A 72,089-nucleotide genomic window follows, 5' to 3' on the forward strand; every position below is an offset into this window, starting at 1 on the left:
ACAGTAAGCCTCTCCAGTCCCAAGTTGACAAACGATGTACAGAGAATAGTATGTCACATCAGTTTCAGTTCTCTTAACCTTTTTGCAACATTTACTTTATCTTTAGAAAAACTTCTCATGGTGCTAGTCCGTTAACTAAGCAAAGGGATAGAACTTACAGAGCTGTCTCCCTCTTCTTCATTGTCTAAACACTTCTTGTTTGATACTCACATAAGATTGCATATTCTTTTTCAAGGCCAATTAACAACAAATATGTTACGTGATAAATACAAATCAACATTTTTGCTGCTACAACTCATTCATAAATTAAATTCAGGCCAAAGCTTAATTTTATTTATACTACCTGATACAAATTTGACCTCAGGTCCCCAAAGAGGAACCTATTTTACAATCTACAGTTGCATCCCACACCATTTATTGGTCCCCATGGTTGAGGGGATGATAAATGACATTAGAAAATTTGTTTCTAGAGAAGTGGAATATTTATATAAAATGTTGCTTGTCTTGTAAAGTACTTTTTTGTGTTTCAAGTTGGATTTTGAAAGCCCGAAACTAGAGATCATGTGAGCATTAATTTGCTAGCTAAGTTTGGGAAACTTAATTTTAATGACTTATTTCTGAAGTCACTACAAAGATAATAACCAACAAAAGCCTACGATAAATGAGAAATCAGTGGACTGTCTTTGGCACAAAGGGATTTATTCCAATTATTTTCTGTCACATCTTTTATGTTTCATTCAGTGCCATCATGCCAACAGGAAACTGTCACTATCCTATCTTCCTACTAAATAATTGTTCTCTGCAGCCTTACAGTCATGTACTGTCTTCTGATCTGCTTCATAGGCCTTGCATTTATGTAGTCAGTGACAATGTCTCTTGCTATCTTTTTTTTAACCATGTGAAAAAGGACTGCAGTTACCAGCAGATCCTCCTTATGGTGCAATAAAATATCTTCTTTGATATTATGTCAGGTTGAATGACATCTGTTGCTGAATGCATTGTCATGAATTCCATCTGGAAGATTGAGGAAAATGCTGTAAATGAACAAAGTTAAAATACTTTATCCATGATGAAATCCAGTCGGTAGAGATATGATTTCCTGTGGCGTAATGCCAAGGCTATAGTTTTTAATTAAAAAAAAAAGATCCATTTTAACAGTAAAGAAACTGTCTAACAGTCTTGATTTCATTGTATCCACAACATTCAAGCAAGAAAGGCTCACTTTGTGGTTTGGGGGAGAAAAGAAAAGTAACTCTGTGATAACTATATTTGCCTATTGATGAATCGAGGGGGGAAAATCTGCCACTATCATTTCTACCACTCATGCAACACCACAGGGAGCTTCAAGTGCTTCTACAAATATTTGCTCTCTGTTGTTAATTTCCTAAGTTAATTTAATTACAACAAAGTGAACATAGAGTGCAGAGCTTTTGTGGTAGTCTGTATTATGCACCTAGTTTCCTAATGTCTCATAGTGAGAATTGCAGAAATAGCCATTAGCGCACTGTTATGCCAAATGAGAAACTTGTTAATGGTTTGATTAATTACATAATCATTGCTTGCTTGTGTAATACATGTGCATTTTACATGAGCAAGGCTTCATTAGCACTGTGTGTTCCATTTTGTTGCTATACTCAAGACCTGTAAGTTTAGGTATTGTGTATATATTGGCAAGAAAATCACATACAATCATGAGAAAGAAATATATTTTTTTTTTACTTGATCATAAGATTGTAGAAGGTTCTGACTTTCTCTGTCAGTCATGGCTGGAAAGAAGAAAAATTGAACAAAGACTGTAGCTTGTTAAGTTAACTCTTACCACTAGACAGTGTATTTTGTTTTGTTTTAATTGTAGCTCTTTTTATCTTAATTCCGTATAATTTAACTCATTTTTTTCCGTATGTATATTTTATTAATAAAGTTTTTTTGTTTTATTTTTACTATAAACCAACTTGGTTCTGTGTTTGAAGGGAAAGGTGTATTTACCCAGTTAAGTTAATGAGTTGTAATGTGCTTTTGTCTCTTTAAAGGAGCAATGAAGACTATTACTTCTCTGAGTGGTCCAGCTGATGGCTGGGCACACCAGGGCACCTGGTTTTGGGGACATTTGGTACTAGGAGTGTGTTGGGGTCACCTTGCTGGTTGTAACCCAGGTTGGAAGAAGCCAGAGTGAGCCTGTGGTCCTGTGGACAGGCTGCTGGGGTCAGAGATGCTGAACCAGGGCTGTCTAGCACACACACATTCAGGGTGATCTATATGCTTGTAGGCTGGCGATGAGCATCCCAGGCTGGGAGCTATAGCAGTAAAGCATTGTGAAGCACCCACTTACAGAGTGAGAGGTGACACTGCCCCTTACTGGTTTAGATTGCACCCAGAAGTGTGATAGCATCTTAATGGATCTGAGGGCTACATATAATGATCATTCAGAAAAATCCACTTAGGCAAAATGCCTTAAGCACTTCTAATTCTTATGCAGTATCAGCTTGAAGTTCACCTACCAGGATAAGTGTGTGTGTATGGGTGGGGGGGGGGGGGAGAGGAACAGTTAACAGGCCAGATTCTCTCTTTCTGCTCCAGTCCTTTATACTGCCCTGGTGGTGTGAAAGGGCCATAGAGCCAGTGGAAAAGACCCTCCCCCAGGATATTCCCTGTGTAAAAGGGTTCCCCAGGTAATGTAGACTTGCCAATATGTCTCTTTGAAGCCCCAGCATAGGGAGCATCCCTGGGAAAAGGGGATGGTGAGAGTGTTCTGTCCTCCTGGTATTCACAGCTGCAAAATGGCCCTTACAGCTAAACATAATTTAGAGCATCTCTAAGGCTACTGTGTCTTACCCCAGGGACCCACTAGCAGGGCAGAGAATACAGGCAACACAGGAGGAATTAAATGCAAATTCACTCCCACCCAGCCCTATTCCTGCTCCATGTATAGCTCAGCTGGAAGGGAACATGGCCTGTATGTATATGAATAATGAATATACATTTCCTGTTTAAATAGAAGGAGGGAAGGGGAAATTTGTAACGTTCCCCAATCCAAACCATGATTAAGGAAGTCTTTATACACCAGAGGGATAACGTTATTATCCAGCTCTATCTGATACATCTGGAACTTGCTGACCTTCACTGCCAGCTGCAAAGCATTTCAATTTTCCTGGCTTTTATCAGAAGGATTGGGCTCAGTGGGGAAGAGCTTAGTTTTGTGGCCTGGCAAGTGTTTTAACACCGGATCAGCTTGCATTAGTCTTTATAAATCTAAAATTTAGGATAGTCACCTTGCATATTGTAAGTTGAAATAAATTAAATTTTATGCAAACAATGCATTGTTTAAAAATGTGTTCCTACTTCATAATTATATAGTAGAAAGGAAATAAATATAAAAAAAAGCCAGTCAAAAACATTTGGAATATGTGCAAAATATTTTCTTTCCACAATGGAATGAGAATTTGTACTGAGATAAGAACTTGATTTGGAGGCATCTTTCAGGCTATATTTTACTAGTTCTGTGCAACCAAAGTATTTTAACATCCGGCATTGCTATACTGAATATTGTCTTGTCTTGTTTTACCTTCTTCCCTCCTGTACTATATTTTCTATTTTATAAACTCTTTAAAAAAAAAAAAAGCCCACCAGCACCTATCTCATTTTGAAAACCAAGATCTTATCACTGACAGCTAATCAATACGCAACAAATGAAAAGTAATAACGCACAACTTGAGAAATACTGTTTTTATTCCTAGCCTGAAGCTAGGGTTCACTAATATGTTAAGATCAATCAATCTTCCCCTTCAGACTGAATCTAAATCCAAATAATCAAACCTTTAAATGTACTGTATGCGGAACACCCTGCTGCTTGCACTTGGAGTACAAAGCAGAACAGGCTGTCAGTGTCTTTTCTCCAGGCCCTAATAACAAAGAACAAATGCCAGAAAGGATAAAAGCTGACCCAAAGACTAGAAATATGAAAGTACAGGGTGCAGACTTCTTTGATAAGTGTATAAGTAGCCTTAATGAATTCATGTTGATTTGACTCTGTATAAAGTCCCTTCATGCTTAGGAAGCTAGATGAATACAACTAAACTAAATCCTGATCAGGGTCACATTCAGAAAACTGATGTCCACCATCTTTTAAGGAGGAGTCTTTGATGCAACATCACTCATCTGCCACAATACGGGAAATCCGATTCCTGACTTTGAAGAGGATTGTTTGTTTTGCCAAAGGCCACAAAGGAGAGGCAATAAACACTCATATCAATTTTTGGAAATTATTCATTTAATATAAATATACTTTGCGTATATAATATATGGCAGGTGCTTCAGAGCAGCCTTTCTTAGCCATAACATTACTGAATTGACATACTTGCATAGCTATTTGTGGCCTTGCCCTTTAATAGCTGTTTCTATACTTTTGATGCACAGTCTGGTTCTTGCTAATAATCTCAATTACTCAAATTAATTAGGATATAAACATACTGAGGAAGACTGTAAAACCTCATTTATGCCTGTAATATAAAACAGGATATATGGCAAGGTATAAAAAGGTTTATAGAATATCAAGAACTCCTCCCTACCTTGGTTTAATGATATAGTAAATGCTTACTTTTCTTGATATGATTATAGTTTTAAACAATAAAGAGTGAGCAAGCTCCATTATCTTTTGTCAAGCATCCCTCCAGAGAAGATAAAAGTGCAGTTAATAAGCAGGATTACTTTCCAATGGCAACTGCTATATAATGGAAAATTCAGTTTCTAACCTTCTACTAGGGGTGTTAAACAGTTAATCAGTTCAATTTCCATCTTTGTTGCTTACAGCAATTATTCTGCCATTGGGATAAGAGTGAATTCAAGGTTTCCATTGAGGACAGTGGGAAGGTAGAATGGAAGCAAACATTAAAAATGCCTCATTTTACAGACAAGTGATTGCTTCAAGCAATTAAGCATCTGCAACACTGATGCTGCTAACAAGCAGCACAAATAGCCTACAGTAAACCTATAGTATGCCTATTGGGCCTTTTTTTTTCTTAAAAAGAAGCTGAGATACCAGCTTTATCTATTGATCCTAAGGCAATAAATCACTTACATGTCTTATGAGCTTGATTCTATTATAACTTTTTTGGATTAAATATTAACCTGAATCTACTGTGTAATACTAATCGCACTTGCAGTCAATCATCACTAAACCGCTATTCTCTTATTTTTGCTGGCAGTGCTCAACTGTCTTAATTGCCTTTAATCAGAAACTGGCAATTGCAGTGTTAAGTGGATTCAAAAACTTAAATCAATCCCATCTCCCTCCATTCACAATTACAGAAACAATAGATTGCAAATTAAATGTTATTACTGTTTTAATTTATACAGTGAGGTTGTAGCCATGTCAGTCCTAGGATATTAGATAGACACCCACCTTGTTTGTTTTATTTTATACATTTGAGGCTGTGCTCTAGTATATATTAATTACTTCTGTGCATACCTTTTTTTTCCTTCCATGAAAATCCTGTCCATAGTAAGAAAGGTGCACTGACTTCATATATTCAATACATACAGCTGCTTCCTGTACATACAAATATCCTATTTAGTCTATTAAATTGGTTAACCAATATCTAATCAAGGTATCTTAAGATATTTTTGACCATACACTGTAACTTTGATATCTAAGCACTTCACTAGTTTATTAAAGTTAGTACACATAATTCTCTCTCTTCATCCTGAAGTCTGAAGGCCAGTTTTTTGGGGCGCAAGAGGAAGTGTTATGGTGGTATGGAAACATTTGATCAAAATGAGTCCTTTGAAACATTTAGGCCAGTCCTATATGGAGAGGTTTGAAGATAAAGGCCAAGCTGCTGTATTTGGCATTAACAGGTATGCTGTATTCTGAACCATTTGGAGCTTGTCAATCTACTGTTTCATTCATAGGTATAGTTTATCACAGCCATTAACTCTGGATGTCCCACAGATGCACAGAGCACAGTGGTCAAATCTGATTCCAAGAGGATGTGGTCTAGTCTTCTGTCCATCCACAGTATAGTTTGAAAAGGGCATTTTTCTCAGCCAGAGCTACTTGGTTATCCAGGTGCAGTTAGCAACCCAAGAGACCACTGAGACATTGCTTTAATGATATGAGGGCAAATTTCACTGGAGGATAATATTATGGAGTTAGCAAGTATATGGGAATTTTGTAACCAAACACAGAAAGATATAAACGTTAGTTTATATCTTGGGATTCAATGACTAGAGGCAGACAAAATATCTGGAACAGGTTACCATTAAATATTACCATTTTCTCTGTGGAACAAGGGGCTTGAATGATGAGTATACAAGGAAAGATTCTTAAAACAAAATGATAAAGATTATGGATATCCTGAGATACATTAAGATGGACATAATGGGAATGTCAACAGAAATGAAGAATGGAATTTCCTTGTTGAATTTTTTCTTATCACTTCTGCCCTACATTTATCTCCTCTCCTTTTTTAGTCATAAGGTGCTGCTGCAACAGATGCTAATACAGCTTTAGATATGCAAGACATGACATTCATTTATAACCTAACTTGAATTATTACTTCCCCCCAACAAGATGCATTTTTAGAGGGAGATGGTATTTATATTATCCACATACATACGAGTGATTAAAAACAAACAAAAAATCTTTGGCATTCTACATAAACAATGCCAAATTTAATTATATACTCATTCTATATTAATGGGCCATGGAATATTACATACTCTGTCAAGCACACCAAACAGAGACTGACAATATAAAACAAAGCTGAATATAAATATTATTATTTCAGATAACTAAAACAGGGAGAAGAAGAGGTTACAGGAACTCGTATTGCTAAACTTCGTTCATTACCAGATTTGAACAAACCCAAGTTGCTCCAGTCTCAATTAGTATAGCAACTGAATTTTAAGTAAAGTAAGTCAGCCAAGACTTTTAACACAGTGCCTTCAAAGTTTACTTATAGAAAGGATGAGCGATGGAGGATTTGGCCCTGTGGTATTAGAGGCTAATGTTATGCTAAAATGTTGAAAGGGTAAACAGGATGAGCTAGGTAACCATAAACTGGTTAACCTAAATTTGACCGTGGAGTGAGTTTATACGTGCATGAAATAACATGAGCCATCAAGTTACAATTACTAGCAGTAGTATTATAGGACTAAATACAACTCATGACTGCACAATTCCCCAAACAAAGGATCGCCTCTGCAGTATCTGTTGGAAGTGTATGTCAGCAGAGGCCGAGCAGGAGAGCTCTGCCCTTTGCATGCCATAGAGAATTGTTCCGTGGGAGCTCTCTTTATGGGCTCCAAAAATTCAGACAGGTCAGGACCCAGGACAAGAATATGGCCAACAATGCAAATCCACAATTATTAAGCTCCATCTAGAGGTGCATAGGGACTTCAGTTGCTACTAGAGCCCAATTTGGAGTAGATGCTGCGCAATGGTTGTGTTGAGGTTCTGGTACTAGTAAGGGCTTTGAATGAAGACTCCATCCCTCACATTCTGGCATTACAGACTGGACACCTATTTGGTACATAGTGAATATGAAATCCTCTTGTGAAGATTGGAATTGGACATATCAAAATATTACAGACAAATGGTGATAAATGATAATGGTAAAAATATTTGTTCAATTTCATTTTAATCAGTTCTATATCGAAGGGCTTTGATGTCATAAATCATGCTATAAATCCCATTAGACTATAGAATTCAGCATGATCAAATAGCTTTTTCTGATCTGATTTAAATAAATATATTTATCTTCCCTTTCTGAAATGACTAACAGGTTGTAGAAGCAAAATTCTTTTAGCATTTTGAATAACAGGTGAATGACCTACTGGCAGAAATACAAGGAACAACAAAATGACCTATGAGTAACAACTTGCAATTATTTAGAACTTACTCCTTGTATAATTGGCAATGTAATTCACTCAGAGACATTTCAAAAGAAGTGACTTGTTTTTTGAGATTCTCCACCATAACTTCATTCTAATCTCAATAAGATGGAAATTCCATTCCAACTGAGTGAAATATCAAATTTGTATGTATTTATATACTTCTTACTCCTATAGACGCTACTATATAATCAGTTTTGGAGATCAGCTAACGTGCTGTAATGAACTACTAGCTTCCTAGCCACACAATAAAGGAAAAAGTTCATGACTCCATGGTAGGTTGATCTGTAACATAACGATCAGCTGGCATGTGACACACATTTTCTTTAGTTACCTTTTCCTGCTACTAGCACTAACTTTCTTCTGATTCTGGAAGGTTGCTCTTCACAACTATAAAAGTGTTTTTCGATTGTAAGCTTTTGGGGGAGAACCGTGTTTTGTTCTTTGTTTGTACAGTGCTTCTCATAATGGAGCACTGGTCCATGACTAAGGCTCCTAGATACTATGGTAATAAATAGGTTGATACTCATTATCAACTTCATGAGGCACTCTGGCAAGCAGATTAAATTGCTGCCTTAAATATCCCTGTTTGCACACTTTAATTTGTCAGCCTGGCTCACCAAATGTGTCTGTCATCAGTTGTAAAGTACATTTCCACTCTGAAAAGTGTCTAAGGAAATGGCATTGTGGAGTGTCACGTATGTGGTGTCTTGGCAGTTTCCAAGTAAATTATCTCTCTCTCTCTCTCTATATATATATATATATGTGTGTGTGTGTGTGTGTGTGTGTGTGTATGTGTAGGTGGATGTGTTACTGCCTGCACTGTCTTCAGCATTAGCTGTAAGCATCTCCCCTAGACTTTCTTTGACGTAAGGTAGCTTGGACACAGACAGGGTCTACACTACAATGTTGTCCCACTGACATAAAATTCACCTGCTACATCAGCTTAATAACTCCACCTCCACAAGAGGCATAATGCTTAAGTTGACGTAGCTAGATCGGGTAGTGGCAGTGTAGATAACTGCATTGTTTATGCTGACTTAACAGGCCTAGAGTTGTCCCATAATGCCCATTGTGACGACTCTGGTCACCGTTTTCAAATCCACTGCCCAAAGCAGTTGCTCTGGTGCAGTGCTGCAGACATGCCGCTTTTACAAGGAGCTGCATGCTATCCTCTGCAAATGTACCTCTTGTTATGATCTCAGAATATCCCCCCACCTTTCCGCCCCTATGCTTTGAACTTTGCAACCCCTTCCCAAGATACCCTGCACTAGAGTTGCACAGTAGGATATCTACCCATGGTGCACTGCTCCATGTCAATATGCATGCTGCCACTGTGGATCTGATCCACCAACACACGGAGCATAATGCGGACATGCACAACTGACTTAGTTACTGTATGTCAACTTAACTTAAATTGACCTAATTTTGTAGTGTAGACATGCCCTCGTTCGTCATCACTTTTAGTTTGTTTTTCAGGTCAAATGATGCACTCTCTTACTTAATTCTACTTTCTTGAAATCATGCCCTCAGCGACACTTGTTCAACCCCCATAGCTTTCAGTGAGTTTTATTGGAATTTAGTAAACAGATCTATTGATGAGGCAGAAGAAGGTATATAAACTAGTTTATTCAAAACTGTCTCTTCAAAGATAACAGGAGAAAAAAGCAGTACAAGCTTATTCTTATAAGTAGGCAGATACTTGCATTCAGCAGCCTAAGAATGTGCCATTTTTATAATCACTTTTCAAAATAGAAACTCACTTCACTGATTTTAAATAGTCATAGTTCATAGGATGTATATTTCAATGCATCTTTTTTCCTTTAAAATAATCTCTTCTAAAGCTAGACTGCATGTCAGTGCTACCATGACTTACATGGCAAATCCTAAAATGTGCTCTATTGCTTCTCAAAGAAAAGCTGTTAATCTTTTGTCATTCACATCTATTCAACATGCAGTAAACCACATGGACTCAGAAATCTTGGTCACCTTTAAAATGCTCTACATAAAAATAAAATTAAAAAGTGTGCAAGCAACTTGGGCATACAGCTGTCCAGAAATAAGGATGTCCTGTGGTTATTTATTCTCTTTTAAAGCTGTAGCTCAAGAAGGAATATACAGCGGTAGGCTTTTTATTCCAAGCCATGTACGTCTTTGTGGACTAATTCCCAGATCAGTTAGGCACTCAGGCATAAAGAATAAAATGTAACTACTGCTGTACATAACATCTAACCAATTATACAAAATGTGAACAAAAGCAGCACAAGAACACAAAAGTGTTCAAGCATCCATTATAAACCGTTCCAATTTCCTTTCTAAATGTCAAGTACAAAATATATATTTTACATGCAAATAACACTGGAGTGTAGTTGCTAATATACTCCTGAAATTACATTTTCTTATCATGACCTTTCTTGCTAACAATAACTTACATTTTAATTAAATCTGTGGCCATTTTCATTTCATGCCAAATATTCCAATGCCATATATTTCTGAATTTCCTTGTCAGGAATGAAAGTTAAAGGTCACAGACTTAAATAATTATTGAATTTAACTTTACTAATAATTTATGAAAAAAATTACATGTAAGTGCTCTTAGTGCTGAGGAAAGCATAACTGGCTTGTGCGAGCACTCTGTTTTTACCTTCAAAAAGATCTTTCACTAAACTGTGCATGTCAGAACTGCAACAAGCTGTTGGGCAAAGTTTTGAACTCTGTTGAATGAGACCTATCAGCTTATAATTGCATTCATTAAGGATCCAAACCTGCTTTATTGAAGTTAATGGCAAAACTCCTGTTTACTTTAATAATGTGGAATCCGACTCTACGTTTACTCTTCATCATAAGTCTGGAAAAAATGATCATGACAACCATGCATTTGAAAACAGAGTGTCAAATTATCTGCTGAGGTAAATGGGAAAATCTTTGTTCAAGTCAATGCAGGTGCACCCCTTTACACAGCCAGAGAAAAGTGAAAATTTTGTGTGTATTTAAACTGTTGGGAAATTCAGGTTTCTTCATATATGGAAGCTACTGGAGTTCTTGAATGGCCTCTTCAAGATGAGCCCACAGTGCTATTCTAAATGTCTTCTTTGAAGTGGTGAGATATGGCAGAGATGTAAAAAGAAAAATTGAACTGTATTATCAGCTATTGCAGTGCGTTTAGAAAAAGCAAGCTGCTTTGAAATCTACGATGAACTTTGAATTCCAAACACAGTATCAAAGCTCTAAGTCCTCTTTGTAGCTCCTTCTCTTGCTATTATTGTTTATTCAGTGCTGAGAATGTGTTCAGCCTTGTACAAAAGACAAATAGAGAAAGTTCCTGCTGAAAATTGCTTACAATTTAAGACAAGCATAGAGTAGACAGGAGAAATTTAGTAGAGGCTTATTAGGTATATTTTTAAATTATTATTATTATTATTTATTTCATTGACACTTTCTATGGAAATGATGTGTACCAATATAACTCTATTGACCTTGGTGACTATAACTCTCTTCACCCCTAATTCTTACTGTAAGTTTAAGTGATACAAGAAAGAGAAATAACATGTCTGTGGATAGAATTGTATGAAATGTCCTTAGTATCATCTGAAACTGTCAAATGGCTGCGGCTTTCAGGACCGGCTGGCAGGGGGAAGGAGCTCACAAAATTGCCCTATCACCTTCCAGGACTATTATGTGTGCTGGAACTCACAGTATTTCCCAAGCAAGAAGCTTCCTGCACCAACGGCACCTTCTTCCGCTGAGGTCCAGGGTTTCTAGAGCTTATGGACACTTTCTTCAGCATAAAGGGGCCAGAGAAAGAGTGAGAACCTCACTTCTATATGCAGACACTCCCAAACTTTGGGGAAATTCAGATGTAGATCTGACCTTTTTGTGACATAGCCAATCGCTAATTTAATTCTGGCCTCAGTGATATTCAGGCCTGCAATGTTCTGCATATACATTGTTATTGCCTCAGTAATATGGAGAAGGAAATACATTAGCTCTGGCACCATATATCCACAGAAAACTTAGAAACAAAGGCCTCATGTACATGGAGAAGCTATTGTAAAATAAGCTAGGTATAAATTTAAAGAGGAGTAGTTTCTGTGCTAACTGGCCACGTGACACACTTTTCCACACTAACAATGCTTCTGGAGGTGTCACTTAAGTGGATTAAGCAGTTTTTCAAACAGTATTACATTAACAAACCCTAGTGAACATTTAGTTCATGTGCAGGCCAGTTAGTGCATGATGCCCTAATGCACTAGAATTTACACCTGTCTAATGTGGGCTAATGCATAGAGTAGACAAACCCTTAGTGTAGATTTCGAGTGCCCACACAGGGAACTGGGTCAGAATAGCTATTCAGAGCTATTGTCGACAATCCCTTAGTCCTAAACTTTTAAAGGTGCATAAATGTTGCTCCTCTCAGAGTTTCAAGACTAAATCACATTTACAAAAGTAAATAGGCACTTCTGGCCAGCTTTTAAAACTATTTAGGCACCTAACTCCCATTAGATCATAAACATAAAATACACCAATAACTTTTGCTTTTTTTTAAGTTCATATATTTTATTTAACACTATGTTAGCTAGTTAATAGAGAAACTTTCAACCCTGAACAAAACTCTATCAGCCTGTTATTTCAAAGAACATTTGTTTAATGTTTCTCTAATAACTGTACCATAGTTATTCATTTTGTTTGTTTGTTTTCCAAAGTAAAAGATGTTTGACGATAGATTAGGCTTTGGAAATGTAGCTGTTTGTGATACTGAGTTTCAGACTTTTTAAACTGGCCCATCAAACAGCATTATATACAGAAAATTAGGATCCTGATATATCATACGTTCAGACTATTCCTTATAGCCACCTTCCTTTTTTGTTGGACGGAGTTACATTTTAATCAAATGCAATTTACATTTGTATAGCATAACTGAAACACAAGTTTGTCAGAAAATATTTCATATCTGGTTATGGACTTTAAAATAGCTGTATGAAACTCAGCTCTTTAATTTAACATGTATTCATAAATTTTTCCCTAGTATCTTCCTGGTCGAGGAATGAATGTTTCATCTTTACATAGTAGTTTTCTGTGGTTAGCATTGTCATTTGCTAAAAAAGGACCAATCTTGCAATGAGCCCCATGCAGCTAGAACACTGAGAACATGAAGAGCATTACTAAAGTCAATAGAGCTCTGTGTATGTGCAGGACTCCAAACACAGGGCACTCATTAAAGGATCAGGAACTTATACTGTATCCTACAATGTGAGAGAGTCTTAAATTGGAACATGGAATAAGAACGTAAGAATGGTCCTGCTGGGTCAGAGCAAAGGTCCATCTAGCCCAGTATCCTGTCTTCCGACAGTGGCCAGTGCCAGGTGCCCCAGAGGGAATGAACACAACAAGTAATCATCAAGTGTTCCATCCCCTGTCACTCATTCCCAGCATCTGGCAAACAGAGGTTAGGGACACCATTCCTGCCCATCTTGGCTAATAGCCGTTCATGGACCTATCCTCCATGAACTTACCTAGTTCTTTTTTGGCCTTCTCAACATCCTCTGGCAAGGAGTTCCACAGGTTGACTGTGCATTGTGTGAAGAAATAATTCCTTTTATTTGTTTTAAACCTGCTGCCTATTAATTTCATTTGGTGACCCCTAGATCTTGTTTTTTGAGAAGTAGTAAACACACTTCCTTATCTACTTTCTCTACACCAGTCATGATTTTATAGATGTCAATCATATCTCCCCTTAGCCATCTCTTTTCCAAGCTGAAAAGTCCCAGTCTTATTAATCTCTCCTCATATGAAAGCCATTCCATACCCCTAATAATTTTTGTTGCCCTTTTCTGAATTTTTCCAACATATCTTTTTGGAGATGGAGACCACATCTGCACACAGTATTCAACATGTGGGCCTGTCATAGATTTATATAGAGGCAACATATTTTCCGTCCTATTATCTATCCCTTTCTTTAATTATTCCCAGCATTCTGTTCGCTTTTTTTGACTACCACTGCACATTGAGTGGATGTTTTCAGAGAACTATCCACAGTGACTCCAAGATCTCTTTCTTGAGTGGTAACAGCTAATTTAGACCCGATCATTTTATATGTATAGTTGGGATTATGCTTTCCAATGTGCATTACTTTGCATTTATCAACATTAAATTTCATCTGCCATTTTGTTGCCCAATCACCCAGTTTTGTGAAATCCTTTTGTAGTTCTTCACAGTCTGCCTAGGTCTTCACTATCTTGAGTAATTTTGTATCATCTGCAAATTTTGCCACCTCACTGTTTACCCCTTTTTCAAGATCATTTATGAATATGTTGAATCGGACTGGTCCCAGTATAGACCCCTGGGGGCACCATTATTTACCACTCTCCATTCTGAAAACTGACCATTTATACCTACCCTTTGTTTTCTATCTTTTAACCAGTTACCAATCCATGAGAGCACCTTCCCTCTTATCCTGTGGCAGCTTACTTTGCATAAGAGCCTTTGGAAAGGAACCTTGTCAAAAGCTTTCTGAAAATCTAAGTACACTATATCCACTGGATCCCCTTGGTCCACATGCTCGTTGACCCCCCTCAAAGAATTCTAGTAGATTGGTGAGGTATGATTTCCCTTTACTAAAACCATTTTGACGCTTCTTCAACAGATTATGTTCATCTATATGTCTGACAATATTGTTCTTTATTATAGTTTCAACCAGTTTGCCCGGTAATGAAGTCAGGTTTACAGGCCTGTAATTGCCGGGATCACCTCTGGAGCCCTTTTTAAAAATTGGCTTCACATTAGCTGTCCTCCAGTCATCTGGTACAGAAGCTAATTTAAATGATAGGTTACAGACTACAGTTAGTAGTTCTGCAATTTTACATTTGAGTTCCTTCAGAAGTCTTAGGTGAATACCATCTGGTCCTAGTAACTTATTGCTGTTTAATTTATCAATTTGTTCCAAAACCTCCTCTATTGATACCTCAATCTGGGACAGTTCCTCAGATCTGTCACCTAAAATGAATGGCTCAGGTTTGGGAATCTCCCTCACACCCTGAGCCGTGAAGACCAATGCAAAGAATTCATTTAGTTTCTCCACAATGGCCTTATCGTCCTTGAGTGCTCCTTTACCATCTCAATCATCCAGTGGCCCCACTGGTTGTTTATCTGGCTTCCCGCTTCTGATGTACTTAAAAAAAATTACTTTTTGAGTCTTCGGCTAACTGTTCCTCACATTCTTTTTTGGCCTGCTAATTGTATTTTTACCCTTCATTTGCCAGTGTTTATGCTCCTTTCAATTTTCCTCACTGGGAAAATTTACTTTTTAAAGATTTACTTTTTGTCTCTCACTGCTTCTTTTACTTTGTTGTTTAGCCATGGTGGCTCTTTTTTGGTTAAATGCTATAGTATTGGGCCACTGTGGTGTTTTTCCTGCCACAGGGATATTAAATTTAATAATATTATGGTCAGAATTACCAAGCGGACCAGATCCTGTGCTCCACTTAGGACTAAAGCAAGAATTGCCTCTCCTCTGGTGGGTTCCAGGACCAGCTGCTCCAAGAAGCAGTGATTTAAGGTGTCAAGAAACTTTATCTCTGCATCCCATCCTGAGGTGACATATACCCAGTCAATATGGGGATAATTGAAATCCCCCATTATTATTATTGAGTTTTTTATTTTAGTAGCCTCTCTAATCTCCTGAGTATTTCACAGTCACTATCGCCATCCTGGTCAGGTGGTCGGTAATATATCCCTACCACTATATTCTTATTTTTAGAGCCTGGAATTTCTATCCATAGAGATTCTATGGTACAGTTTGATTCATTAAGATTTGTATTTCATTTGATTCTACGCTTTGTTTCACATATAATGCCACTCCCCCACCAGCACAACCTGTTCTGTCCTTCTGATATAGTTTGCAGGGCCGGCTCCAGGCACCAGCGCAGCAAGCAGGTGCTTGGGGTGGCCAACGGAAAGGGGCAGCACATCCAGCTCTTCGGCGGCAATTCGGCAGCGGGTCCCTCAGTCCCTCTCGGAAGAAAGGACCTGCCACCGAATTGCTACTGAAGAATGAACTGGCGGCGGTAGAGCTGCCACCGAAGTGCCGCCAATTGCGGGGGGGGGGGGGGTTTTTTTTTTCTTCCCCGCCGCTTGGGGCGGCAAAAACGCTGGAGCCAGCCCTGATAGTTTGTACCCTGGTATTACTGATCCATTGATTTTCCTCATTCCACCAAGTTTCTGTGATGCCTATTATATCAATATCCTCATTTAATATGAGGCACTCTAGTTCACCCATTTTATTATTTAGCATTGGTATATAAGAACTTTAAAAACATGTCTCCTTTTAGCTGTCTGCCATTACATGATGTAATTGAATGGGAATCTTTTTTTTTTTATTTGAGTGTTTCTGATCAGACCCTGCGTGTATTTTATCATTTTCCATTCTCTCATCCTCACTAGGATATAGAGATTCTCTTTTAATAGATCCTCCCCTAAGGGATGTCCAAACCATGTGCTGTTCCACACCTGTTGGCTTTCCCCCTTAGTTTAAATACAATAAATACAAACAATTAAACCTTTAGATGAGTTGACATTCAGGGCCACACTTCATGTCTTGGTCTCACTCTGTCTGCAATATTGCTTACCTGTCTGTGCAGAATCAAGACTTTTGTACACTACAACAAAAATATCACAAATAAGTTCTTTTTTTTTTCTTAATTTATCTTTCTCCTTTTAAGGTCTTTGTTTGATTTCCAGCATGTCTTAGTACAGCGCTTGCATTTTGATACTGAATTCTCTGGGTGAAAGAAAGCAGGAAAATTGCTTTAAGTATATTTTTCTGAGTTACCACTAGGGAGTCAAAGTCTCTGGGGGAAGGGTGTAGGAAGCAGAGTATATACCAATACGCTCTGGGTAACTGGAGGCAATTTTTGATCAAATGAAGAACTCACTTTACTTCAGTGCATCTCTAAATAAAATAGGAAATAATCCCAAAGCACTGCATATATACAAAGCAAAAATGAGACTGGTAGCATTGTTATGCAGTTATAACACCCTCTCATGTGAGTAAAAGCTTGACAGTTTAAATATGTTTTTTTGCCACACTTCAAATGAAGGCTCTAACTTGTTATAATGGCATAAATTCTATATCATTTTTCTGATCTAGGGCTTGATCCAATGCACATAGAAATCAATAGGGGACTTTCCATTGGATTTAGTGGGACTTGGATCAAGCTCTTATAGTGCACATGAGTTGCCAAATACACTGTTACACCTATGGATCAGAAACACCATTCTTGCTGCTCACCAGGTGTTATGATATCCTGTTAATAGTGCTTTTGTTGTTATAGCCAATAGATGAGCCCCAGTGACCTTTTTATTTATCTACCTTTCTAAAGATACACACATATATGTATATAATTTTAGTGGATGGCCAGTATAAATATTTTATTATATATAGTACTTTTCAGTATTTACCTTCTTAATGCCCCATATTAGGCTTCATTAATGTAATATGCTAATGAAATTATACCTGTTCTGTACTTGGGAGTAGAACTGGGCAGGAAATGGCTCTCCCCTCCCACAAAAAATTTTGAGACTAAATATTTTCTCATTCTGCAGCAGGATGAAACCAAGATATTTAAAAGTTTTTTGATGGAGAAAGAGAAACCCAAGAGTAGCCAATTGCCTGGATGGTTAGGGCACTTGCCTATGATGTTGGACACCCAATTTCAAAGCCTTGTTCTGCTCAGTTTGGAGCAGGGACTTCATCCCAGGTGATTGGTCTAACCATTTGGGTAATCTGGGTCTCTCTCTCATTTTGACCAGAAATTACATCTTAAATGAAGAATCCTTTTCCAATCAAACTTTAGTTGAACCTATATGTTTTAATGAATAGGCATGTTCTAACAAAAATCCATTTTGTTGTTAAATTCCTAACCAGCTCCACTTATCAGATTGCTAGATCCTGCCGTGCAGGAGATTCAGGATTAAACAAGACTTTAGGCAAAAGCAGAGGATGGATGTGTGACATTTTGCCACCTAGCACAGTTGCAACCAATGGGAGGATTGGAAAAAATGTATCTCCCAACTATTTCCCCCCCAGTGATAGCCCCCTTGATCCCCATCTAATTTATTATTATTATTATTATTATTATTTATTTATCATTTAATTCTGGTAGTGCTTAGCCACTTTACAGAAAATAGAAGACCCTGTGGACCAAACCATTTTCTGTCCGCCCCCTCCAGATTTCTCGATAAAGTAGAACTTTTGATATCTTTTTGATAATGTTTTTGATTACATTTTTTCACCAAACCTCTTCTCCCTCCCCCACATGGGTCTATTTCAAACCCTATGAAACAACACCTTTGAATTTTTTCACATTTTACCCATTGTTTTTCCAGCTCCAGTCCTTTTTATTTTGAACAAAATTCTCCACCTGGCCCCCTGTGGCTGCATTTATACTCTCTAGTAGCGGAAAGACAGTGCAACAATGAAAGAGATTTGTTCTGCCCTGTTTCAAATAGAATGATACTTAATGTGCAGTTCTGCTCTGAAAACTGACTGTAAAAAGGGTATGATGGAGATCCATGATGACTGTCTCATTTGATTCCCTGTAACAGCAACCTAAGATCCAAAAGTTAAGTAGTGTTTTTCTCACTTGTGCATCAATGGCAGCAGCACAAAAGATCAGTATGGTGGGTATAGGCAATGCGCAATTGAGGTGCACAGCTCTACAATCCACCAGGGAAATATTCTACAGCTAGATAACACTTCTGTAGACGATTTCCTAACCAAACACCTGTGACCTACTGTGTATTTTTTTTAAATCATTTTGACAAGCCTTCTCACTGATAGCTTTCAGAATGTAAACTTATCTCCACAAGATTTAGTGACAGATCCTTGCTCTGTGATATTCCCCTTTGTACTCCTCCAAAAGCACAGGGGACTTTAAACTGGGGACACTGGGCAATTGATAGCCAGTGTAGAGCTATTACAGAGGTTTTAACACCTTCCTCAGAATCATCTGGTACCAGCCACTGTTATGAGACCAGATAACGGAGTGGATGGACCAGTGGTCTTATCCATGCAACTCCTGTGTTCCTGTATGATGCAACTTTTTTTTTTTCTGTCTTTTTTTCTTAAGATTAACTGAGGAAATATCCCCCTGGAAACTCTGAGGCTGCTAGACGAAGAAAGGTTTAGTACGGAGGAAAAAAAGTGTGGCAGAGGATTCTCCATTGTTACAGAAGCAGCTCTGTGGACCAACATAGTTTGAGAACAATTCTTAGAGAGCATAACCCTGTAACTAGTAATGCCAATACAGATGTGTTACATAACAGTTTGCTGAAATTCTTCCACTGAGCTAAAATTTCACACAATGCCCGGCAAACTATAAAGAACACCTGCATTTTATAAGACATTAATTTACATAAGCTTAAATTTCTTGGCACTAAATGCCAGATTCTCTGTTAAACCAACACTGTAATATCATTGACTTTCATGGAGATACAACTGGTCTAATGGGGTGCAGAATCCAGCCATAAGGTGGGTCATAATGGCCACAGACTACTTATCACAGCGGTTTTCTTTCACTTGTTGCAGGAAATAGGCTAAACACCTCTGACTCCATATGCTCAGGTTTCAATGGTGGTTTAAAAATGGCCCTGTAGCATTTCTCCGTGAACTCATTTAGTCTGTGTTCCTCTGCTGTTCTCTTCACTGTTTTTCTAGACATTATATATTACACAACTGATATTGACCAGAGTATGCTACTTTTTCAAAGGGAAAGGAGTCTTTATAGTCCATTCCCCATAGTGTTATGAATTAAGTTGGCAAAACTAGCCAAGTTTCTTCTCATTGTACTGGGAAAAGACATGAAAGTATTCAGAAAATGGCTGATTCTTTGATTACTGCAGAAGGAATTATGCTGTTGTATTTTATCTGACCCTCAACAGCAGCAGAATTTCTGGAAAAGAATAATGTGGGAGAAAGGCCTTCTGTGACAGGATGCATTGTAGATCTAGTGGTTTTCAAGGAGAACACATTTTCCTTGAACAAAGAAACTAAAAACGCTCATGCATCACATTCCATCCTCCCCACTAGGTTTTTTTCTTTTCATAAATTAAGTGATTAAAATGCCAATAAAGACCAATGGCCCGTCTAATATTGTATCCTTTCTCCATTAGGAGTTAAAGCCAAATGTTATTTAAGAAGGTGAAGAAAGTTCATAACATATGCAGAAAATTGTGCAGTATCTGAGAGAAATTGTCCTGACCCCGGATGATAATTATTTTAAATGTAAGCTCTTTAGGGCAAAATGTCTTTAAGTGTCTTGAAGCATAGGGTACACTTATGGATCAGCATAAATGTATAATAATAATAATCTATGCCTTTAAGCAGGAGGTTTGATAGCTCTTGTAATTTAATCTTAACTTGTGCAATGTCTCTGCAAGTGGTATTCTTATTCATATAAATGATTTTTTTTAAATAAATCTTTAACTACTTGCCTCAAAAGTATCCTGCAGCAGCAATTCCTATATCCTTCAGAGCAGAAGAATCTCCTTGTCACACAAATAAACACTCTAATTTTAAATAAAACATATCTTGGATAAAGGGAAGTGAGGAGCATTGTAATATTGACTGTGGTGTCTATGACAAAACTCCCAGTTACAGGTACATACCATGTACCCAACAAAAGTGTTGGAGAATCGATAGAATATTGTTTGTTGGGTGGAGTAAAAGGTGCCATTTTGTGGCATAAGGAAAGTTAGCATGCACATGTTTGTACATATAAACAGACATTACTGCATATAAACTGGAAAACATCATGACTAATCACCCATGAAGTACACATACAAACAAAGTTTGGCCCTTAATATAGAAATGATGGGGGACAAAAAGAAGCTCCTTTCCCTTCCTCCAGGGAATGACTTTAATTAGGCCTGAACAGACAACAAAATTCCATTTAGCCAAAAAAATATTAAAGATTTGTTCCCATTGGGATGAAACAGACTTTTTCAAATTTTCCAAGAAAAAATGGGCAGGGGCTGGGGGGAGAGAGAGGGAGAGACAAGCAAACACTGGAGTAGCTTCGTGGCTAGGACACTTACCTAGGAAGGTACAGGTTCCTGTTCAACCTGATGTAGACCTTCCTGGACCTTCACAATGAATTTTTCTGCTAAAGGGTTCAGTGTTGACCAAGTATCTTGCAATGAAAAAAAAAATTCTCAAACTAGCTCTAATTTTAATTGCATCACTGCCAGACGCTGACTGTCTTTCATACCCATATTCATAAACAGCATCATACCCATATTATTAGTACTTTAGGTCCCAAGTTAGCAAATTGTTAGATTAACTGCTATTTCCATGGTTCAGACTTTACTTCTTCTCTGGACATCTTGTTAGTAAAAAGCTACAAGGTTCATGCTCCAATTTTGCAAGGTATTTCAGCACATCCTTAATTTCAAGAAGAGTACTCTCACTGAAATCACTGGGACACTCTTGTGCTTAAATTTAAGCACATGCTGACACACCTTGCTAAAGAAGAATTTTAGCCTGATCTCATTTACTAACAAGATGTCCAGAGAAGAAGTAAAGTCTGAACCATGGAAATAGCAGCAAATCTATCAGTTTGGGAGAGGAGCAGGCAGTGACTGTGTAAGTAGTTTGTACTTTATGCTTTCAAAAGGCACACATTTGGTACAGCGTACGAGGTGAACAGTATGGAACTAAAATGCCATTTTCCCCACAAGCCAGAAATATCTTAAAGGTAATCCCTCTTTAAAAAGCATAGGTACACCTCCTCCAAACTGAACATCACCTATCCTTCTAATATAATAACAGCCACTGTTTTCAATTTTCTGACTTAAAGAGGTATTTCTACAAAAGTTTTATTCCTGTTTTCAGTCATTTTAAAACAGCTGTAAAAGAGTCTAACTGGATGTTTCTTACTCTTGCCTCTATGGGCACTCCTCTAAGTTTATTAATATTTTATGCTAATGTATTTTAAAGGATGAGTTGCTTCCTTGGTATCAGGGTTGCTGATGACTATATTTAGAAAACCAATTTCCTCACTAAGTAGTTTTACGACCAAACAGGAAGAATGACAAATCCATAAAACTGAGTCATCACAATGGACCCAGTCATGAATGATATTGTTGTTATTTAATATTTATGGTAGCAAGCAGAGGTGCCAATCAGTAGACTTCATCCAACTTTAACTTACACCTTCTTACGTGTCCTTCTGGCACCTCCTTCAAGGTATTGTATATCATTTCTGAAACTGGCCCTTTTGAGTCCAAAGGTTGTTGACTGCTCAGAAATGATGACAGAGGTACAGAGACAGAAGCACAGTAATGCAATTTATTCATATACATATATTTTGTTTCATTGCACAAACTTGGTGGCTGAAGCAGAGTGATCAATATGCAGAACAGTAATGAATAACAAATACCTACTGATAGATTTAATTTTTTTTATTAAAGCTCATGTTAAATTATATAATACACAGGTTAAGAAAAGAGTCTCTCTACATCTGGATATAGTGCTTAGATTATCCACATGTACAAAGTTTGTTTTAAAAAGTAATAAGATACATATAATACATAATCAGCAATAACCCAAATTTAGGTGAATAAATTTAACAATACAGTTTAGATATTAGAATCTAAATACTCGGGTACATCACTCATAAAAAGTTATACAGAGAGTTAGTTGTAGAAAGCAAATACAGGAATGAGTGTATATTGTCCCTCAGTAATTGAGCATTTAGGGTAGGTTGTCCATTTAGAAAATACAATCCATTGGGAAAGTAACTGAAATACTTTCCTGACTGTGCTTCTCATCAGCACTCCAGCTCATCCCTCCTGGGCTAAACTAATCTTATGACCCATGGAACCGCCAATTCACTAACAAACAATACTTGGGAGAAACTTGTTAGCAGGGACTTTCACACAACAAAAAGGGGTTAATTTGAATAACAATGAGATTGCATTAAGCAAGTAAACCTTATGTCAGCCAAATAGCACAGAGTGACTGTGAGATGAGATTTGGAAAGGTTGCAGCTTTCAAAGCATAGCTCAGGAAGGTGATGCCGAACTTTTGGGAGCTCTTCCGAGGCCATCCACACAGTGGTGGTAGCACTTGTATAATCACTGCATCAGATAAGCAGCTGTTTGACAATCTTATTCACATAATATTGGCTTTGACTAACTCTGAAAGTGTGTGTGTGTGTGTATATCCAAAATGGCAGTTTACAAGCAATTACAACAGTTCCAACTATAGATTGCAAAATAGAAGAGCTCTGGAAATGTTTGGACCGAATTCTGTTCTATGACTCTCCCTCTGCCTTTGCTTCCTTCCCTTTCAAGAGTTACACCTAACTGTCTATACTGACTCCATTCTGTAGGAGGGATCAGTGGCAAAGAAAGAGGAGACAAGACAGGAAGAAGGAATGTACAATGCTTAGGGTGCTAAGCTGGGACTTGAGAGACCTTGATTTAATTCTATGGTCTGCTGCAGACTTTCTGTATGAGTATGGGCACTTAGGCAAGTCTCTGTGCCTCAACTCTCTTTATAGCACTTCCCGACCTCTTACATTACATCCCCTACCCCAATGCATTAGATGGTGAGACATTCAGATACTATAGTAATGGAGACCATATAAGTACCTTATATAGATAGACTCTGTTTTGGGGATGGGAATGAGTCTTTCAGAACCTAGAAACTATTTTTGTTAGTTGGCCCTGTCCATAACATTAACAATGTTGAGAGTGCTGATGGAGACAGGTTGCCTATGCCATCTCTGCTACCTAAATTAAACCTACTCTTGGTGTGAGCATGAGTGGGAAATCTTTAGAAAAAGTGCCTAGTGTAAGAGGGCCTTTGAGTAATTATTATAATATTGCTTATAATTGGTGAAGAATTGCTTATAATTGGTGAACTTCCCAGAAATGATTTTCAGAGAAAATCTTTATGGCCAGTTGCATTACTGCCTCCCAGGATCAATATTATATTAGTCCCAATGCACAGATATCCAAAGGGCAGAGTAGCAAACTATTAGCATTTCATTAACAATATCCCACATTTCATGACTATCACTCAGATGATTGATGATGTATCCAGTACATATACTGAAATGTTTTTGAAAAGCGAATAGTCTTTTGGGTTTTTTTAGTTGGCTTTTTTTTTAATTGTCTTTTTCTTGCTTGTGAAAGCACCCAGATTGACAGCTACAGTTGTTGAAATCATTTAGTTCTCCTCAGAACAGGAACCACTCAGGCAGCAGCAGCAGTGTAAGCTTCTCCAAAGTGTGAATCTGGAGAGACAACGGCGAGCTGGGTCTCCATGCCTACTCATTTATTTTTCTCCTTGCTACCATGGACAGCAAAGGTTGCAAATTAGTGGCAATTGTAGAGGTGGATTTTTTGTTTTATGTCCATATCTGGGCACTGGTCCCTTGGGATCACAATCTTTTAACATAGGGTGTTAAGGCTGAATCCCCATACTGTCACTTCAAGTGCAGAAAGTGTGGGCCCGCAAGGATTCTAAAGATTAATACTTGCCACTCCAGGCTTGTATTAAACTCACAAGGTTACAGCTTTTTTCTGACCTTGGCTTGGTAAACCCTGCCACCACTCAAATGCAAAAAAAAAAACAACCCTTGAACTCAAGAAGGAGCACTTGGGAATTCCTCCCTGTGGGGTACCCTCAAGCCCTTTCACCCCTCACCCCTGGGGAAGAGCTGAGAAAGAAAACAAAGGAAATTACCTGTTGTCCCCAGCTAATCAAACAGCGTATGCACAAACCTCTTAGGGCACCAAAAATCCAATCCTGTTCTTAAAAAGGTAAATTTTATTAAAAAACAAAAAGAAAGAAAATACATTTGGAACTTAGGCTTTTGCTAGATTTTAAAAGAGCAATTCCAAAAATTAAGCACCCAAAATACCTTCTTGGGGGTTCAGCTTAAAGCTTACAAGTAAGTAAAAGCATCTGGGGTTAGCACCGAAGAGATCCAGAAGCCAAAATAAAGAAATAACCTGATCATGCTTACCTAAATATTCCCTATCCCAATGAGTCCTGCTAGATATGGACAATTTTTCATACCTGGTTCAAATCTTACACAGCATTTCTGCTTGTAGCATTGCTGCTCCGTGTCCCTGCAGCCCAGAGAGAGCAATCACACACAAAGGGAAAGTTTCTTTTTCCATTTTAAAAAGTTCTAGCCTTCCCATTGGTTCTTTTGGTCAGATGCCCATTTTTTTTTCTTTACCTGGGGGATTTTTTAACCCTTTACAGGTAAAGCAAGTAAAGAACAACTACCAAGAAGGATTTACAGCTAACTGGCTGGCTGGGTGTCCATCAAAGGGAGCTATTTCTCCCCCCCCCTTTATTTATCACATAGGCCATTGAACAGCCATCAAAGGGTAATAACTTTTGATCATTCCCAATCTGAGCTGCATTTGAACTTGAGTAAAAGCCAATGTAGCAATTTCCTGAGCAGTTTAGTCACTCCTGTTTCTGTATTCTGATATAGTCATAGTAATCAAATTCTAAGATAGCTACAGAAATTGGGATAATCCATCATTAGTGGCACTGCTGCTAACAAGATTAACATATCATGACTCAGTAAATACTGCAGATGTTTCAACAAAACACAAACTCCAAACCAAAGCAAATAAACAAACCCCATTGGCGAAGATTTTCAAAAATAAGATTCTAAGGTAGGTTCCTAGATTCATATTTAGGTACCTAAATAAATGGCCCAATTTTCAAAAGTGCTGACCATCCAGCATTTTTTATTGGCTACAAAGGGAGCTGCTCTGTGCTCAGTGCATTTAGAAATCAGGTTATATATTTAGGAACCTAAATAAGTGTAACAGATATGGCCATGTCCTTTGGAGGCCTTATTGAACTAAGTTAAACTCTCTTTGGGGTCCATTGTATAGAATGAATGGTTTATGTATTATTGTTGGCCGGAATTATATTTAACCTCTTTGGAGGGGCGATGTGAGACCAGTTTGTTCAAAGTACTATATCAAAAATGTGCCAGAAAAGAATGGATTTTTGGAACTAAAAGTGTAAATGGATTTCCTGGTTAATACCTAGGGAGAGATTAACGCAAATTCCCCTTTTCCAGTTATGCAAAAACTCAGTCTTTTGAAGTTATAGCCTGATGTGAGGATGACTGTCTGCCAGTTACCTGAGGCTTGAAAGCAAAGGCCTGAGCTGTATAAAGAAATCTCTGAATTGCCCAGCTTGTGTTCTGGATCTAAGATGATGAGAACTTGTAACTGAGAGGAAAACCCAGTTGTGGGTTTTGAAGGACTGAAACCTACCAGAGCCCAAAGTTGTAGTTGGGTGTGACCTTTGGCAAGCTGTTTAGCATGCATTTTATTGTTTTAACATGTTTTCTATATAATGCTTTTACCTTAAAAATAAATATGCTTGCTAAGAAGTAACTGTGCAGTGACTTATAACAGCGGCACTAAACTGATCATAGCCTTAAGAGAGACAGCAAAGTGTTGACACTTTTAGGCAGTCTGGCACTGGGGATATCACAGAATAGGCAGGGAACTGTTCATTCTTAAAAACCTCCAGTCAGGAAGGAGTAAGACACAGGTCTTGTCTCAAAAGAGGCGACAGATGGGAACCAGAAACCTTTAAGTGGATGCCCTTGGTGGGCCATAAAGGGTGGGGGGAAAGGCACAGTTACCTTGAAACTGAGACAATATGGATTTAGGATATTAAATTTAGGCTCCTAATTTTTAATAGCTGACCCCTTGCAACTAGACAAGAAGTCTTTCTGGCTGGATTGCATGGGGAAAGAATTCCCTTAAAGCTAAATCAGACATTAAGTTAATATACTTTTGAAACATTATTTAAAATTTAGTACTTTATCAAGGGCATCCATCAGAACACTATCTTTCAGATCATCTAGCTAGTTCAGATTCCCTATGGGTTTGCCTGGTTCCAGCTTGAGCAGCAGTATTCAGATTCCAATTTGCCCATTCATAGCTACTTTGTGTTATCAGCATACCTTTAGGGCATCTGTTAGTGCATAGTTAAGATGGATTAGGCCATAGAGATTGAAGGCATATTTTTCCCCTTAGACAGAGACACCCAGGAGGTTAACATGAAATGTTATGCAGCTGTCTCAGCACAGTTTTCTCAATTTTACCACTGCAGATAATAAAGCTTTATAATGCATTGACTGTTTCCATTTCATGCATGCATTAGAGAAACAGCTTGGGGTTGACAGAAAGGAAAATGAGAGGGTTTTTTTTGTTTTTTTTTTAAAGAATTGCTTTAATTGCTTGGGCACATAGAGCATTTGGGGTCTAATTTAGATAGCTAATCATAACATTAATACTATTATCCTATTTGATCAATCAGTTTATATATTCAGAATGTTTGCATTTGTGTTGCTTATTGCTATAAGAGTTTGTTTTATTTTTTCCTTTTCTGCAACCCTCACTGAAGTTATAGGAGTTATACATGGCTATGAGACAAGCAGAACTGTGTCCTAGATATTCAAAGTGACCTTACCCTGTGGGATAAGTGAATGTGGTTTAAGCAAATAAGGACAAAGTGTGATATTTCAAATCATTTGGTGAAAATTCCTTATACGAATAGCAGTTTTTTATTGTTTATTTCAAATTAATACAATTCTAAGGTTAGTAATAGAAACTTTCTGTAAATAAAAAGGGCCCTAATCCTGGACTGCACTGGTAAATTTCCCAGTGCTTCTATTTTGAGATAAATTTGCCTGAGTAAGCTCTGTAGGAATGGGCTCAGATTTTGTATGAAGTTATGGAAAACAACATGACATCAAAATTGATGGCTTGATATTTGTGATGGCAAAACAAACAGGTATTTTATCTTCTAATTCTACATGAGTTAAGGCCTGACCCTGCAGTTGCTATATGTGCAGAGCTCTCACTGAGGTTTATGATAGTTGTGAATATGGAACAGGGTTTGCAGAGCTTAGATGCTCATTGTTGAAGTGAGCAACAGGCTATAGGAGAACAACAAAAACACACTTGAGAAAGTAGAAGAAAGTTTGAGGATTTAAAAATGACCGAAGCATTAAGAAAATATCTGTTACAAATGTGAGGATCCCAGTTTAGTACACTTTCCTTCCTGCCTCACTGAGGTAAAGGTAACACTTGACATATACTCTATGCTACCACCTGGACAGAGAAGAACCCGTTAAGGTGACCAGATGTCGCGATTTTAGGTATTCAGGTCTTTGTTTTATATAGTCTCCTATTATTCCTCACCCCCTGTTCCACTTTTTCACATTTGCTATCTGGTTACCGTAGAACCTACAGTGACCAGAGCATGTTACTCAAATTAAATAAAAATACTTCATCATTTTAATTGATACCATGATTTACATATTGTCTTTTTTACACATTTTGGACCCAATCCTGCAAAGATTTACACACGTTTAACTTTTCTCAGTGAGCAATCCCATTAACTTTAATGGGACTGGTCAGGATGCATAAAGTTAATCTCTTGTGAAAGTCTTTGCACTGCAGGATGAGGGCCTTTGTGATGAGAGTTCTAAAGGCATTCATATCAGGGGTAATTATCATCTGTATGCATTCTAGTATAGTTATATTTTAGCTTCTTTACCCCCTAACCTCCAAAGTCTGGCTCCTGATCTTCACTTCAGGATTTGGAGCATCATTGAAGCAAATAATTTCAAGAAAACCTTTCATGTCAGCCATCTCAGTTCCTCTAGCTCAGTGGTTCCCAAACTGGGGTTCGTGAATCCCTGGGGGTTCACGAAATGTTACAGGGGGTTCTTGGGAAAAAATTCCCTAATGGCGGACAGAGCTGTCCCTAGGGATCCCAGGCAGCACAGGGCCAGCAGCCTGGAGCCCCGGGGACTTCCAAGAGCTATGCAGATCAAAGCAAGCATATCTATCACACTGAGGAGATTTAAACTTCAAGACTCCTTATAAGAAATGGAAAGGGAGGTGGATATTTTTTTTCTGTTTTTAAAATTAAATAGGCTGCTAGTATTGTTTTTTAAATTGTTATGAAGAACAAGTTTAAGCTTTGTTGTAACGTGGGTTGTTTGCCTGGACTGCTCAAGACCTGAATGTTGTGTAGGAGGAACTCTTTGAGTTGGCTTATTAAATACCTTCATGCTGTTTCACATCTGATACTCCTTGATGAAACCTAGAAGCTTTGTCTTATAAAAGGCTTAATCAAAGTGATACAAGCTACAAAAGTGAGATCTTGGAAGAGTGTTGCCGTTTTCATAATGTAATAAAATACTGTAATGATAAATAATAAATAGTGTGTAATAAGCATGTCATAAAAACAAATTTTATACTTCCAAGATCACTGCTTTTATACTTTATCCTCGGGTAAGGGAGAAAATCCCTGGAAATATTCATTTTTAGGAGGGGGTTCATGAGACTTGACATTTTAGTGAAAGGGGTTCGCGGGTTGTTAAAGTTTGGGAACCACTACTCTAGCTTATTCTGGTGGTGTCGTGAGGTGAAAATGGAGAAGCATGAAAGACCAGTTGATAATGCCAGGGTTATAACTACTGGCATATTTTTACCCTGGGGGGAGGTAATCTGTGGATAGTTCATTCTATCTTTTTCTCTTATCCATCATGTTGTGCATTTAAGCACACACAATTCAGTGCTGGCAACCAGGACACATTAGTGTCTCTTTGTTATACTTTCAGTAACAAAGGAACTATTCCTATGTGAGTCTGAAACCACATTTAGGAAAATGGAAGGGTTAAAGCATCTGGAAAAAAAATAACCAAGATATCTGTAAAACTAATTTGGCATGTAAGAGATCTGTGTTTGGCTGCCAAGATCTCCAGCATCCAGGAAATGTTCAACATGTTATCTTAGCAATTTACACTTTTTCTAATGTGATTTCACTTTATCTATGTCGAGCAAGTTCCTGCTGTTCACTTTATAGTTTTGTTTTACATAGCAATTATTTGCCTTCATATCTTTTATTCATTTTAAGTATACAGAATTTATCAAAAACTGATTAGCATATAAATTCTGGAAAACACTGCATGTGATATTAAAAGTCAGAAAAATATAGGTTATTATAAAGAAAATAGGCATCTGCTTTGGTAGTAGATTTGGCAGTATTTGTATTTTACAAAGTTACTGTTATTTCAAAATTAAAAAGAATGCATCTGTGAAACAGCAATATTCACCCATATCTTAATGTAATATTCTCCCATTTCATTCTAGCCCAGCACATGGCATATGCCTTCTTCAGTCACCACAATAAAGTTGCTTTGCAGTCCAAAGCCCATCCTTCCTGCTGACAGATGGTCCTACTAAGCCCCGACCCTTTGCAAATTGGAAAGATTTGACCTACAGTGTGAATGTAAAGAATGCAGATGTGCCCATAACAAATAGTAGATTTATACACTAGCAGCATAAATTATGGAATACAGAACACGACACCATACTAAATTTGATTTACTGTTCAGGTACACATTTCAGTCTTTACTGAAAGAAACTCTAAACTATTATTTATACAAAGCCTTTAATTTACAGCAATTGATATAAATTTGGGTCCTAATTAAAAATGATTGAGACTGGATCTGATTCCTTAGTTAAATGATGCAATGTTTTTAATACAAAGCTTGATATGTAGTATGAGCTAAAAAATATTGTTTTACCCAAATCTCATTGCAAGAATTTTTGTGAATGTCATTCTATCTCAAACTTTTGCCTTCCATAGAAGCACACTCTGCCTTATATATTATATTTTGAGAATGTCAACCAACCAGTTTCCATAATTATCCAAGATAACTATAGTGTTACAGAATTTCAGATAAAAGACTTTGCTTACACCAATGTAAATCAGGAATAACTCAGTTGAAGTCAGTGGAATAACAGCAATGTGAATCTAGTGTGAGATCAGAATGAGACCTCATCACTTTAAATTAGCAGTATATGTCAATGGTCACCTCTAGTTTTTCTTCATGCAAACATTAGTACATTCTGGTCCCCAATCTGAATCTCTCAGACCTTCCTCTTTTCTCTTACTGAAGGAAGTCATCCGACCAATTATGGCAAAATCAGCATGAAACAGTCATTGCTTCAGCTTCATGCTTCAACAACCATTCCAGAGGACATGTGTCCATGCTGATGATGGGTTCTGCTCGGTAACGATCCAAAGCAGTGCAGACCGACACATGTTCATTTTCATCATCTGAGTCAGATGCCACCAGCGGAAGGTTGATTTTCTCTTTTGATGATTCGGGTTCTGTAGTATCAACATCAGAGTGTTGCTCTTTTAAGACTTCTGAAAGCATGCCCCACATACTGTCCCGATCAGATTTTGGAAGGCATTTCAGAGTCTTAAATCTTGGGCTGAGTGCCGTAGTTATCTTTAGAAATCTCACATTTTGGTACTTTTTTTCATTTTGTCAAATCTGCAGTGAAAGTGTTCTTAAAATGAACAACATACCGGGTCATCATGGGAGACTGCTATAACATGAAATATATGGCAGAATGCTGGTAAAACAAAAAGCAGGAGACATACAATTCTCCTCCAAGGAGTTCAGTCACAAATTTAATTAACGCATATTTTTAACGAGCGTCATCAGCATGGAAGCATGTCCTCTGGAATGGTGGTTGAAGCATGAAGGGACATATGAATCTTTATGCATCCGAAGAAGTGGGTTGTAGCCCACGAAAGCTTATGCTCTAATAAATTTGTTAGTCTCTAAGGTGCCACAAGTACTCCTGTTCTTTTTATGAATCTTTAGCGCATCTGGCACATAAATATCTTGCAAGAGTGCCATGCGAATGCCTGTTCTCACTTTCAGGTGACATTGTAAATAGGAAGCGGACAGCATTATCTCCTGCAAATGTAAACAAACTTGTTCGTCTGATCAATTGACAGAACAAGAAGTAGGACTGAGTGGATTTGTAAGCTTTAAAATTTTACATTGTTTTGTGTTTGAGTGCAGTTATATAATTGTAGTGGGGCGGCTGCCCCGCTCCTGCAGAACAAGGGTAAAAGCAGCCCTGGAAAGGACTGCAGCTGTGAAAGGCTAGGCTGATTGGGGAAGCAGCCACAGCTGTGGCCCGTTCAATGAGGGCTCAGCTGGCCCTTATAAGAGGGCTGGGGATAAGGAGCTGAAAAAGAGAGTCTCTCTCTAGCTCTAGAGAGAGAAGGACCAGGCTGCCTGGGAGCTGAGAAAGGTATCTGATGGGGAGCAGTGCTGGGGAAGGGCAGAGGGAGTTGGGGAGCTCCAGCCTAGTAAAACCCCAGGCTGCAGGCCTTGAAAAGGGCCTATAAAAAGGTACTGGGGCTGCAGAGGGGCAGCCCAGAGATAGGCAGAGGAAGCTGGTCCAACCCCCCTTGCCGATGATGAGTGGTTTACAGACTGCAGTCTGCCCCAGGGAGCGGGGGATAGATGGAGACTGGCAGTAGCCCTGAGGCAAGGTGAGGATAGAGGGTTGGGGGTTCCCCTGGGTGGGGAGACCCAGATTGTGGGTTACTGCTGGGGCAGAACCCTGATGTAGAGGGGCACCAGGGTCTGGGAGGGACACGGGGGCCAGCGGCAGGTGAGACAGCGGCCTGTAGAGGGCGCTCTGGGCTGGAAGAGCTAATTCCCAGGATGACCAGCAGGAGGCACCACACCAGTGAGTTGTTGCCCCATGACAGTAATAAAAAAAAATCTATATTTGTAAGTTGCACTTTCATGATGAAGAGATTGCACTACAGTACGTGTATGAGGTGAATTGAAAAATACTGTTTCTTTTGTTTATCATTTTTACAGTGCAAATATTTGTAATAAAAATAATATAAAGTGTGTACTGTGCACTTTGTATTCTGTGTTGTAATTGAAATAAATATATTTGAAAATATAGAAAACCATCCAAAATATTTAATAAATTTCAATTGGTATTTTATTGTTTAACAGTGCGATTAAAATTGTGATTAATCGTGATTATTTTTTTAATCACAATTAATTTTTTGAGTTAATTGCATGAGTTAACTGCGATTAATCCACAGTGCTAGTTAAAATGTAAAATATGATAAGTTGCTGTGACACAGGGCCAGAAAGGATTAAGCAACTTGCAGGCTAAATGACTCAAATTCATCCTTTAAAGACCTATTAGAGAACTATATAAATGGTAATTAGGGCTGTTCCTTATAAATAGCTAACAAAGCCATGTTAAATAGACTAGAGCTTTGAAATGCAAATCTGTATTGTTAGATAATTAGAAGTAATATTAATTGTATGTGTTTACTTATATCTTGTTAGATGTTAACCATGTAAACAGACGGTCCCTGTCTGTTACTATATCTATTGATTTAGAGATCAAAATGGAATATTAACAATTTAGATGAAACTTGAGTGTAATATCATTGTCTATATTTCTCTTTTTAAATTTGTAGTAAACTGCCTATGAACTGCTTGATGGATAATTACCTTATGCTGATTAATTCAACTAGTTACCTGTGTATAAATAGGAAATAGGTAATTTTACTAAAAAGCCACTATTCTTCACCCAAGGAATATCTGCTGTCAAGAGACTATCATAGCCTGCCAGAAAACTATAAAAAGGACTCTTGGGCCCTAATCCTTTTTTCTCAGATCTGCTTAAGCTTCATCAGGGGAAGTTTGAGTTGCAAGACTGAGGTCTCCAGTCCCATCTGGATCACCCTGACATTGGACAGTAACCTATGGACTAATTCTTGAAAAGACTTTTTGCAACTCTAAAGTTCATCAACTCTACTATGAAACTGACCTAAGAACTCTATTCATATCTGTATGTATAATGATCTTTTAACCAATACTCTCTCTTTTCTTTTTTAAATAAATCTTAGTTTAGTTAAGAATTGGCTGAAAGCATGTATTTGGGTAAGATCTGAAATATTCATTAACCTGGTGGGTAATGTGTCAGATCCTTTGGGATTGGTAGAACATTTTTATATGATGAACAAGATTTTCAGCAATCCTCATCATATTTGACTTGGCTGTCTGGGTGGGAGCTCTAGGTTGCTTTAAGGGAACTGTATTTCTGGCTTCTGTAAGGTATTGTAGAAGCTATTTTGTTGCTGGCTTGGTGAATCTAAGTATTAGAATAACCAATAGATTGGGGTATTGTCTGTCCCATTCTTTGCAGTTTGCCCTAAGAGAGCAATCTTAGCATGGCCCCCCTGGGACCCTCGTCATAGTTGCATTCTCACAAGAGAGTGTAGACTCAGCAAGATAACCTAAAGTTATTTATATTAAATAATAGAAGGAGAAATGCAGTCTTTGAGGTGAAATCTCACCACTTCTTACCCTGTTAGGTCTGGGATAGGGGAGAGTCCTTTCCACATGACTGGTCTGGGCGTTGGTCACACTTAGGATTCTGCAGCTGCTTGTGTTGTGTTCAGTCAACTCTCTTGAGCACATGGTAACCTAATTTAGATACCCTTTGATTCTATTGGAAATGTGCTAATTGGCTCCTTAGATTTCAGCTTTCTTAGTTTCTCTGCTTCTTCCATTGGTATAAAACAAATGTCTTTAATCCATTTTTTAAATCTGAGGCTTTTTAAGTTTGATTCATTTCAAGGACTGTATTTCATTATTTGCCCCTAGTATCAATTGGAATTCCCTCTTTTGAGCAATTTCTCTTAATATCCCAAAGTTATACCCTGGTTTTCAATATTTCTCCTTCCTTGTGCCAGACAATTCCTATTACTTCTAGAGTGCAACAATTATTTACAATGGAAACCTACAAAATCTTTATAGTCTTCTAAATTTGGAGGACATACTCCATACATTCTTTGATTATACTAAGTATTTCACATTAGTTAGGACTTACAATAGAACAACAGACATTTTCTACATATAGAAGGATATAGATCTGACTCACAAGTCAAACAAATTGCTAAGGACCTCAGGCCTTGGACCCTCATCGAAAGGGCTCTTTGGACCTTGTAACCTGCTGACCAGTGAGCTGCTAACTGTTGTTCAGAATAGGAGCAGAACTTTGACAGAGGACTCCAATCCTGGCATATGACTGGCAGAATTGTGAGGGTCCTGATTTGTTCATAGCTTCTCTATAAACCCAGCACAGGAACAGGAAGTTGTCTGTGCAACTAAGTTCTCCATTCTTTGGACTGATTCCCCTGTGATACCTGCTCCTACTAATCTCCTGGTAACCCACTCCTGCCTGCCACCTGACTCCTGGTTTGCCCTTTAGCCTGTCTTGGACTCTGGTAACTTGATCTTGCCTGCCTCCTGACACCTGATTGTTGGTTTACCCTCTGGCCTGTCTTGGACACAGACCTCCTGGGATCAGACTCTGACCTGACTCCTGCTCTGACCCCTATGTCAGACTGCCCAGGTCCCAATTATGTGAAAATTCTCATTTGGGGTAAAAACAGATTATTCGTGGTATATTTAATTTTCAAGTAAACTGTATAGTTTATAATTAGGGCTGAAAACAGGTGTCTTGGATTTCTTGGGGTAACAAATTGCCCAATTTGACCTTCAATCTTACAGGCACTTTCCTAGTTTAACTTGCAGCTTGCCCACCCATCTCTTCTTGATCCACTCAATCTCCAAAGGGCCACTTTGCATAGGAAAGCAAGGTGATTCTTGTTTGGTAGCTTGAAGTTTTTTAGCTCAGTTGGAAGGAAGAGCCTTATACATATGCAAATATTGAAATATTCTTGCCTAGGTGATTAACAATACCCACACTTAGCCATTTGGTATCTATAATTGGGTAGGGGAATGCTGAACATTGTCTAAAGAACCACAGATCAGCCAAAATGTCTCACACGAAGTGAAACATTTGTTATTGTCTTCATATATGGATTCTATTTTGAGATAAACAGAGGTGGGAAAGGTTTTCTAATTTTTGTGGGCCAGAAGGAATCATTAGTTATTAATCATTCAAGGCATATCAGTCCCATATATATCTTACAAAGATCATCAATCCCCTACCAAAGCCCCAGAGTGATCTATGAACCAGGGGAAAATAGATGTTCACCTGCCCAATCCAGTAGATGTGTTAGGAGGTTTCCTACAGGATTGGATCCCATTCAGAATCTCACTGCCAGAGGTAGTGGTGGTCGTTCTACTGCTGCCACCACCCACCTTATCACTTTTAGCCCAGTGGCTAGAACTTTCACCTGGGATGTGGGAAACTCAGGTTCAATTTCTGCTCTTCCCCATGCCTCCAACAGAGTAGTTCTATAAGTAGGTTATCCATTTGGGAGATGGAAGACACAAGCACCCAAGATCTAGTCCCCCTTATTTAATTATTTATCCACAATGGAACAGCTTCAACAGGCTAAGACTGAGGGTAGCCAACCTCAGAACATCCCATAGCTTAGTGGTTAGAGAACTCTCTTGAGAGGTAGAAGACCCTTCTTGAAATAATTTTTCCCCTTCAGGAAAAAGAGGAACTCAGTCTGGGCCTTCTACATCCCATGTCATACTCAATCCACTGGGATAAAAAATATAAAGCAGATGTTACCGCCGTCTCATCTTTGGGCCATTTTATGTGGATTAAGGTATATATCTACCTCATTTCTGAAAGAAATGCTTTAGGTGCTTAAGATTCATATCTCCAGGAGACAGGATTTGTGGATTACTAAGGAGTGACAGGCCTAAATCCAGGCTGTAGGGAGGCACCTATCTCTGAGAGGGTCAGGGCTTAGGACACACCTCTCTGGATGGCATCTCCCATTGGCTATTTTAGGTAGCTCCCCACCTAGTATGTTATCTGTGTGGATTGCATTCTAAATCACCTATCTCTCCCCATGCATTGTATAGGATTATGTGCCTAATTCAGAATCTAAAAGCTAGGTACTATGATACTCAATGTTGTACACTTAAGTCACTTTGTGGATCTAGACCCTCCTGCTTCTACATTCAAGAGATGATTTAACAAATAAACAAAGGACCAAAGAAATAAAGTGGATAAAATATCAGATCTCAATCTTTATTTTGTAGTTGGATATTTTTTCCACTTTATTTCACTGGGCAATTGTCACTGTTGCACATTAATATGATGTCAACATCAGCATAGGACTCAAATTGCCTCTCGTTTTTCTGGGAAAATCATCACAGATGAGGCACAAATATTAGCTATTCTTTAAGTGTTGTGAAACTATTGAGAGGTTTGAAATATACTGCACTGGAAGGGATCTAAAGCCTCATGCTTCAGGACATAAACCAGCTACTAATTAATGAGGGTTAGAAAGCAGCTTTCCCTCTGGCCTGGCTATTCCACAACTGATCACAGCAGGGTTTCTTTCACCTTGCTCTGAAGAATCTTGTGCTGTCCACTGTTGGACACAGGATACTGGACTGGATGGATCAGTGGTCTGGTTCAATATTGCAATCCCTGTGTTCCTAATAACACAACATTATTTTAAAAATACTCTTTAAAATTAATTAAACGACTCTCCTACTTTTCTCCCCACTTAAACTCCAGCCTGACTTTAGAAGCCAATATCCTCATAGGCTGTTAGAGATTATACAGTCTGAAAACCAAGACTGAAGTCTTATTTTAAGAAGTTATAAGCAATGGTTTTTCTAATTGTAACTGAGACAGTGACCTCACTAAAAGAAGGTTGAAATTGAAGTGGGGAAGAAGAGCCAAACTGGCATTCAAATAATGCAATTGTAAAGTTCAATATATCATGAAACAATAGAGTTAGAAAGAGTGGAAGTTCCCAGCTTTCAAATAATGTTTAGCATTAAGCTCAAACCCTCCATGTGGTCACAGGGGTCCATGCCTTACATATCCTGCAATTCTAATCCTGCAGACCACACATAACTACAGGAAGCTGCAAGCTGGACACAAGTACAGGAAGCAGTAGGGTTTCACAGCTGTCTAATAGAAGGATATTTAATACAGTATCATTTATTTGCATTATGAAGTTATTAGAGCAGCACTATTGACACATTTGTATATTGCCATGGCAATTTTTTTTTTCATTATTCAGATTGTAACTTTTTTCCTCAACAAGTTTGTCAAGTATGGATGCTGTGATGAAAATGTCAATGAAATTGTGCTTTACAATGCCAAGTAGGCAGCCTTTTAATGTGAGTGAAGTTCACTGTTACTAATTGCAACCTTAATAAAACATGATTATGTACTGGTGGATTGAAATTTGCTTGTAATTACTGGGGATGAAAAATGCCCTGACACAATTGATACAATTGTACATCTCTTGCCCAAGCAAAAGCGAAGTAAATTAAAACAAAAATTCTGCATGATTATGGTTATTTTAAATCTCCTAATTCAATATGGTGATTAGATTGGCCTTTGGCATGTTTTAGAAATGTTCTTTTCAATTAGATCAGCCCACTAATGAATGTTTAGGCAATAAGGATTCTAGGGCCTTGGTATGGCTAATATATATTAGTGACAGGTCTCTTTATACTACAGCACATCACAAGTGTACATAATGAACTGACTACAGGAAAAATATCAGGCCCAAAAATGGAAGCCATTTAATCAGAATCTATCTGTGCATGTTCTCAAGTCAGAATGATCAATTCAAACAGCAGTAACTAAAGCAGCATGGATGATGGCAAGACCATCTTAATTAAATCCCAGAATAAAGAGAGGATTCAGATGAGAGAAGGCAGAATCCATCATTTTGGAACTTGATGGGGCCTAGAATTCAGAACTTTGAAGAGAAGTTCCTTTCAGGAAGTGGTATACTGCAGTTGTGAGATTGGATAATGTCAGGCTTTAGGACCCTGTGTGGAGGTACATAGCTATTCTACTGATTCCCACTGGTAGCCATTCCTTGCAGCTACCATTAACTCTAACTCTGCCAGACAACAGGCTGCATGTCTCTCTGAGGAAAAGTTGTGTGAAAGGAAGGGACAGGAAATCTTGCAGCAAAAGCCAGCTCAAGAAGAGGTAAGAGATGGTTTGGGTTGTGTTTTCTGCAAGTACAGTTTTACCTCTGGAATACGATATTTTGTGTTCCCGAGGAAGTGGGATAAAGGTAAACCCAGTAAAGAGGTGAATTGCATAAGAACCTATCATCTGTGTATATTACAGATTTCCTGCTTACACATGGCAAAATGCATTGAATACTCAGTAAGTTCAGGCCTAATTAAATGGTATGGGTTATCTGGCAAATTTTGTTCCTAAAATCTGAATCCACTATAATTTATACAAAGTAAATCTGACTAGATTAAGGTTCTGATACAAGGTTCTCTGAAGTCAACAGACTCCTAAACAGCCATGATCTCATCTTCCAGTTTTCTGTACTGTGTCCCCATTAAATACTGAGTCCAATTTCAAGTATTTGTCTTGATACTCAAAGCCTTCAATGGGACCGGCCCTAGAGAGATGTTACATGGTCTCTTCATCTGCAACTATGACCTCCTGTAACAGCTAAATTCAACTGGGACAAAGGAGTAGTCAACTAAGCGATGGAAAGCTTGCAGAAACTGGCTCCACAGAGTAATTCACTCCTAGATGAGATAGATGATATCTCTCAGACCTAAATGTAAAACTTATGTCTTTAACTTGGCTTTCCCTCACGTTTCTCTCACAACACCACTAGTAACAAAACACTCCACTTAAACTAACATTTCTTACATGTGTAGAAGGAAGGAAGAGTTTATTCTTATATTTAAATTCATGAGAAGTGTTCATAAAGCATAATAGCGAGCATACAGCTAGCTAGAGCAATAGTGTAGTTAATTATGTTGATAATGAAGTTATCATAATTAACAATTAATGTCAACAATACCTTGAAGCTCGATTGGCTCCATTTGGTTTGTAGCTTGCAAATTATCTTAGCAAGTGTAAAGGCAAGAGATTTGGGTCTCATTTTCAAAGGAGTCAGACACCTAAGTCTCTTCATGCTTTTTTAAAAAGGAAAGCTTAAATGATACCAGCCTGCAGAAACATACTCTGGCCCCCACCAAGTGTGCATAGGTCCCAGTTTTAGGCTCCACTGAGATCCACAAACTCCTTTTCAGCACTGTAGGTGATGAGTAAGTTTAGGTGTCTGTTTCTGCCTCTGGGAATGCACATTGCTGCCTCACTCTAGGCATCTGGATGCCTATCTCACACCTAAGACATAGAGCAATCCACAAACTGAGGGAAGATAGGAGTTCACTCACCATCCCATGTGCAGGACATAATCCTGCAGGTGTGGGCAGTGGCTGCCTCCTGGATCAGGTCCCATTAAAAATCCAGCCAGAGGGGGTGCCTGTCTCATGCACCTGGGAGTTAGAGAACTCCAGGCCCACTGATGGGGGGGAGGGGAGGAAAGGGGGCAATTGCCCAAGGGCCTGGGCGATTTAAAAGGCCCCGGGGGCCGCTGGCAACGCAGCGGGGCTAAGGCAGGCTTCCTACCCACCCTCACTCTGCACCACTCCTGGAAGTGGCTGGCATGTCCCTGCGGGAACTGCGGCCAATGGGAGCTGCGGGGGTGGTGCCTGCGGGCAGTGGCGCATGGAGACCCACTGGGCCCCCCGCCTAAGAGCTGTTGCCAGAAGGGTGTGTTGGTCGCTTTCAAGAGCCGCCCGAGGTAAGCGCTGACCCTCTCCTGCACCCCAGCCTCCTGCCCCAGCCTAGAGCCCGCACTTCGCACCCAAACTCCCTCCCAGATCCCACATCCCGCACCCCCCACCTGCACCCAAACTCCCTCCCAAAGCCTGCGCCCCTCACATCCTCGTGCACCCAACTCCCTCCCAGAGGCTGCACCCCGCACCCCCTCCCTCACTCCAACCCCTGCCCCAGCCTGGTGAAAGTGAGTGAGGGTGAAGGAGAGTGAGCAATGATGGAGTGAGCAGGGGGTGGGGCCTCGTAGAAGGGGCTGGACAAAGGTGTAATCTCAGGGAAGGGGCAGGGCAAGGTTATTTGGGTTTGTGTGATTAGACAGTTGGCAACCCTATCAGGCGGGCATGTGGAAGTCCTCGCTGTGCCAGCAGCTTGCTGGGCACCAGCTAGTGCAGCCAGCAGCTCTGTGGGCACCAGTCAGCACAGGTGCAGCACCACTCAAATGTCAGGCAGACTGCGTCCACGGCTTGTGCATGCGTGCGGGCCCATTGACTGTTCTGCTCTGGCACCTGAAATTGCTGTCAAGGGGCCTGGAGCACTCAACTAGGATGTGGGAAACCTAGGTTCAATTCCCTCCTCAGCCTGATGGAAAGAAAACACTTGCACAGAGGTCTCCTACCTCTCAGAGTGCACCAGGCTAAAAAATTATAAGATGGAGTGAGGTAGGCACTAACTCATTCCTACAAAAAAAGAGAAAATTACTTAGGTGCTTAAGCTGCCTTATTCCAGGAGACAGATTCCCATTTATGAATTGCTAAGCAGAGAGACAGACACCTCCCTTCAGCTCACACTTTGTGGGCCTATCTTCTAGAGAGGGGGGTGTAGGACACATTCCTCTCACCAGCATCTCCAGCATAGGTGACTGTCTCTGCCCATTGATTGTATAGGGATCCTAGATGCCTAAATTCAGGCTTTGTGGATCACGTGTTCCTATGATTATTTTTTTTAAGGTGCCTAAAAGTTAGGTACAGTGACACTGAGCATTGCAATGCCTCAATGCCTTTGTGGATCCTGGCCTGTCTCACCAGAGCACCACCAACCAGCCCCTATTGACACAATTGCTTTCCTAAGAAGAGGGAAACATGGAATGTGGCTCACATTCTGTTTAATTCAATTGGTTTCATTCAATAATCTCCTCTTGAAAAAGAAAATAAGAGGGAGTCATAGTAATGGCAGCATTGCCAACTGATGTAACTGTTAATATTGCTAGAAAATAGCTTTTCTTAAGGAAAACATTTGAATATCATTAAACGTCATGAGAAACTGACCAAGAAATACAGATAACCTAGGTCTTTTCACTAAACATTACAGTAGGTGAAAAATTAAATTACTTATGTCCAATATTCAGGGTATCATAAAAAACATCTGAAAGTCAATGACAGCAGCAATAAATGCAAATTGATGTCAAGCACTAATCAGGTTGTTTTTTCAGTCCTCAGCTGACAACTGTTAGATCCACAAGAATGTGATTAAAAATTGCTATCCAAATCTACCCAAGACATTTTGACAGGTACAGTTGGAGTAGAATCCCAAAAGTGCTTCTAATACATTGCCACATAGGCTCCACTGATTTAGAAACTTATTGATTATAGCTTATGAGACCCTGTCTGAAAACAGAAAATATTTTGATTTATATTTCAACCCCCCCAAAGTTAAGAGGTCTTCAGAACTGGGATTCTGAGTAAGATTCATTTCTAAGTATCAGAGGGGTAACCGTGTGTGTCTGGATCTATAAAAAGTGACAAAGAGCCCTGTGGCAACTTATAGACTAACAGACGTATTAGAACATAAGCTTTCGTGGGTGAATACTGAGTGGAGCATACTACCATAGTAATTAATTGGCTGGTTACACACCGAGCCTATGTTGGCATACCTGTGTCTGAGGAAGTGGGTATTCACCCACGAAAGCTTATGCTCCAATATGTCTGTTAGTCTATAAGATGCCACAGGACTCTTTATCCATTTCTAAGTTTTCCATCACCATTCATGAAAAATTTTACATATTTCTTCCTCAGCCAAGCTGTTTTGAAACACACAGATCAAGAATTAATATCCCCTAACTTTTCAGGGTTGTTTTAAAATTAAATTAAATGAAAGACCAGAATTGCAAGATGAGCAATGTAAATTAAAATAGCTCTCCAATCAAAAAAAAGGAAAATTCCTACAGCCAATGTATACTTTGAAAAGTCTAAATCAGCTGAAGAGAGTGAACTGCTTTTCCTATGCTAAACAAATGGCTTCGTCCAAACATGTTTTTCTCCCCCGCTCTGCGTAACACTTCTGGCCCTGTAGGGCCAATAGGACACTATTATTTTAATGTAGCCTTAGTAAAATGTAGGGCTTGATCTACACTTAAAACTTATACTGACATAGTGATGTCAGTCAGGAGTGTGAACAAAACCAAGCCCTGACTGACATAGCTGTGCCAACAAAATGCCCAGTGTAGGGACAACTATACTAACAGAAGAGTGCTTCTGTTGAGGTAGCTAATGTCATTCAGGGAACTGGTGTTCCTATACCAGCAGAAAAAACTTCTGTTGGAATACACTACATCTACACTTTAGGGCTATGGTGGCATAGGTATGCCAACGTAGGCTCGGTGTGTAGCCAGCCAATTAACTACTATGGTAGTACGCTCCACTCAGTGCTTTACTTTGATAGTATTCAGAAACCATTGAAAGGAATCTGGCAGACTGCTCTGCAAGGAACATCCATGATGCAGCAACTGCTGCTGGCAATTCAGTAAGTCACAATCTTCTGTGTGATTTAGTATAGGACCCATGACACAAGTTGTTGGGGGCACAGCACTTGTGGAGGTGCTATCCTTCGGCTAAGTCATTAAACCAAAATCTTAGAGCATCTATCATCAATAAAGATCCCGTTTCACATTCTTCTCTCCCTTTTTTCTCCCCCCCTTCCTGCCACACCCCAAGTATATGCGTTAGCCACATTCCAATTTGTGTCACTATATTCTGCATACCTGCATTTATTTATATCTCCCTCTAAAATTTTAAGTGGATATGACTTCTTTATTTCTTTCCCTATTTAGTGATGATGGTGAACTGCACAAGCAGCAGTGATAATAATAATTAATATTATAATTTCTGTTAAGAACTTTGGGAAGATTCAAGATGGAACGTATGAATGTAAGGTGATATTACCACCATGTACTAGGATGAAGAGGTTTGAGGTGGTTGTGGTATTTCAGCAGATAACTGAGATGTAATTTTATATTGCTTTGATAATTTACATTTATGTTAGGCCTCCTCCCAAAAGCAGGGTTATTTGGAAAGGTGTTTTTTGTTTTGTTTTGTTTTGTTTTTTTAAATCCATAGTTGTTTGTCTCTGTGTTACAATTCTTTTTCTGATGCCTCTTGGGGCAGTGTAACTATTTGTCATCTGTTGCTGAGGTCTTGGCTCCAATGGCTCAGTCCATCCCTAAACAATCAGGGATGCAGACAACTAAATCTGCCACTTGAAGATAGCATTAATCAGTTATTTATTGGTAATCACTAAAAAGCCTTAGTTAATTGAATTTTTTGTCGTCTAAAATAATTCTAAATCTGATGGATTTAAGGTATAAGCATGAAGTCCTTGCATGCACCAGACGCCCGACAGAAATATTCTTGGATCAGAGCTCTGAGCATGCACAAACCACAAGAGTGGGCCCACTATTTGATATGGGGTATAAATATCATGGGTGATATCTGGCTTCATTAAAATTAATGGGAGTCTTGTCATTGACTTAAATAGGATCAGGATTAAACCCCAGAAGTACATATGTAGGATATCAGTGCCTAAATTAATAAGAGTGTTTTAAGACACTAGCACTCTTTTGTTTATATTAAAATATTGAGAAGCAATAAACTATACAATGGAATAATGTCCATTAGGTGCGGTGGTGGGGGTGAATCCCAGACATTGGATAATTCTGGATGAATAATTGCAGAATGAACCTTTGTCTTGGCTGATGGTTTTTTTAGTTAAGCCTTGCATGCTAATCAGAGCTGTGATTTTTAACTACAAATTAGCTTTCAAGGCATAAGCATATCTGCATATGTAACAACAAATATGGCCCTCATTTAAAATACATGGTAAATGATCTGGTCTCTTAATGCAAAAATATTTCATCCTGGCACTCAATTATTTTAGGGCCATTATAATTACCTACTATATAGTTTGGTGCATGCAGTATTATTTTGAGACAAATTCTTACAGGGAAGGAGTAGTATAGCTCTTTAGTTGGATTTAGATAGGTGACCTTAGAAAGTTAAGATGAGGATATGCTTTAACCAAAAGTTATAGATTTACCAAAGGAATTACATAATGCAAAAAAAAAAAAAAAAAAAGGAAAATAATATATTTTTTTAAAAGCCACATGCTTCAAGTACTGTGTCCTGAAAACACAGAATGCCAAATTGTACTGAAGGTTTATGAAATGCATGTTGAATAGGATAGTGAAAGAATAATACAACATGATTTTTAAAATGAATACAAATCCTAGGGGTAAAATTTCAAGGGATTAAGTGGGGTTTTAACTTGAAACTTCCCCCCTCCCTGATTTTAATGAAAATATAAAAATTTATATCTCCTAACAACACTGGATATTTATATTTTAATCCTTACTATTTAAGATTAAGAATAGAATAAAATAAATTGCTTTGTCGCACAGAATGCTGAGAAATCAAAACTGTTGGGTAGAATGACAAATGATAATTTAATGTTAAAAAGAACAGCAGTTATTAATGTGTCTGTTTTTGGGAACTATTTTTCATTTAAAATGTATCCTGTTCACTGAGGATTTGTACACATGCTGTATTAAATTATCATGTGAATTTACATGATAAAATTTCTAAAAAATAAACCTTTTGAATATTTCTTTTTCCAATTTCCAAAACTCACTATAAGCAGTGAGCCAAATGTAGGCTGATATATGCTTGCCACTTGTGGCATTATTTTTATCTTTATCTCTGTGATATAGCTTGAATATTGTGGCTTATTACCAGAGCTGGGTGACATTTTTTGAGCAAATAGTAAATTAGCCAAAAAATGCATTTTGGAGGGCACCAAAACTATTAATGAATTTGAGTACAAGCTTCAGCTGAAAAAAAAACAAAACATTTTCAAAATGTTAGTGTTTCATTTTGATATATTTGAAAAAAATCAACATTTTATTTGGAATTGACATTTTTGAAATGTCCCCTTCAAATTGCCCCAAATGGGTTTTTTGTTTTGTTTTGCTTTTTTCTCGACGAAACGATTTGGTTCATAGGCCAAATTGAAAAATCAGCCATTTGCTCAGCATTACTTACTGCCTTTCTTACTAGAAACATAAAGATTGCAGATAAATAAAAAATTACAAAATGGTCAGAAGTCAGCACAGATGATTAGGTATTAGAGAGAGAATGAGGCTTATAGTTATAAGTTTGGATCCTTAACTGTGATGTGCTTCTACTCTCTGAACTTTGCCCCAACATTTTAAGGGGAGATTGAAGGGTAATGTCACATTAGCTGAGGAGTCCCTTTTTGAGGAAGCTTTAAGTCCCATTTGTGCCTATGTATAGTAGTTGTTGTTGGTTGTTAGTGATATTATGTATCCCCTAGAGACACCAATAGAGTTTAGGGCCCTAGTATGTTAATAGGGACAATTTATGCCCCAGTGACATACAGTCTAAATAGACCAAACCAACAAAGGGTGGGAGAGAGGAAAGATTATCTCCAGCTTACAGATGGGGAACTGAAGCAGGACTCCGGACCTGCTGACAATATATGGGCTGATCCTACAACCCTTACTCTTGCAGTCAGTGGGAAGTTGTCACTGAAAGACAAGGGCTGAAAAAACTGAAGGGTCTGATTGCACTCCCACTGACTACTGAGGGTGTAGGAGTGAATCTATAATATCAAAAGGGCCCTATTGTGCCTTTGAAATGCATTGGAAATTGCATACGTATATTTTAGGATGGAACTGGGCCTGTAATCTACTGCCAAATACTCTTTTTGTCTGATCAGACTTATACACACACACTTTTTAAAAAGGAGCATCTGTCCCTTAGTCTAGGTGTTCCTGAGGAACTTTTAAATATATAGTTATGAAACAGATCATATCCTGCCTTGTTCCCCCCCCCCCCCCACTACCACTGAGATTGCAGTAACCAAATGTTCAACCCAGCTGGGCTTCCATATCCCCAGTGCCTGGCTGTGTTGCTCCAGCCTCTTGGCCACTGTAAGGTGGTCACCAAAGGAGAAAGATTAATTGCTGGTGCTGGGTGATCTCCAGGGCAAGGAACAAAGGCCTCTTTAAATCCAAATATACCACTTATAAACTCACACAGGGGGAGAACTTTCTGACAAATTACCCCCACCCTTCACTAGGCACACTCATCCTAATGTGAAAGATTTAATAACCTCTTACCATTCTCCACAGTTTGTGCACCCTCCCAGATGTGGTTCTCCCAGGTTAAGCCCTCTAGGAAGACCCCAGCCCATACCTCATCAGACTTCCTCTGAATATATAACATTCTATAGTGAATATATGTATCATTTTTCTGGTTCATAAACAGTGCTGTCTTCATTTTCTAACAGGAATCAGCATATTTTAATATTAAACACACATTTCTGAGTTAAATAATTTCCCTGTATATTTAAGCTCATTAGGATTTATCAGCCTCTTGAATCCATTAATTTAATGTTACTGCAGGCAATACCACTCACACTATTAAATTTATTGCTCAGAGATAACAGTTGGATAAAGAAACCGTTCCTATATAAATGATTTACAAAAAGAAATAATGGGATCTATGTAGCCTGATTTAATTATTCAGCTAGGTGGAGGCAGTAGTCAGGAGGAAGAATTTGATGCAGTTGAACGCTTCCTTCTCAATATTCATCTCCAATAAAATATTCTTTCTATTTATTCATTAAGATCTCCAAAAGTTACCATTTGATATTTTTGTTACTCTGTTCTTGTTGGCAAAACACCTCCTTTCTGTTTAGAAATAAATCTTTATCCTATAGAGCTTTTCAAAGAGAAATATGGCAGAATGCCAAGTTATGAAAAAATATGAAATATATGTGTCCCAAGATTTTACTCCTTCAGCATGTATGTGACTTTAGTAGGATCTGCTGGCTGGTCAGAACCTTTGAAAATCAGGCCACTTGATTTTGGTGGGAGTATTCATTATAAGTCTTAGCAGAACTGGGGCCAAAGGCTTCTATTCAGCAAAACACTTAGGCACATCCTTCAGGGGACACTTAGGCTCTGATTCAGCAAAGCATATGGCTGGATTTTCAAAGGTTCTGATCCCCCAGAGTTTCCCACTGAAGTTTCACTCACACATATACAAGCAAACTAGGTTTTTTTCATATTTTCAGTAAAAAATACTCCACCTCTGATGTCTGCCACATACCTTTATGCACTGGTGAAAAGGCATTATTTTACTATTTGGAAACATAAGGGAAGCAGACAAGACTGTTGTAACTATTGCAATGTAACACTTCTATCCATCCCAGGGAAAGTCGTTTGCTTCTGTCTTGTTGGCCTGAGCTGCTGCTATCTTAAGGAGTGAAAAGACCAGAGCAAGCTGGCTTTACTCCCAGCCATTCCACAAATGGAGCAAATTTTCAAAGTGGTTGAGAAGCCATGAGAATTGAAGCACCCTATTCACATTGCATTTGTTGATATCAAGGTTGCATTTGACCCTGACAGGGAATTGCTTTGGCTGATCTTAAAACTTGCAGGGCTCCCTGACAAGCTCTGTAGAGTGTTGTGTCTTGTATATGATGACTCCTCAAGCTGCATCACTGTGAATGGGAAAAGAACCATCTTCTTCCAAGGCATTCAGCAAAGATGTGTTACCACCTTAGAACTCTTCAGTGCCATTGTGGTCCCAAGACGGGACTAGAGAGCAATTGATAAATGGTCTGAAGGAAAGATGACAGCTGAATAAACCTCTGGGGTGGAGTGGGGTGGGGTGGGGTGAGGTGGATTGAGCAGATCAATGGGGGAAAGAGAGGAATGGTAATGTGCCTTTGGAATGAAGAGAAACTGCAATGCAGTATTTCATTTAAAAGCAAAAATCCTTTTTTCCCCCTGTGGCCTGAGATTAATGAATATAAGCCTTATATGCATTTTTAGGATAAATGAAATGTAATACTTGTGAGGTTAAGGGACTAGCTAGACCATCTAAGCTGTGGACAAGAGTTGCAAAAATGTCTCTGCATTTCTCATTGTATATCATATAAAATACATGAACCCTGTCCTATAACACTCCTGCAATGTAATCTGGAACCTGTAGAGACTGCTGCCCTTGTGTCATAATTGCAAGTTGCTTTTGTTGGGTGGACAAACATCTTCCAAAAATCTAACATGAGATCATAAAAATGATTTACCCTTTGAAGTAGTGTAGCTACTGTATGATTTGAAGTGACTGCTGATCTCCAGTGTCTGAGGGATGAGTGAATTATGTTTACTTAATCTAGTTAAAATTAATAGCAAGGTGGAAAGTTAGAGGTAATGAATGAACATCCAAAGGGGAGAAGGTGAAGGGCAAGCAGCAGAACTGGTGTAATTAGCTTAGAGGCTCTAATCATTCACTTAAAAGCATGATGGAAGGGTTTCCCCAGAGGATAAGTGAACTCATCAGGTTAGAGTGAGGATTATAAATGTGTAGAGAAATGTCCAAATATCCAGAGCTCACAGGAGCAGCAGCAGAAGAGAGCCACAACTGGTACTGTAAGTGAATGGGTGAAAAAGGAGTTCTAAAAAGTAACAGGGAGGATTTAGATATACTGCACATGGAGCTCATTTGCAGTTAATCAGGCAGGAATAGAATAAAATATATGTGGACACATTATGCCTCTTTAAGTGTTTTTCAAGAGCTGAGAGGGGGGAGGAAAAACAGGGATGGAGAATGAACCACAATGTAACCACCCAAATAAATGAGAACAATCAATTTAATCTACCCTTAACAAAATAGGAATGGCTATTTGGGGGAAAAGGGATCATGAAGTGTCTCTTTCTCTCTCTATATATAAATTTTCTGTGACAGGGCTTACAAACCCCATGAGAAGCAAGGAATAGGCTGGAGCTGTAGCAGACCTGGAAAGCTCCACCCCTCAGGCAGTGCCAAGCATGCTCCTGATGAAAGGAGCAGTATAAAGAATGGTCCACCAGCTCAGGCCAGTGGAGTTATTTTTAGGAGGAATGTTGTTCTTCAACTAGGAGAAGGAGTGTTTACTGAGGAGGTCTGGCTATGATGTCTCTGAAGAGGTAGGGAGAACCACATGCCGGGGCCCTAGAGAGTTGCCCGCATCTGCCCTGAGATGCTGGTCTTTGAAGCAAAGAACTATAACTAAACAGCAGCCATGTCCCAAACTGAGGCATTGGGTGGGGTAGGAAGTGACCCAAGGGAAAGTGAACAGAAGACGAGTCAAGTGTAGACCATCCTATGCTATCATTCTTTTAGGAGAATGGGCTGGGACCTGGTAGAGTGGGGGGCCTGGGTCCCCCAAACCACCCCAGATTCCTCTATGCTTAGCCCTGGGATAGGCAGGACAAAGGGGTTATTAACAAGGAAGCTGACCCAGCTGAACTCCATTCAGGGGGTCAGGACATGTTGAACTAATAGAGAGACTGGAGTAGCAGGCCGTGACCACCAGGCCTTCTGGCAAAGCCACCAGTTGTCCTACATATGCAAACACAATTGGTGTGGTATATGCAATATGGCTTTGTTCTGAAATATGAACCTGGGAATAGGCTGCAGAACTATTTGTATGACTTCTTTGGTCCCAGTATCCCATGCAATCAGCATGGAGCATCTGTAGTCACAATTCTATCACAAAGGAAAGCTGGCCTTGGGGTGAGAGGGGGTGGAACTGAATTTCCTCAGCTATGCCACACTCCACTCTCCTATAGCCCAAATACTTGGGCTCTGTGTGGATGAAGTAAATGCCACATATCTGCCCACGTTTTCCTTTACAAGATCTGCAGAGACTAAGCCAGTCTCCACACTACATAGCATGTGTATCTTTCCTTAGCTGATGCTTTAAAAGGTTAGTGGAATATCTCTGAGGAAAATATACTGTGCACATTTAGTATGCAATTTTCAGAGAGTCCTAATCCTGCCCAATCAAATCAAAAGTTCAAAAGAATGTTCAAAGGCAAATAGTCCTCAGTGAGGAGTATCTCCATGCCAAACTTCAACTTTCTGCTCTAATTGTAAAATTGTTCAGAAAAAATTCACTTGTTTTATGTTGTGGGAAAAGTGGTTTCCTCTTTCTCTCCTCCCCCATTTCTCACATGCAAATTGCTCGGCAATTTTTTGTTCAGTCTGTCAACATATATTTATATTCCATCAGACCAATTCTGGAAAATTTTAGCCTGAAAACGGAACATTTCAAATGTTGTTAATGACTGAAGAAAGGGGGGTTTAGGAAGGAAAATGCTATGTAATCTTAACTACAGCAATTGTTTCCATTATACTGTACTTTTGATACTGAAGTGTTATGCTTAAGCTTAAGTTTTCTAAAGGGTTTTGTTATTAAATATAAAGCTAGTAATTTACATTTTTCCATCTGGATTACACACATCAACAAAACCTGCAATTTATTTAGCTAAAACCTGAGATTGCTCTGTTTAGTAAATGAAGAAATTATCTTTGAATAACATGTAATGTTTCATATTAACAGATGAAATGTAGTTGTAAGATTACCAATATTATTTATCTGATCTTGACAATACTTGCATCAGGTTGGCCCACTTTCCTATTAATTTTACTTTGAAAACAGAACTGTGCAAAGTCTAGATTTATAACTCAACAGATGCTCTTCATGTTGCTTAATGTTTTGTTTCATGATCCATATTTATCATCCTTGCTGATTCTTAAATTTATACCCTATTCTTTGGGAACATCTGGTGTTCTTTCTTTTTCCATATTCTTAAAAGTACTAATTTGTTTGGGAAAAGTATTTTACTTGTAATGCTCTTAATCCTGGTGGGTATTTGGAATGTGAACACTGGAACAGCACTTTTATGATTAAAAGATATTTATAAAAAAATTATTTTTAGTTAAATTTAAATTGTTTCTTTTACTGATATCATCTGCTGGCAGCCTTCAATATAAATCTTCTGTTGCTAGGACTCTGAACAGAATGTCCTTGTAAAGGAGATAACAATATTCTGTGACCAATTGGTTTGCATATAGATTTCAAGGTAAATAAGAATAAAAAAGACTAGAATTTTTGAGAGCAAACATAAATCTTGAGGCTAAAATATATATAAATATGTTGAATAACTTGGGAAATTTGCAACCTATGTTTTTCTGATAGCCTCCAATTCACATTAGCCATTCTGTTAAATGTGCATGCCATATTTTATTGATTTGCTTTTGAAATAGACCCATCTACATACAGATTGACAGTAGTATCTGAGTTTAAATAAATGGGAATATGAAAGTGGATGAATATGTATATGTTACATTCTTGATTTCTTGGTCTGGGGTCACAGGTTAAATCTTTAAATAATGGATAAAGCTAGATATACTCCAACAAAATAACCAAGCAATTTTTTTAAAAGAACTATGCTATAGGAGGCACTGGACCAAACAAAAGACAATGTGACATAACACAAGTTTGTGAAATAACTTTATATAGTCATTCAATTGCATACTGTTTTGGCAAGGAGCGATAAGTCTCTTGTAACATACAATAATGTCAGCCTTCACATAACATACAAGAAGTTTTAAAGTCTGTGACAGCTGAAGAGACTTCATGATCTATTTCTGTGCTTGATCACTGAACCTGTACTTACAGCAATAACGGTATTTACTCAATTACAGTAGAAAAAAATGTCTAAATTCAATACGATAGAAGGAGCTGGAAACATATGAAAAAGGAATTCATCAGAGATGATGCATGTCAAAAACCATAGGTGCCTAAATAAAGAATACCTAGGGCTTGATTATGAAGTGCTGAGTGCTTGCAACTTGCATTGTATTCAATTGGTTAATCAATGTGTTTGTCAATTGTATTTAATGGGAACTGTGGTTGCTAAGCATCTCTGAAAATCAGTCTTCTGTAACCTAGAATTATCCTGAAATAACCACAGTCAAATATTGTAACACCACCTTCTTGATCTCAAATTACTGAGCCTGCCATCCCTTGTGCCGTTACTCTAACCATCTCTGTTAGGTTACATCTCCCTCCTATATTACTATGATAGCTTGGATGCTACAAATCCCTGTTATGAAGTGCTACTGACAATAAGCTATTTTGAACATGACTTTTTGTTAAAACTCTTTTAAAATATCGCAATGTCATTATAAATAAGAGGAAAATCTGCCAAGACTTGATGAGTCTAAAACTAAAATCACATAACATGACTGTTGATTATTTTATCATAAACGTATTTCTGTTTTTCTCATCCCTCCATTCCAATGCCTTATTCTGGAAGCAGATTTCCAAAATTAACTACTATTGCACTTACTCCATAACCCATACTTGCTATTATTTTTTCATTTGATTTCAATTAATGTTTTCTTCCCTTGTTGATACTGCAATGACAAAATATTGGCAGAATGTATCCTGTATTGACAGGCTAGATTTCTAAATATGAATATTTTCAATTAAATCTCTTAATCTGAAGAATACTCCTTTATAGGCCTTAGCAATGACAGAGAATGATTTCATTTGAAGATTGGTATGTCTAAGAATATATCCTAGAAGGAACAATTACTGTGGTGCAGAAAAATACTATGAAACAGCTTAGCTGACAGTGGGTTGGTTATACTTCTAGAAAAATATGAAGTTCTACGCTACCTCGGCAGCCAGAGGCTGTGCACAAAATAATCATTCTCTACAGGACTTCTACTCCTAGGTGAGCATTTTCTAACTCCTGAAAGGCAAGTACAAATTCAAATTCCATTTATAAATAACAGAATGTGCGTGTGTTATACCTCTCCAGACCTCTATGGAAAGTTTAATGTCGCCCTAGTCTATTCAATGGGCTTGGGCCAGAGTGAAACAAATGAAGAGGTCTGTGTTTTGTCAGAAACCTTGCTGATTTCTTGTAGAATTTTATTGAAACTAAACATTTTGATTTCAATGACTTGGCAAAATCTGATGGTGATGAAAATTGTTTTTTACAAGTTTTTCCTACCAGCTCTCTCATTAAATAACTTCTCTGGGCAGCCTAAGTAAGTGATGTTTCCCCACTTGCAAGAACTTAGTCTGTGGGTAAAACAAGAAAAACTTGACTAGGGAAAGGGAACACAGCATCAGCTTAAGAAAACCCAGCCACAATATATCTAAATGAATGATGACTAAGATACTCCCCACAATAACTTTGGCAGTCATCCAGTAAGTTGGTTTCCCACTGCCACTGTGAAGTCTAATAGATAAATGACCCTTTACCAAATCACTTGCCCCCCCCCATCCTCCCTCTTTATTTAGCAGCTGGATAAGAGTGGCTTCACCTGAGTTCACTCATTCTGCTGCTGTCCACTGTGGCTTCAGCAAAGAGCCCTCTCAATATTGTAGTATCCCATCAACGAGCCACTTCTGTGTTCTCCCTGCAGATTCTTCTTCCAAACATTGCAGTATCCTGTTTGAATGGGGTCATCAGGGCTGGCACTGGACTTGCTCGGGCCCAGGACTGAAGTCGAAGCCTGAGCCCCCGCACTCAGGGCTGAAGCCCAAGCATCACTGCCTGGAACTGAAGCCAAAGCCCGAAGGCTTCAGTGCTGAGTGGTGGGGCTCAGGCTTCAGCTTCAGCCTAGGGCAGCAGGGCTCAGGTTACAGCCTCCCTATCTGGGGCTGAAGCCTCAGGCTTTGGTTTCGGGCTTGGGCTTGGGTTCAGGCTTCAGCCCCCCTTCTCAGGGTTGTGTGAAATTTTTGTTGTCAGGAGGGAGTCGCGGCCCTTAAGGGTACGTCCAGACTACCCACTGTATCGGCGGGTAGCGATCGATTTATCAGGGATCGATATATCACATCTTGTTAAGACGCGATATATCGATCCCCAAACGCGCTCCCTGTCGACTCCGGAACTCCACCGGAGCGAGCAGCGGTAGCAGAGTCGATGGGGGAGCCGCGGCCGTCGATCCCGCGCCGTGAGGACCTAAGGTAAATCGAGCTAAGATACTTCGACTTCAACTACGCTATTCACGTAACTGAAGTTGCGTATCTTAGATCGATCCCCCCCCAGTGTAGACCAGCCCTAAGTCTCTGACTGCCGGAAGCTGGGACTGGATGACAGGGGATGGATCACTCCATATATTGCCATATTTTGTTCAGCGACCAGGAAATCATTGTGAGATCTGTACATCCTTAAAGTCAAGATGAAGTAATAGCTGCTCCTTTCAGCATACTTTGAGGTACTTTAATTTAGTTAAAGAAAAAGGGATTCTCCCATCCACCTCTCTGTAAAACTTTAAGGATTGTTTTCTCAAACTTGCTCAGTATGATTTAATTACAAATTTTAGTATTTGGTGAGACAGATAAATTACACAATTGGCTTATTGATTGTATTTCAGTTGTAATGTCAATTTGACCATTGTAGTCCACTCTTGTAAATTAAGTTAGAATTATAAGTTCACCTACCTAGTAATATATTTTGCTTTAACTAATTTGTTTTATAATTAATCTGCTGAATCTTTTAATACATTTATGTAAGATACACTGAACTGGTATATTTCCCAAATCTTAAACACAGACAAAATAACCTATGTAGGAGAAAAAGGTGAAATCCTTAACAGTCATCCCTGACCTCTTTCTACATTTCAATTACTTAAGATATAGCTCTATTATTCCTGCAGTAGATTTGAACATTTGTAATTTTAATTTTTTAAATTCTGGATTTTTGATGACCAATCTTGTTTAAGCTGATTAATGCAGCTGCCATTTTGACAATTTGTGACATATTTCCTGCCAGACATCCCCATTTGCTTGCACACTGCTACCAAGGTATGTAAATTGGCTCACCACTTTTTTCTTTGCTTTTGAAAGTAATGTTTGAATTAGGAGTTGCTAGGGATCTCATTAGATCTGATTGTGACTAGTTTTTTTCATAACTGATTATTCATCCTGTTTCTCATTTATTAGTGGACAGTCTTTGTCTTTATTTCCACATTTGTTGAGTTCTCACTGAAAAGAGCTATATCATCAGCAAAATCTAGATCTTCTAGTGTACTGTTGTTGAGACAGACAATGACTGTGTTGTGTCCATCTGCACTTTTTTCTCATAATTAAGTCAATGGCAATTTCAAGCAATAGAGGTGAGAAAATGCATCGTTGTTTGTCCCTAGTGTCTATATTGACCCATTCACACACCTCCGTATAAAGCCTTGGTGATGCTAATTTATTTTTATTGCCATACCATATGTGACAATCAGGGTCCAGATCCCCCAAGGAGAGAACGAAAGGCTAAAACCCCCAAAATGAGCAGTTTAGTCAACTGACTGTAAGTGTATACCCTATTATTGTATTATAAAAGGGTATGGGGCAAAGTCTTTTATGAAAGCTTGTAATGTTCAGAACTCGAGGGTCATTATGAGACATGTATACAGACCATGGCTATGAATCTATGTATTTAGATATATAGAAAATTGTGTGCTCAGAAGCTGTACTGCAATTTCATCTACACCTCACAGCAGAGATGGGCACCTCCCAAGACAGATGTTTACATGAAACTGGCTCCAAGTAATGACCTGTTGTCCAGTTAGGAAAAGACAATGGTGGACCATTAGAGTTAATAGAAAGACATTGAGACTTCCCATTTCTTAAGCTGAGTGGGGACTCCCACATTCAGAATAAAGATGAATCAACATGGACTGAAAGGAGAGAAAGAGAAGCGGGGGGTGGGGGGAGAAAGCCTTTTGAAAACAGGCTTGTGTCTGAGATGTTTTTGTTTGGTTGGTTTTTTTAGTCCAGAAATTGAGGAACAGTCACCTGGTGGGCGCTGTCCCTGAAATGTTGGATTCTCCCTATGGCTGGGGTTATGCGAGGAAGCTGTTCAAAGGCAATAGGTATTAGAAAAGGGATTTTATCCAATCTGGCAGTGTAAAGCCTGAGTCTGCATCTTTACATTTATTTTCTGTGTAATTTGTATGTGTTTGCTCTACCTTATTGTTTCATCTTAGAAAAGCCACAGATACAATTAAATAAACCTCTTGTTGGTTTTTATCCATGCAGGTCTCTGTTGTGCAGACTGTGTGGAGTGTGTATGCCTAAGAAAGCTGGTGTCTGGGAGGCTGGCTTCATGCCTTCAAAGGTGACAAACCAGAAGGGAATGTCTGAGTGTTTGATAGTTAAGAACACGGGGACGGTGGATTTGGGGATACTCTGGACTTGAAGAGCTGTTGGTGTTGCCCTGCAAAGAGTAACTAGGCTGATGGAAGCCAGGGTGAGACCTTGTGCTTGTGGGCAGGCTTTTGGTGTCAGTGGTCTTAACCAAAACTGTACAACATAAAAGCACCCAAGATTACAGAGCAGTTGGTGACAGAACCTCTTATTGGTCTGGGTGATCCCCCAAATGTGTCACCGTAACAATTCAAGATATACCAGAGTGAATCATGATGCAGGCTGCCAAGTGCTTTCTTGAAATCTATAAAGTTTATGATCCAACTTAATGTTGGGATGCAAAAGCTGGAAATCCACCAAAGATAAAGACAGATGTCTAAATACCTCTGAAAGCAAATACCTTAGAAAAAATGTATTAAATTAAATTAATTTATAACAAATGCTGAGATTTGTTGGTGAGTTCAGCACCCTCCTATCTCAAAAGTTATTTAGAAAAGAAAATGAAATATTTGGGACATGTGTTAAGAAGGAAGCTGGAGCATCTGTCATGCCATTTAATACCATTGGGCAGGTGGTGGAACATGTAATAGAAGCTGACTGAAAGAATCCCTTTGCTAAACAGCACTTACAGAATGAAAACTTATGGGATTTAACAACATTAAGAACATTTAAACAGTGGTCCAGGATAGGCAGGGATGGTGGACCCTTGTTTTTGCCCTAAACGTCTAGTGTGGAAAGGATTCATCTAATATATTTTGAGGCTACAAAAGCACAGATAGCAGGAACAAGATCAGCATCAGAAAGGAGTTCTCATAGTCTACAGTCTAACCATTGATGTGAGGAGACATAACATGACACCTGAAATTCAAGGAGCATCAAGTAAACTACGGTGATCCAGAGACTGCAAAATGAATTGAGAAAAGTTCACACACACACCTCCAATAGACAGCCCATGCCTGTTCTTTTAGAAGTTTTCCCTACAAGCACAGTATCACTTCTGTTTTTTTCTGATTGCACCTATGAGAGTGTGTTCTCATCCATCTCTCCATCTTCGTCAGGAATTAGGAAGGCAGAGAGACTGCAGTATCTGCACCTATCATAGAACTGTCAAAAGAATAATTGAGGGTCTGAAAGAAATTTCAGGCTTTTTCTTTTAAATTGTTCCTGAACTTTACTTTCAACTCACTTGCATTATTTGAAATGCAGCCATGGACACAAAGTTTAATCCAGTATAACATTGTAGCATTATTAGGATTTTCTTAAGAATAAGCAAAGTATCCGGCCATCAGCAGTGCTTTCCATTTCTGCTAATACTCTGCAAATAAAGTGAAAGTCACATAAATATAAAAAAAAATGTACAGACGATAAAATTTCTAAGCTTCATATTCTTCTCTCTGATATGTGTGCACAACTGTGTGGATAATCTATTAAAAGCAAACAATTATTGCAAAAAAAAAAAAAAAAATAGAAAGGCTAGCTCAGCTCTATTTACTATATCTACCATACATGCATATCAGCAACACTACTGCAGCTTTTTCACTAAATCTGAGTTTGGTTATCCATACAGACAGAAGCATGGGAAACATGAAAGTCCTTGAGACTGTGGCAGGTTTTAGGATCCTGCATAAGAATGTAGAACTAGTCTGTTGATTCAACCCTAACTAGAAGACTAGGTGGATCTTTTTATCTCTAGTCCCAAACAGTGTTCCTTTTTGAGGGAAGAGAACCATTAGGGGCAGGGACAGGAGACTTCTGCAGGGAGAAATCCTAGGAACAGACATGCTGCAGAGGAAGTTGGCACAAATTAAGCACTGACACCATCCAGTGTATGTACTGTGTGAGGAGCAAGGTGGGAAAGTTACCTGTTCACAGGTTTTTGCAGACCTCTGGAATGTAGGAAGCCTTTAACCACTTCCTGGTTAAATGCAGAGCTGGAATGGAAGTGGTGTCTTCACCCTCATCATGTAGGGTGTCTCTTCCAATTCACCAAATGTTAACCTTTTAAAAGTAATGAATTCAATAAGGAATGTATGTGTCAAATCATATGAAAGGAGCACATTTTTTGCAAGAAAGACAATTTAGGATTACAGATTCTTTAATATTTCATTTTAACTTTTATATCACATTTGCTGAAGCATCAGTTTCGCAGCACTGAAGCCTTTTTACAACTTTTTATCTTGCTTGTGCTTTGCCAGCCTGAAATACATGGTGATTTACATACCCTTTCCCAAGAGCCTGCTATTTGTCTGACAGGTGTTGGAATAGTAGTTGACATCTTTAATAAGAAAATGGAATGGAGGAATAGAAGAGGAGTAAATTAAAATAGTCATTCATTACTTTGATTCTGGTTTTGATAAAGAAATAGTATCCAGTCATGAATTGCTATTCACTGAATATGAGCATAGAATTAATCATTGTCTTGAATCAGACATTAGAAGTAATTCATGATATTTAATTCAGAGTTCACCTGTCAGAAATAAATAAGCATATGGATACCGGTAGAGGAGAAGGACATTTATGGTTGAGGCACTGGACTAAGAAACACTTATTGCCACAGCTTTCTATGTCAAAGGACTTCTCAAAGTCCAAATCAATTTTGTAAACCAGTTCTATTTCAGCTCCTAGCTTACTGAGCTGCTTATAGAATCCTGGGATTTTCTAAATAGCCTCAGGGAGCCATCTTTAAACTCACAACTGGTATTTCTCCTGTTTCCCTAATTGTTTGAACTTACCCCATGGGATTGAGAAATCTACTAAAATAATGAGGAGGAGAAAAACTAGGAACGTTTTCTCCCCCCATTTCTTGAAGGCTCATGCAAGAGAGGACCTTGTGTTGCCAACTCTTGTAATGGTATGAGTCTCTTGATATTTATTTTTTTGTTTTGTTTCTTAAAGCCCGAAACCTTGAGTTCCTGTGATTATGTGAAAATAGCAGCTTTCTTTAAATGAAAGTTTCTATTCATTTTGGCTGCAGTGAAAAGCTTTTAAATATGACTCAAGTGCACCCTGAAGGCTCAGATGACAGATAAAATGAACCTAACATTATTATTTAAAAAGAAATCTCATGGCTTTAAAGCCACTCATGAATTTTTGAGACATAACTCGTGATTTCTGAATGCTTGAGGTTGTTAATATTGGGGAACAGCATTGTGAGTTTTGTTCCCCCTCCCTAGTGAGGTGAGATGGGAGAGTGACTTTGGTCCCATAACTAAATGAATGCTGTACTGTGGAGTGAATGTAGCATTGTCTAAATGTGCTTTGCTCATCATGTTCTCTTTATTCTAACAGCAATCCAGACAGAGCAAGCTGAGCGCTGCCTAATGTGCTTAGGTTTGAATCTAGAACTGTTTAAGCAGTGGCCTCACAGCTCATTCAGGAGACTGGTCCAATGAATAAATGTTTGTTGCCTTGTGCTCCAGACGAGCTCTTGGTAGTTCAGTGCAGAAGTTCTTAGTTTGATTCTAAAATCTGAACTATCACTAGGGTGAGTTACTGGTGTTTTAAGGGAAAAAGACATTATTTGTAAAATGAGCTTTTCAGACTATAAATTATACAATCACTTGGGACAGTTCCAAAGGATCACTCAAGGGCATAGTATACCTCCCTCAGCTAGTTCATTTAATTTACTTTCACTTTTTAATTCTAAGAGTACTCTGCATTTTTGCACTCTGATGTCCTTGCTCCGATCTTACCCTCTGATTCTTAAATTGAGCATCGTTATCATAAAAAAGTGATATTTTTTTAGAAATTGAAAATAAAGGTTTTGATGCATATGCTATTTTTGTGGCATAAATGAGCTCAAATGGGTCTTAATAGCTAATCTGAAGCTATGAAGTAAACTTGTATAAGTTCAGTGGGCCAAATTCTACTCTCTCTCTCAACTCCAATCCATGTACCCAAAAGAGTTGCTGGTAAAGTGTAAGTTCATAACAAGAAATGGCAGACAAGAAACATCACAAAAAAGTAGGTTTTTTTGCAACATGATGACTTTAGAAAGTTAAGCTTCTTCATTAAGTGAACAAAAAAAAGTGTGATGAAAACACAGAGGGACACATCATCCTGTATGTGACTGCTCATGTGGAGTTTCATTCTCTTCTTCTTTCTACTCCAACAGTTAGTCTACACACACTTTTTTTAAACAGTCTAATTAAGCTGAAAGGAAAAACTGGTCTAGTTAAGTCTGTGCAGCCCCTGGTGTAACTGAGGGAGTTACTCATTTAACTAAATTGGTTCTATGCTGTATGTGGAAAAGGCCTTGCTCCTCTGATGTAACAGAGAAGTTAGAGACAAAGAACGCAAGGATCCCTGGGACTGTGAGAGGTAAAAATAATTTGCTATAGGTTTACTGCCTTTGTAGCTGTAGTGCCTCCTGTCCCAGACTGTATTTGCATTTAACAGGAAAGATCCTGCAATGCATCCCAGTAACCACTTCTCTTGGAACACCTTCCCAGAGAAGAATTACCTGACTTGAGATTTGCCCAGTGTTGGTGATGGGTTGATGTTGTGAAAAATGGAATGATGACACAGGAAATCAATGTTTAAAAACTGGGTAAATTTGTTATCCCAACACACATTATATATCATGCATATAAAGAACCTTGACTGTAATGAATTAAATTCCTGCCTTTCTCTGTAATCCTGTCATGTTTACTCCTTCTCTTCAGTCATCTTAAATCTCACCTCCTTCCTCTACCCCCTATTCTTATGGGAGAGGGAATTTTGCCCTCTGTTTATTGCTTCCTTTTCCCTGAACTCCCCAAACTAAAAACCCCATCACCCCAAGAATCTGAACTTCAACTACAGTAAGAAACCCCAAGCCCTTTCTTTCTTTTTGCCACTTCATTCTAGTAAAGATTTATCGTGCAGCTATGACATGGCAGCAAGGATCCCATAATTTTAAGGAAAAAAAGTTATCTAAGCAAAACATTTTCTAAAATTGACCATAATTCAACCCAAATTCCTAATTTGTGAAATGTACAAGTAACACATTTTTTTATAGAGAGTAAAATTTTAAGACCATAAAATTAAGAATAAACAAGATGAATTAAAGAAAGGGTACCAGGGTCTTAGAACTATTGGCCAAGATTTCCGAAAGTGTTTTTGAGTGTCCAACTTAAATTAACATTATTTTTTGGAAGTGCTGAGCAAACAGTTCTCTGAAAACCAGACTTCTTTAAACTTCTCATGTTAGGCAACTAAAAATAGAAGTAAACAAAATATCACATCACTTTTAAAAATCTTGCCTATATTGTTAAAATGTGAGTCTTATATGTTGACAAATACTTTCCCTTTTATCTTAAGTTCTGTGCCAAAATGATTACTTTCTGAAATAGGCATGACATTATTTTAGAATTCATGAGGCATTTTTTGATGTGTTTGTATAAAATTTTACATAATAGATTCTCCTGGGAAAGCTGTAATTTAATCACTTGTATTATTTAACTCAATCATCCATTTTCTTTGTTACTGTAATGACTTTGTGGCAAAGGTGCTAATGCTTAGCCTGTATTTCTATGAGTTCCTCGAGTAATTAGGTTAGAAATTATGCATTGAGAAGCTCTTTATAATTCTTAGCAGTTCAAGACTTATGTCAGTATTTTAATCAAGCAGCAAATGATGTATTTCTCAGCCTACTTTCAGTTCTGGTTTTGAATTACAATTTGTATACATTATAGCACACACCTTTTCATTAGGCAAAACAAATCGCTATAGTATTTTGTCTTTCCCATTCTCTATAGTGAGAAGCAAGAAACAGTTACTTCAGAGTCAAACCACACCGTGCTGTCTAAATATACATAATTAGAACATCAGTAAGCAAATGTGATTATAATGACTCTAATGCAGCTACAGAATGTATTATCCAAATTAGTCTAAATTGATCCTTGTAGATATTTATCTAAATTGTTAATGGAATACACAACTTTTAATATAGAAAATGGCCTGGCTTTTTATTATCCTTTCTGTGTTTGCATACTGCTGTACCTTCATAGTCCCAGAATAGCTGATATAGCTCTCATAGGCTTTTATGATTATGATAGCAATGCACTGCCAAGCTACCCTGGTTCAAATTGTGTTCAGTATAAAACATGAAGACCCATTTGTGGTTACAAAAGTAGTGAGACTAAGGCTTGGTCTACACTTACCCCCCAAGTCAAAGTAAGGTACGCAAATTCAGCTACGTGAATAACGTAGCTGAATTCGACATACCTTACTTCGAATTTACCGCGGTTCAGATGCGGTCCACACGCGGCAGGCAGGCTCCCTGTCGACTCCGCGGTACTCCTCTCGTTGAGCTGGAGTACCGCAGTCGACGGCGAGCACTTCCTGGTTCGATTTATCGCGTCCAGACCAGACGCGATAAATCGAACCAGGAAGTTCGATTTCCAGCCGCCGAACTAGCGGCTAAGTATAGACCAGCCCTAACTTGATTAGTGCATCAGTTTTACATTGAATGCATTGAATGTCATTGGTCATTTCTCAGCAGTAGATACCGAAGTATCATTTTCGGTTCCGGGGAGGTGTATTTGGCCCATGTACAATGTATGTGCAGCACCTTTAGAGAAGAGGGAAAGTGGAACAGAGAGAGGAGAAGTAGTACTAAACCCTAGTCCATACTAAGGTTAAAAAACCAACACACAAAAATGTATATGGTGAAATCCTGGCTTCACGTAAGTCAATGGAAAAGCTCCCACTGACTTCCAGGAGACCAGGACTTTAATACAGAGTAACTATGAATAGCATTTTAAAAATCATACACAGTATCAAATCTGAAATATCTCTCATTAAACAATTGGGACCTATTTTTTAAATGCTGTCATCCCTGAGTTGCTAAGCAACAGAAACATGAAGAATAAAAGGCTATGTTCATTTATGCCAACTAAGGATCTGGTTTGAGGTTTTTATAAATGTTCTCAAATATATTTTGGCTTTAGATAATTGATATTTTAATAAAGTCAATATGTGAATGCATTAGAATTTAAAGGTTTTTATTAGTTATAGTAAAAAAAATCTTTCACAAAATTCAAAAGTTCTTTTTTGTTTTTCAGATGTTCAAATGGACCAATTTTTTGTTTTTAAAAAAAGTTCATGCCATTTTTCAATATTTTAAAAATATTGTTACAAAATGTAAGGGTTACTGAGTCTTTTAATAATGTTTTTTTTCAATAATAATTGGGGAAATGAGTCAGTTTCTTACAAACAAAAAAATTGACAATGTCAATATTTTTGTTAAATGATTTCATTTAGAGTAAAATACATTTTAAATTGAAAAAAATTTTGATTTGGAAAAATTTGAACCAGTTATAATTTTGACATAGAGGATTGTATATAAACAGCTCTGTCTTATACACAGCTGTCCCTAGGAAGCACATTGACCTCTCTCTTGACAAAAGATATGATTTAGGTTTTGTGCTGGCAGTGCTAATATGACCCAGAAATAGCTGGGGGTGTAACACAAAATTCAATATTTTTTTCAATGCCAGTAAGTTTAGGAAGTGCTGTAATATCACTGAACATTTCACTCAAGATTGAAGACACAGTTTAAGACATAAGCCAGGAACAAATCAAGTATTAAGACACATAGTTCTGGAAGAACTGACATTTAAAAAATAAAGCTGGAATTTTCAAAGTAGTACAATGGAGTTAAGTATCTAAATTTCATTGAATTTCAGTGGAATTTTGGCACCTAACATCCTTAAATTTCTTGAAAATCCCAGATAAAATATGTATGTCTGAAAACTAGATTACTTCCTATATATAGGAAGTCCATTAAAGAAATACAGTACTTTACCTGGTCCCCGATTTTCCTTAACTTACATTTATTTAATATATGAAAGGACTGATCTTGTGATCTCTGCACATGAAACAATATTAACAACATTAACAAGTAAATCACATAACTTGTTCACTAGTGTCAATAACGACCAGTTCTCACCCATAATTGCTCATTTTAGACCAAAGCCTGATTTTTATAGAGTGACATTTTAAAGAAGAAAACCCAGGATTCAATGCTGACAGTTTCACTAGTTATCAAACATCATCATATTTCCCATTTTTGTGGAAGGCTCATTGAGAAGTTGTGGCAAGTTGTAGCCTTTGGGTATTTTTCAGAGCCAGGGTAAAATTTTCAAAATCATTTAAGTCTCATTTTCAAAAGTGGCGTAGGGCTTACCCCTGCACAATCAAATTCAATGGAACATAAGAACATTCATACTGGGTCAGACCAAAGGTCCATCTAGCCCAGTAGCCTGTCTTCCAACAGTGGCCAAATGCCAGGTGTCCCAGAGAGAATGAACAGAGCAGGTAATCATCAAGTGATCCATCTCCTGTCACCCATTTCCAACTTCTCACAAACAGAGGCTAGGGACACTATCCCTGCCCATCCTGGCAAATAGCCATCGATGGACTTATCCTCCATGAAATTATCTAGTTCTTTTTTGAACCTTGTTATAGCCTTGGCCTTCACAACATCCTCTGGCAAAGAGTTCCTCAGGTTGACTGTTTGTTGTGTGAAGAAATACTTCCTTTTATTTGTTGTAAACCTGATGCCTATTAATTTCAGTTGGTGACTCCTAATTCTTGTGTTACGAGTAAATAACACTTCCTTATTTACTTTCTCCACACCATTCATGATTTTATAGACCTCTATCATATCCCCCCTTAGTCTCTTTTCCAGGTTGAAAACTCCGAATCTTATTAATCTCTCCTCATATGGAAACTGTACCACTAATAATTTTTGTTGTCCTTTTCTGAACCTTTTCCAATTCCAATATATCTTTTTTGAGATGGCGCAACCACATCTGCACGTAGCACCATGGATTTATATAGAGGCAATATGATATTTTCTGTCTTATTATCTATCCCTTTGTTAATGATTCCCAACATTCTGTTATCTTTTTTGACTGCCGCTGCACATTGAATGGATGTTTTCAGAGATCTATCCACAATGACTCCAAGATCTCTCTCTTGAGTGGTAACAGCTAATTTAGACCCCATCATTTTATATGTATAGTTGGGATTATGTTTTCCAATGTGCATTACTTTGCATTTATCAACATTGAATTTCATCCGCTATTTTGTTGCCCACTCACCCAGTTTTGTGAGATCCCTTTGTAGCTGTTCACAGTCTGCTTTGGACTTAACTGTCTTGAATAGTTTTGTATCATCTGCAAATTTTGCCACCTCACTGTTTACCCCTTTTTCCAGATCATTTATAAATATGCTGAATAGGACTGGTTGCAGTACAGACCTCTGGGGAACACCACTATTTATCTCTCTCTATTCTGAAAACTGAGCATTTATTCCTACCCTTTGTTTCCTACCTTTTAATCAGTTACTGATCCATGAGAAGACCTTCCCTCTTATCCCATGACTGCTTAGTTTGCTTAAGAGTCTTTGGTGAGGAACCTTGTCAAAGGGTTTCTGAAAATCTAATACATTATGTCCACTGGATCCCCCTTGACCACATGCTTGTTGACACCCTCAAAGAATTCTAGTAGACTGGTGAGGCATGATTTCCCTTTACAAAAACCATATTGACTCTTCCTCAAAAGGTTATGTTCATATATGTGTCTGACAATTCTGTTTTGTTGTTGGTTTATAGGGATTTAGGATTATAAATCCAGTCGGTTTGTCTAATTGAATAGTTAGTGCGTGGGAAGCTGGGGTGTAAATCTACAGTGCACTAGCATGCCATGCAAACACTGTCCATGCAGACCCTGCTAAAAGTTTTTTAGTGTGCGCTGACCTGCTTTTCTGGATTTGTGGTTGAAACTACAATAGTTGCCTTTGGTGATTATCCTTCCCTAGCATTGGTGAGGATAAAGTACCTGTGCTTTTTCTAATTACATCTCTTAGCTGTCTTTGATGCTGCTGACCATGAGGTTCTGCTCGGAGGTATGATACCACCAGTAGGAATATATGCAATTCCTCTAGAGTAGTTCAATTCAATCGTAGCTGGGATGTCCCAAACTGTGGTCTTGAGCAACTGCTTTTCCACTTCCAAGGGCTCTCTTCTGTTGGGTATCAAAGGGCAATACTCTCTCCCTGCTGCTGTTAAATGTGTAAATGAAGCAAGCAAATGAGTTAGTGAGGAAACATGGAGTGCAATATTTTCAGTATACCGATGATACTCTGCCCTGTTTCCATCACATAACAGGCTGGTGCAGTGAAACAAAAAATGTCAGTGTCTTTACAGAAGTAGAAAGTGAATGAAGCCTTGTTTCTGATAGATGATACTAGTTAGGATTAAGAGAGTATTAGGTGTTTGTATTTACCACCTGCTGTCTAGTGTTGTGAATATCTTTTAAAGCTTGTTCAATCCATCCAGCAGTGACTGTGTTAATAGACTCTAGTCATTGATTGATATTAAATGACACATGTACCAAACATTCCATTTGTCTCTATTGTATCACACTGTGCCTTTTTTCACGTTTCTATTACAAATTCTGTAATGAATAGTCTGATCATTTTGAGTGACATTTAGGATCTTTATTGGGCAAGACATTTCAAGAGAATCTGTCTTTTGTCTAGTTTATATCTGACAGTTATAACAACCGGCTATTACCTCCAAAATGGTTGCATTTGAAATTTTCTGTACATTTTAATTTTTTTCAGGGTGCATATTGGTGACACTTCCAGATATTTTTTATCCAGATTTTCCTTTTCCAATATGATGATTTTATCACCATTATCCTGAGTCAGGCCATAATCTACACTAGTGCCTCTCTCCTGCTGAACCTTCATCATTGTCTTGTATCTAATCCTACCTGCCCTCCTTAGTCCTATGGGCTTTATCATTTTATATCCCCCGATGGATATATTTTGCCTGTTATACTTGAACTTTCTAGCTTCTGCCATATATAATATTCTGACACTGTCACACATTCCATTCCCTTGCTAATGTTCTAGCCAGTAGTTCCCTCTTCCCTTATGGGCCTTATTTTACTTTGTTTTCATATCTGTTCATATCCGATTTATTTGTAATATCACAATGTGCCATATTGCTTTCTCTCGGTTTCCTGGGGAATAGCTTGCTAAAGGATTATGTAATGTCTCTAATCCATTTAGATTACTGGGAGCTGCAAAATATTCTGGCTGCAGACTTTTATCTCAGGCTGTTGTAAACTTTGCATGTACCTGCCATTTCTGAATCCAAGGTGATTTTACCACTACTGAGAGATCTTTCTTTTCTTCCCATTCAGAACACAAGGCGAGCTTTGGAAGGAAGTGACTCTTTTCTTTACACTTCTCCTCACCTCCCTCTTTTTCTTTTCTTTTATAATTTCTTTTCTTCTCTCTCTGTTTGTTTTTTTTTAATTGCAGTGATTGTTACGCTCTAGGTAGTGCTAGAGGTGGGGAAGCTACAGTTAGCTATGCCATTGCCAGCACTTCAATACCGATTGTGGGGCAGGGAGGAAAGAAAATGGAATCCAATTGTTGAGAGAAGGCTAGAACATAAAATCACTTTGCTGGGGAAAATTCTCATAATCAGTTCTAATACTCATGAAGGAATAATTACATTTACACTCTCTACATCTGCAAAACAGGAAACCTGAATCTTGTTTGGTGGCAAAAGGGAAGTACCCAAACAGTGTAATCTCATTCCCTGCTCTTCTGACCTGAGCTCCTGCTGGTAGGGCAGAGGACATCATTGTTCCCAGTGGTATCATACTCACCCCAAACCTGAAAGAGTCTTCTTCAAGTAAGGTAATATTGATCCTTTCATCACTGCTATCTTGCACCAGTAAGTGGTCAGCAGGAGAGCTTTTACTGTAGGCAGCTAGTGTAGATTAGAACCGCTTAAATTCTGGAGCATAGTTCTGTTGCAAAGGGTAGGGAAGGCAGTTTGTAGTAAACTTCGCAGAGATGGTTTATAGAATACATGGAAACACATTTGTGATAACCCTAATGATTTCTAGTGATGTACAAATAAAGGTAACAATCCTGCATATAGGAAGCCACCCTCACAGACACTTACTTCTCTCCTTGATGTCAAGTGGGATTCTACACGGGAGTTAGGGTCAGGACATGAGTAGCTGTTTGCAAATCAGGGCCAAGGATGTTGACTTCTGGCATAATATATTTGATTAACGAAGTTGCTGTATATGCACTTATATAAAACTGCTATTATAACGAAACAGGCAAGCTACGTCAAACTGATTCTAAACAAAATCAATAAGAAAAAATCAGAATTTGCCGTAGATAAATGACAAATAGGTTAAAATATATTTTTCTTTTAGCTTCTGAAATGGTATTAGAGTAAAAACAAAATCCTTGAGTGTCCCTTTCAGCTGTCCGCATAGTTAGTGTAGAAAAACAGAATGGTAATTGCAAGTGACTAATCTCTAGCACAATATATAGTGTTTTAAGTTTGTGGTTTTCCACTTTAAATATTAATATTTCATTATTACAACACTTTATTTCCAAGTCTTCTGGAGAATGCAGCAGTCATGCATTTTTAATTTTTGTTTTAGACATTTACAATATGCATTAGAATTTAATAGTGTGTATTTTATTCTGCTTAATATAAAAACAAGACAGGCAATCTAGCTATCTCAAGGGACTGAACAGTGGTTGGAGATCTTTTCACCTTAAGGTCACAAGGTTATGAGTTCAAATGCTCCATTGAAAGTTATTACCATGTGAAGGCTTTCCAGCAGCCCAATGTGAAATGAATCTCTGGTTTTAAGCTCGTACCTAGTGAGAAAGTGTCCATATCGTACAGTTAAGATTAAATGATACTCTTGTTCTCATCAGGGAGACCAGAGACTGACTTAATGGGCATAGAGATTGAACTAACCTCTCAATCTCAGATGATCCTACCTGGTCATGATTGAAACACATTGGCAGTGCTATGAGCAGAAGTATTTTAAACAAGGGTTTTAACTTGGATCCATTTTTTTTTAAAGAAACAAAAACCCACTACACCTTTCCTCACATCCCAGCCTCACCCTAGAGGACAATATTACTCATTTCAATATGCAATTTAAATTAACATAAGCAGACCTAAGTTAAATTTTTCAAAGGCTTCTAAATCTTTGAGGCCTAAATCCCATTTTCAAAAGTAATTTAGGCATCTAAGTTTCACTACTTGTAATGAGTCTTAGGCTCCTATGGGCCAGATTTTCAAAGGTATTTAGCTGCCCAAAGATGCAGGTAGGTACCTTATAGATTTTTTAAAAACATCTAAACAGGTTGGTCTGCTAGTCCCATTGACCTGTTTAGGCATTTTCAAAATTCCACTATTTACCTGTCTGCATCTTGAGGCACCTAAATATCTTTGAAAATCTGCCCAAGTCACTTTTTAAAATGTGACTTAGGTGCTTTTGATATTTTTACCCCCAGTCACATTTTTCTTCAAGAACAGCAATAAAACTTGAAAAATAAGCTTAAATGAATAATATATAAAATGTACACCTCAATAAAATCCCTCTTTAAAGAGATCTAACTTAAAGTTGCACAATTTTTTCAAGCTTTAATTGTTCAAGTTAGTAACAAAAGGGAAAGATGATGAGAAATATTCAGAATCTCTCACTGACAATAACTCTAACAAATGTGTATCAAATTATGTCCACACAACCCCTGCTCCATAAAGGGACTCAGAAATGTCACTTATAATAGCAGAACTATGTAATATGACTACAGAATAAAAACATTTGTATAACTGAACAGTGCTTTTGTTGGTCTCACAAAATCCCAAACATAGTGAATTTTTCACAAAATGAAAGCTTGTTACTAACTTGAAGATAAGCAGGATTTTTAGCACTATATAGTCCAGAGAGCACTGTCTGTCAGTGATTTCTTCAAGAACAGTTGTATGTAAATGTCATGATCAAAATATTCCACCTGCTCTCAAATGGATGGAAAGTGCAACTTCCACATTCAGAACCTTCTCACATTTTTTATAGATGAACAAGAAAGGAGGAAGAGAGAAAGGTAACTGATGAAAGGGAGAAGAGACAGCTGAATAGCAAGCCCATTTGTAATGTTCACTTGTCAGTGAACATCAGTTTAAGGGGGGAAGTGATTGAGACAATGCAGTTACAGAAAAGCCAGATGAGTTTGAGCCTAAAATAAACATGGGTAAAGAAGTCTCAAATAGATAACTGTACAGACTAGGAGAAATTCTGTGAGCTGCTTTCTCAGTGCTTTCTGCACATGCGCTGAAAAGGGTTCTGAGCTACTAACAGTGCACCAAGAGGCATTTACAGCACAAGGACTCAGATTTACTGTATGCTGACATTTCAGCCTGTTAAAGGCTGAAGAAGGAAAAGAAAAATTAAAAATTAGATATGAAACCTCAAAGACAGTGTTATTAAGCTGAAAGACATAACTTTATTCTTCCTACTCTGACTTCCAAGTGAAGAAACAGTGCCCCCTACTATGCACAAATAAATGCTCAGATACATAGGGGATGGGTGCATAATAAGAACTTTAACACAGGTAGATTGGTCTGATAGCCCTTCATCTGCTTGTCCCTGATGGACAAACAGATACAGGGATCAAACCCCAAACAGCGTGTAGTCCTATTGTGTGCGGCTCTTGTCTACTTCTGACATACCTGAGGAATCTGTCTCTTTTTTTACACTTTGGCAATATACCTGTTGCATTTTCATGCCAGTAAAGTCTCATTGAATTGAACTGACATTGGATAAAAACAATCTCAATCAAAAGCTGTGAAAGAGAGAAATACGCCTAACTGGAACGTCACTCCATCAACCATAAGTAAATGAGCTGTCATCTGGCATATCCAAAATCAACAGCACTTTCTATTCTGGACACAGATGTCAATTTAATAACCTTGGAAGTGGTATTATCACAGGTGCAAAGTGGTCAGGAATCGCTTGTTACCACTAAGCGTTGGCACCACTGGAGGCAATATGCTGTTGCTTGTATATGCCACTGGCAGTATCATGTTTAAACAGGCAGTAATGGTGTCCAAAATAATCTCATTCTCTTCCCATTAGTTGTAAAGTGCTACAGCAATTAAGGTCTTAATAGGAGAAGCTAGAATTCATTTTCTGTAAACAAAAATACTCCCTCTAAGGTTTGCCTTTGGATACCACAAGTAAAAAAGGTGGCTCATAAATTACTCTGGGAAAATGGATGGACTGAACAAAATTGTTCTGCCTGACTCCAGTGTTGTTTACTATTATCACATCACAGCTGTGATCAGTTGTGGATAAACTCTGGATTTAAATGCCTTTCCCCCCTAAAATAGTCAAACCATACCTGAACAATTGTATTGCTGAATATTGAAGGAATATCAGTTTGTGATTAAATGCCAGCCTATATGCATTCAGTTCTGATGACCTAGAGTGATCAAACTGTACGATAAATGTGAGGTGAATCCTATTATAAGA

The sequence above is a fragment of the Terrapene carolina genome, unplaced genomic scaffold (genome assembly GCF_002925995.2).
Source record: "Terrapene carolina triunguis isolate 2854851 unplaced genomic scaffold, T_m_triunguis-2.0 Scaffold66, whole genome shotgun sequence".
NCBI lineage: Eukaryota > Metazoa > Chordata > Testudines > Emydidae > Terrapene > Terrapene triunguis.